At 37.9% G+C, this 59,349-nt stretch overlaps 4 protein-coding genes and 1 pseudogene across 4 annotated transcripts; 2 read left to right on the top strand and 3 right to left on the bottom strand.

The window, feature by feature from the left end:
• Positions 1–23,672: 23,672 nt before the first annotated feature.
• LOC143618147 (putative ubiquitin-conjugating enzyme E2 16) lies at positions 23,673–25,002 on the top strand. The gene is made up of 6 exons (XM_077090460.1): positions 23,673–23,751; positions 23,940–24,043; positions 24,351–24,453; positions 24,534–24,597; positions 24,685–24,773; positions 24,863–25,002. Exons 1-6 carry the CDS (start codon positions 23,722–23,724, stop codon positions 24,956–24,958), a joined length of 486 nt encoding a protein of 161 aa, XP_076946575.1. The 5' UTR covers positions 23,673–23,721; the 3' UTR covers positions 24,959–25,002.
• A 61-nt stretch (positions 25,003–25,063) lies between these two features.
• LOC143618146 (folate transporter 1, chloroplastic-like) lies at positions 25,064–31,762 on the bottom strand. Its single transcript, XM_077090459.1, has 11 exons — positions 31,590–31,762; positions 31,432–31,508; positions 30,981–31,057; positions 30,763–30,853; positions 30,582–30,675; positions 30,441–30,514; positions 25,934–26,041; positions 25,772–25,843; positions 25,656–25,676; positions 25,499–25,566; positions 25,064–25,384 (listed from the first exon to the last, which is right to left on the bottom strand). The coding sequence occupies exons 1-11, from the start codon at positions 31,693–31,695 to the stop codon at positions 25,270–25,272; spliced, it is 903 nt and encodes a 300-aa protein (XP_076946574.1). The 5' UTR covers positions 31,696–31,762; the 3' UTR covers positions 25,064–25,269.
• Positions 31,763–38,763: 7,001 nt separating this feature from the next.
• LOC143618143 (uncharacterized) lies at positions 38,764–41,504 on the bottom strand. Its single transcript, XM_077090456.1, has 17 exons — positions 41,442–41,504; positions 41,268–41,359; positions 41,141–41,179; positions 40,979–41,032; positions 40,813–40,887; positions 40,623–40,688; positions 40,483–40,525; positions 40,316–40,361; positions 40,148–40,241; positions 39,992–40,044; positions 39,819–39,903; positions 39,637–39,739; positions 39,457–39,549; positions 39,303–39,369; positions 39,169–39,235; positions 39,032–39,085; positions 38,764–38,947 (listed from the first exon to the last, which is right to left on the bottom strand). Exons 1-17 carry the CDS (start codon positions 41,479–41,481, stop codon positions 38,813–38,815), a joined length of 1,206 nt encoding a protein of 401 aa, XP_076946571.1. The 5' UTR covers positions 41,482–41,504; the 3' UTR covers positions 38,764–38,812.
• Positions 41,505–45,867: 4,363 nt separating this feature from the next.
• On the bottom strand, positions 45,868–47,291 carry LOC143618144 (uncharacterized). The gene is made up of 2 exons (XM_077090457.1): positions 46,891–47,291; positions 45,868–46,273 (listed from the first exon to the last, which is right to left on the bottom strand). Exons 1-2 carry the CDS (start codon positions 47,131–47,133, stop codon positions 46,055–46,057), a joined length of 462 nt encoding a protein of 153 aa, XP_076946572.1. The 5' UTR covers positions 47,134–47,291; the 3' UTR covers positions 45,868–46,054.
• Positions 47,292–54,612: 7,321 nt separating this feature from the next.
• On the top strand, positions 54,613–56,600 carry LOC143618145 (pentatricopeptide repeat-containing protein At5g44230 pseudogene; annotated as a pseudogene).
• The last annotated feature ends 2,749 nt before the right edge of the window (positions 56,601–59,349 follow it).

Below are 59,349 nucleotides of genomic sequence, written 5' to 3'. Positions count from 1 at the left end.
TTTATTAATTAATCCAAACCAAACATAACCAAAATTATGAATATGATAATCTAAGATTAATAAAAGTATAGAACACCTCAGGAGTACTTCTAGGATAATGTATGGCACCCGATAAGAGTATTCTTCTTCGACCGTTATAGCGATGGCTTTGCCGTCATACGTGACACTACATGATATAAAATAGCAACCGAATTGGATTGCGATGAGAAAAAGCAAAAGGTATTTGGAAAGCGAGTTGGTTTCCATGGTTTAGAGTGAAAGTGTGAAGCAAAATGTGAAGTGTGTGTGTATGTGAAGGAGAGTAGAGTGGTTGAAAAAGAGCAAGAGTGAGGGGGGGAAAAGGGGGGAAATGTTTATTTTTGGTATGGAGCAATTTCTTGCTGATACGTTTAGTATATATATTCACACGCACATTGTGAGCTGGTTTTGTTTTAATTTGTTTTCAAATTTGAATATGTATATTGTATTCATATCTAAACAGTAAATGCATATATTAGTATAGTATCTTACATTCAAATAAATATTTATTACCATTATTGAATACAAAAGGCATTTTAAAATTTAATTTAATCTTTAATCTACTTAAGTTTATAAAAGTATATATATTATTAAAACTTACAACATGTTTGGGCTGCTTATGTCAGCAAACTTTGGCATGTGTTGTAACAGAAACGAGGAGAAGGATACATGTTTAACTTGATGTGGGTACATGTTGCAACATATCAAAACAAGGATTTATATTTTTGTCAAAACTTATGTCAAATGAGGAGATTAGATTGGTGTGCTAAAAATTCTTTTTCTAGGTATCTTTGCACTTTATATTTTTCATTGTATATGATAAAGTATGCCCAGAGGCTAGAGCATTTGCGATGATATGTTTGTGAGTTGATCAAATTCCCGAGAGATACATTTGTGACGAGATGCTGAACTTATGTTGAGTCTGAGGCATATATAATATGATCTCATCTTTGATAGCGGCTCGAGCTGATGATAATATTTTACTTTTTGGTATATTCAGTTTGAATGGACGACCGAATTGTTCATAGATTTGTTTAATACTCATTGTATAACTTTCGAATTTTATGTCTCTTGCAAACGTATTATTATTGTTCACAATTAATGGTAGCAACATCAACGTGTGAATAAAAACTTGTAGTTGAAGCATCTAATGTTGGTGTTATAAAAATTGACAATTAAAAATCTTGGTTGCAATTTAGTTCTGAGAGTTGCATGTGATAAATAGTTGTGTTTGTTAAACATTGTTGCAGCTGTCTTTACTGATTTTTACATCGGGTCAAACCTTCATGCCACGTGATTTCCTCTGCCCCTTTTCTTACCTTTTTTTGTCATTCACAACCTAAATCATAAATGATAAAAAAACCTTTATAAATAATTGTGATTTTGATTATTAAAAGTGAAAATGGTTAATCAGTTTTTGTATTTTCAACTCTAGGTTTACTATTCTTTAATCACGGTCTGTTGTCATTGTTGCAATTATAACTATAGAAATAGTGTGATCAACGGCGTAAAATCATTTAATGCATTGCACAAGAAAAAAAACACTTCATATTGGATTACTTAAAATGTATATACAAAAGTATAATATATTTCTACATAAAAAATACAAAAATGTATCTACTGAATAAATACATGTTTTAACCAAACTAAATAGTTTAGGAAAGCTCATAGTCATTAACTGAAACTTTTTTAAAGCATTATAATATATACATCTGAAATAAAATAATATACACACTAATTTTCTAAAGTAATTTGAATTTTGCCATTAAATGGACGTGTATCACTGCTACAATCAAGGTGACGGACGATGATTGACCAATCAAAAGTCAAGATCAAGATGTGTAAGAATTGTTTAATGACAGAATTACAAATTTTGTCCTTTAAAATAAGACGAATTACGGTTGCGTGTCCTTTTCTAAGTTTCCTTGCAGGCGGTGTACTTTAAACTTTTTTTTCCTACAAGTTTTGTCCTTTACGCTAACTGGGTTAGAAAAGGTCAGTTAAATGCCCTCACGTGAGACGCGTGTGAGGGCATTTTTGTCTTTTCGTCTACCTGCAACTTCTTCTTCCTCTTTTCTTCTTCCCCCTATCTCTCCTCTCATGTGCATCCACCATCACCACCCACCTTCTTCTTTCAACATCCAAAACCCCACCACCACCTGTTGCCGACTGCCACCACTACCCACCACCTACCGCCGCCACCATCACCTTCAATCTCACCCACAAAATCAAACCATCATCATCCCAATCCAAATTCATTTCAATTCAATCGAAAACCCTAAAAATGATCGGTTCCGATCACCACAAAAAACAACCCTCAATCTACAACCGATCTTACACCATCAATTCAACCTCAGCCATCGATTACCCACTAAAACCCTCACCTAATTCCACCCTTAATCGCTCCGAATCCGTCAAGAAACCCTCCGATTCAATTTCAACCTGAAACCTGTTTTGACCTGGAAAAAAGAAAGAAAGAAGAAAACTCTTCCATTGGATTAGCCAGCCGTCTCTAGGTTTGTTCAGTCGGGCCGGGTTTCGTCAATATTTAGTAGGAGACTTGAGTCACGGTGTTCCTCCAGACAAGAAAAGAATGAACCAACAGGTGCAGAAGAAACACCCTCTACGTCGGTAAGAAACACACCCTTTTCCCTAGTTCTATATTCATATTCATACTCATACCTGTAATTGAATATTTGATTAGGTGGGCTGGCGGAGGAAGTAAACGAAACCATACTCTATTCAGCCTTCATCCCCTTCGGAGACATTAAGGATGTCAAGACACCGTTAGATCAGGCCACACAGAAGCACCGCTCCTTTGGCTTTGTCACGTTTCTTGAGCGAGAAGATGCCGCCGCTGCCATGGATAACATGGACGGTGCCATCGATTACCAGTTGTGATGGTGGCGGCGGTAGGTGGTGGGTAGTGGTGGCAGTCGGCAACAGGTGGTGGTGGGGTTTTGGATGTTGAAAGAAGAAGGTGGGTGGTGATGGTGGATGCACATGAGAGGAGAGATAGGGGGAAGAAGAAAAGAGGAAGAAGAAGTTGCAGGTAGACGAAAAGACAAAAATGCCCTCACATGCGTCTCACGTGAGGGCATTTAACTGACTTTTTCTAACCCAGTTAGCGTAAAGGATAAAACTTGTAGGAAAAAAAAGTTTAAAGTACACCGCCTGCAAGGAAACTTAGAAAAGAACACGAACCGTAATTCGTCTTATTTTAAATGACAAAATTTGTAATTCTGTCTTGTTTAATTAATTAACTAGCCATGCACCCATTGTGAAAGTTAATGACTTGTATATTAATAGTTTGACTAATTTCAAATTAATATTAAAAAAAAGGAGTTTCAAAACTTTAAATCAGTATCAAATTATCAATACCTCACCGAAGGTTCTTAATAGTTGTATAATACTTATTTAAATAAATAAATACCTCAAATGTATATTAATAATGCTATAAAATAGAAATACAAAGGTGTATTTGATGTTTAAAGTATTACAGTACTTTTAAGTAGTATTTCAATAGTGTAAAAATAAAAGGGTAAATTTAATATTAAATTATTTAAAAAATTATACCCAAACCGATATGAGCGTTCAGGTAAACAGAAAATCAACAATGTAGTTAAAGCATTTACCATTCAGAGGAGGAAAATTTGCGTTATTGAAATGGAAATTAGTGGCGACATATATCACATATGTGAGAAGTCCGTGAATGCTTTTGGGGGAAAGCCGGTGTGGAGGTTTGCGAGGAACTTATGGATATTCTTAGATAGGTTTATCACTTAATGGAACAAACACAAGTGATTTAGTTGGTTTTAAAAATTACCTTCTCTTTTAACTCTTTTTATAGGACCGATTGATTTCAAAACCAACCCAATGAACCACCAATCTAGCTGCAAATACGGTTTTCCGGACATAGTTTATAGATAAAATCCACATCACATATATGTAAAACATATTAGCTGACAGTTAACACAAAATAATTTACAAAATTAGGACCTCCACTTGGCAGCCATGTGACTATGCTGTAAAATAAATAATAATGGTTACTGGTGAGATGTACAATTAATGTGCTGACACCACAAAATTTTGCAGTTATAACGAGAAATCAAAAAATATGATTTTTAGTGCCAACAAGATTCTATAACTTTGATTAGTTATAACCAAATAATTATATATATTTCAAAATGAAAATCAAGTATCTTTTGTGATGAATACGCAGGTTGGGATACTAAGTGTGTTTAATCCTCACCTGTGGAACTTTCCCATCATTCACAACAAAAAAATATGGAACTTTCGAAACACTCGATGCTCTTAGACACCGATAGCTCTTCGTCTTCGGACGATGACATTCTCGAATGGTTCCCGTTGCTATACAAAGAACTTGAAGGCCCGAGCCGTCCAAAGAAAAAGGTGGTGGTGCGTGATCGTATACATGCCCACGACGTGCTAATGAACGACTATTTTGTGGAAGAGCTGAAGTACAACGACGAGACGTTTAGGGAACGCTTTCTTTTGCCGAAATGTTTATTCTTAAAGATTGTAGCCAACGTCGAAGCAAACGAAGAATGGTTTCAAGAATCTTACGACGCGAGAGGCAAACGAAGTTTTACGCCGCTTCAAAAATGTACATCCGCTATTCGTCAACTAGCGACAGGTAACCCACCCGACCAATTCGATGAATACTTACAAATGTCTGAGAGAACTTCACGTGAATGTCTACAATTCTTTTGTAATGCGATTATAAAATTGTATGCCAAAGAGTTTCTACGAAAACCAACAAGACACGACATTACACGTTTTTACGCCGCACATGAGGCTAGATGGCACTTTCCAGGGATGCTCGGTAGCATCGATTGTATATATATCGAATGGAGGAATTGTCCACGGGAGTTGCGAGGGGCGTATGTTAGGGGTGATATCAAACGACCGACCATCTCACTAGAAGCGGTCGCGTCAAATGATTTATGGATTTGGCATTCTTATTTTGGTGTTCCCGGCTCAAACAACGACATCACTGTTCTGTACACATCACCGTTGTTTCAGAGCGTAACAGATGGCACCGCACCTTTCTGTCCGTACTTTGTCAACGAGAGATATTACAGACGTGGCTACTATCTTGTCGACGGTATCTACCTGCAATGGTCTGTTTTTGTGAAAGCCTTTTCGTTTCCTGTCGAGACCAATGAAAAGGCGTTCAAGAAGTTGCAAGAATCGGCAATAAAAGATTTCGAGAGAGCTTTCGGTGTTTTAAAGGGTAGATGGTGCATACTCAGTCGACCGGTTCGTGCAATGAAAAAACTCACGATCTCTAGCTACGTGTATGCATGCATCATATTACACAATATGTTAATAAAAGAAGATGGAAATGCAATTTCTCCAGATTGGGTACCGGATCCTCGACTCAAGTTTCCGTTCCCGATGATGTCCAATTAGACTTGCGGGATGAAAATATTCATCATCGGTTGAGATGGGATCTTGTTGCGCATATAGGTTCTTTAGGTTTGGAATTTCCGGATTCAGACGAGGAGTAGACGTTCGTTGTAACTTTTATTTTTTATTTCTAAATTTTAAGTTGAGTTATGTTCTATTAAACTATTGTTTTTATTTTAAGTTCTATTAAATATTGTTTTAATTTTTAAAGTTACAAAAAAATAAAAAATAAAAAATCCATCACACCACACCACCACCCCTAGTAAAAACCCATCACATGTGATAGAATTTGTGTTGGTGATGTGGCACAATATAATTGGATGGGGTGTGTGATGAGTGATGCCACCACATCCACCACCCCTCCCCCCCCTATAGGTAAGATGCATATGTTCTTTAATGGAGAGTCAAGCTTGATATCTACTTTTATCACTTTTAGTGAATTATGGCAATAAAGGATTTGAGCTAAACCTTGTGCAAAGGTTGTCAGTTTGAATCTCGAGCCCACATAGGTTTCGTCCCACCGTATGTTACGCCAGAGAGTTGTGCTCTTGTGATTGCACAACGACTGCCATGTGGCAGACGACACTATGGTTTCCTGTAGGAACGCTCAAGTCAAACTCTAAAGCCAGCGTGGACCTGGTTAAGACAGTCTAGCTAGATTGGGGCAACATGGCTCTAATTTGGGGAGCACGATGGCCTAAAACACAAAAGTCGTCGTTAAAAAAAACAATCAGCTATCCAAACCCTTAAACTACAAGATCTTTCCGGTGAACCTTTTTTTGATTATCAATGTTCCTGCAAAACATATATCGTGATTAGCCTCATCACAAGATGGGGTTTCTCCTGTGTTTATCCTTTAACGTGGCCATCAGTACTGAGTTCCTAGACAAAATAGTACTATTGTGTAAGTGTTAGCTGGAATGAGAGCATGTGTGAGTTATTCGTTTATGCTGGCATTTAGATTATTAAGGATGGATGAAGATTCAAGAACAATAGTTAAGAATGATCAAATGAGAGAGTGTTATGTCAATAGTATGGAGTTGTTTGAAATTTATTAGAGGTGTATGGAAATATATGGAAGAAAGATATAAAAATCGAATACTATGTAAAAAATAAAAAGATTTAACTGGCCAATGCCCCACATCTCTCTCTCTCTCTCTCACACACACACGTTGGATTCACGTACATAATTTTGAAGCCGATTTATGGTACTCGATTTATTAGGGCTAATACTGAATCATGCCAAATGAAGCTAAGCTCATCTATGGTACTTATTAGGGCTAATACCGAATCATGCCAAATGAAGTTAAGCTCCTCCTTGGACACGCTTACAGGGAGGAAGTAGGATTGAAGCTTTAACTAGTGGAACAGGTTGGGCAAGCATATCAAATGGCGAAGTTTTTAGTAGTTCAATGCTATCGAAAGCCCCACATAGAAGTTTTTGTTGGGAAAACAATGGTTTAAACTTTTGTCAATCTTAATGTTTTGATAATAACTTAATTAAGACAATGTGACAAAAAATAGTATTACCTCTCATTGATGCTCTATGCGCACACATGTCCCTTGACCCTTGATTTATCATTATTAGTCACAATTAAGGAACATAAGACTTACTCAAGACTACAAACCTCCATGATCAAAGATTATCAAGTTCATGTCTACAAAGGGTTAAGTCAATATTTCTACACCAAGAGGTGTCACAATACTAATCCATTGAAGATCAATTAACAACTTAATTAAGTTAGGTAGTTAGTTTTTATAAACTTAGGATAAGTTATAAAAATATAAATTTAAACACAATTGTTTAAATATGAATTATTTGAATTTCAAATAATATTCAAAAGATTTTTCTTCTTTGAGTATGTCTTCCATTAAGACCTTGCCTAAAAGACACAATCATCATCAAATGAAGAAGTCAAATCCATAGATTGCTAAGCATGAAGCCTTGATTGAAGTCACTTAAGCTTGTTTAACCAATTTGGTGCAAAACTTGGTTTTTACTCGATGAAGAAGTGATAAGTAAAAGTGATGGCTTCTCACATGTGTTGGTCAAACTAAAGATGTCAAAGTTGAAGACAGTGACCACACACAACGTTCATATTGACAAACCCATTGTGAAGTGGACTGGTAATCCGCATCGCTAGAAGTGACCGTGAGATCGATTGTCGGGCGCCCATCCCTATCCTAGCATCTCACATGTTTGGATATAAATAGATGGCTTATTCAAACTAAATCTTCACTCCTTTGCTCTACGACATTTACATACACTTCAAGACTAATCCCTTTCATTACTCTAATCTAATCAAGCTTCAATCAATTATATACAGAAAATATTAGAACTGTAGAGCAAAAAGAAGAGCTTTTCAAAGCTAAACATCCAACCATCTTACGTAATTTGAGGGGTCAACACTAAGGATTATTCTAGTGTTTTGACAAGTAAGGATTCATCATTTAGTTAATGATATAAGAGAGGAACATGCTATCTTGACATAATTTTGTTTTGTATTTGGTTAGGGACTCTATCTTGACATAGATTTAATTAGTTATTAAGTGAAGGCTCACTATATTGACATAGTGGGATTAAAAGAACTTGTAAAGGTGATCACTTCCTTTGAAGATTGAGACGATTGTATTGGTGATCCCTACCATTTTAGGGAAACGTCTAGTGAAAAAAACACTTGATCGGGGATTGGGGAGAGGACATAGAGTGGATTAGTTAACATTCACTTGAATCTCTATAAATCTGGTTGTGTCATCTCTAACCCTTAACTCTTTACTTATTTGCATTTGTTTTTATAAGTTGTGAAAACAGTTTAACAAAGTCATTAGCTTGTTTAAATCGGATTAAAGATAAGAAAAACTATTAACCCTCTAGTTTTCTGCACTTCTATTTGACTAGGAGAAACTACTATCTACTTCATCAGTCCCCACTAGTGAATGACATAACCACTTGTGATGGTGATGTCTCTTCCCTTATTGGTAGAAGGAGAACATTTCTTTTACCCCTTGTGGTCATCACATACTAAGTCATTTTGTCAGGTTAATGTGTTGGGTCTAGGTTTTCTCATGAATCCGGGTCATATCTCATCAAAATATATTAACTAAGATGAAAAAATCGTACTCAATGAAAATGTGACACGTGAGAACAATGATGAATCCTTGATTTATTCTATTGGGGTTTATTTTTTTTTTCTATTCTCGGATGTTACTTGTATCCACAACACTTTATTAATATTAGTCTCTATCGGGTTTAATATGCAATTAAATGATTTCAACATTTTTAACTTCTAAACATGTCCAAAAATTTTAATTAACATGAAATCCATAAAAGTTGGGTACTTGGGTCTAACCGTTGATAAATAGTAACAACATATATTTTCATATAAAAGTTATTTCAAAACATGTGGTTGATGGTATATCACTCTATCCGTCGGCATGGAAATAGGGAATTGGAAGGTTCTTGATTCAAATCTCTTGGATGTTAGAAATTCGCCATACAAAAAGAAAAAAAAAGATTAAAAAAAAAGGAATTGGACTTAGATGTGTAATCTGGGCCTGAGGTACTTTTTAAACTTTGAGGGATAGGTAAATTAAACTTTGAGGGATAATTTAAAAAAAAAAACAAAAATAGAGAGAAGTTCGATTTTGGTCCCTATGGTTTCTTTAAATTATCACTTTTGGTCCAATAGTTTGTTTTAGGCTTTTATGGTACAATAGTTTCAATCAACTATCAGCTTTAGACCAACCCACTAACGTCATCCACCAACTGTTAGTTAATACAACTTTGAAGGCTTTTTTTGTATTTTTCAAAAACTTTTAATCATAAGAAATTTTGGGTTTTCTACTAAATATATGTTCTAAACTTTTTGTTATTTTTTAGTATTGTGGTTTCTTATATTTGTTATTTATCTATACACACTTTATTTTATTTTTTTAAGTATATTTTTTTAGAAACCGACGTTTTTATGCAAGTGTATATTTATTTATTTACATTTAAATACTTTTTTTTTTTACTTTTTATAGTTGTAATAGTACAATATCAATTTTAAAAACAATGTATTAAATTTTTATTTTGATGTACGATTTTAATTATACACTTTTACTAACTACAAATTACTTAGAAAAATCATTGTTCCTTCTTTTATTTTTTGATGGTAAAAAGAGCATATAGCTATTTTATCTTGTTTTTCTTACTTTTCATTTGACAAAGGGTTTTTGAAAACCAATTCTTTTATTTTAGTTCTTGATCTGCATTTAGCAATGATACATAGTTAATTTAATTTAGTTTTTGTAAATTTTGATTGGAAAATATAGTAGAGCGCATTTAGTAAAACCTTTGGAATAAATAAATATATACTTACATAAAAGTGTCAGTTTCGAGCAACAAAGTTTAACTATCTTAAAAAACAACTAAATTTAATAAGTTAATTATGTACCGTTATTAAATACAAACCAATAAGTCCCATTTTGATGGCTGGTAAGCTGATTAAGATGTTAAATAATTGTTTCAACCCCTATAGAGTACAAACATTTAGTTCTTTGAAAAAAATACAAACCAATAATTAAAATTTATAAACAGATTTTTAAACCCCCCGTCAATTGAAAATGAAAAAAAAATATAAAATAAATATATGCTCTTTTTACCACCGAGATATAAAAGCTGAAAAATTAATTTTTCTACATCATTTGTAGTTAGTAGAAATGTAGAATTAAAATGGAACTTAAAAAAATATTATGTATTTTAAAGCATGTATACTATTACGGCTATAAAAAATAAAAATAAAAGTATTCACGTATATATATAAATAAATACACAGTTGCATAAAAGCTTCGGTTTCAAAAAAAATATTTTTTAAAATAAAAAAGTATATATTTATATATAAACAAATATAATAAACCATAATACATGAAAAATAACACAAAGTATAAAACTTATATTTAGTAGAAAAAGTAAAAATTCATATCAATTAAAAGTTTGTGAAAAATATAGAAAAGCACCTCAAAGTTGTAGTAATTAACGGTTGGCGGATAACGTTAATAGGTTGGACTAAAACTGATAGTTAATTAAAACTATTGTACTATAAAAGCCTAAAAATAAAGTATTAGACCAAAATCAATAATTTTAATAAACTACAGGGATTAAAACTGAAGTTCTCTAAAAAAATAATAATTTAAAAATGTATCGGGTTGATCAATGTTGAGTGGAGGCATTCAAGCTCTGGGCTTGCCTTTGAGACCGCCCTACGGCCCAGCCCAAGTACTCAACTTGTCAAAGTTTTTGACACATTTACTTTAGCATTCACAACGAGTGATGCACAAATCGGGTTTTTCAAATACTCGGGTTCGGGTATAATTGGGTATTGGTAATGTCGGGTTCGGGTATTGTCCCTAAAACCATACTTTATACATCGGGTTCGGTTCGGGTCGGGTCTATAACCGGGTATTTGAATACTCTATTTTCGGGTATTTAAAAAACCCTATTTTCGGGCTTTTTTCCGGGTATAGATTGAATTTTTTAAAATGTTGCACTTTTTAGGGGTATTTTTCGGGTATTTATAAGGTATTTTTAAGGTATACATCGGGTATTGAAAAAACCCGATTCCGGGTATAAAACCGGTTCGGTTTTTGGGTATTACCGAGTACAAATTAGGTCTGGTTCGGGTTCGGGTTCGGGTTTCAGTACCGAAATGCATACCCTATCCGTATCCTACGGGTAGTGTCGGGAACGTGTCCAGGTATTAAAAATCCGTGTATTAAAAAAACCGGTTTCAGGTTTTTATTAAGTCTGGTTCCAAGTTCGGGTTTTTTGTGCACCTCTATTCACAACCCATTCATCAAACCCTACCTTGATATTATAATATAAAAAATTCTTTCAAAAACACTTTATCCCTTCTATCGTTTCACTTATCTAACCTTAAATTATAAAAAGTTACTATAATAACTTTTCATATATGAAAAACTATTATTCATCTTCATCAAATTTACGTGAGTGAATAAAAATGAAAAAAATAATAGAATAAACATCTGTGAGTAGGTTATATATAAAATTAGGTAATTGGGTGTGGGTTTTTTTTTAAATAAAAAATATGATTTTTAGTTAAATTGTTATAGAGTAAAATATGATGGAGGTAATGTGAATGCTCTAATGGTTTATAGTTTCACTCAACTTACTATCATCAAAATCAATCCAAAGATTTCTCTCTGTCATCTTTATTAAGGTGTTTAATAATTTTTGTAAGAAAATATATGAGTAGAAACTTTTATAGGATACTTTAGTTAGGTAGTCGTAAAACTATGTTATAAGTTATTATAAATTATAAGTTTATAACCAAATTCAAATCATCATATAATAAAACGATTTTACATGTGTAGCATAGTTTATTAGAAAACCAATATTCTTAATATGAAGGAAATCCAAATTCTCATCACACTGCATTATGTGTTTATCCTTCAACCCGATGCAGTTCGACCAAGGAGGTGACGAAGATCCTGAACAAATTACATTGTGCAAAGTCAAAACAAAAGGTCATTCACACGATATTTATAACTACAACCCAATTGAGATAATAGGCAACCATTTGGTAGACATCCATGCAATAACTTCCAATTTTATAAAGAATTTAGCGGGTTATAGATCTTATTAGAATTAATTGTATCGAACAATAAAAACAACATGGTTGTGTGACTAGTCACAAATCAATTTAATTTTGAACAAAAACCACACATAAACTTTTACATTTATTTTAGCACAATTTAAACCTTTTTTTCGTTTCATCCCTTATACTTATTGGTTATCCATATAGCCCCCTTTACTATCAAGATTAATCCTTTAGATCTAATACATGAATTTCGAGAATAAGAACATATGTATGCAGGGCCGGCTATGGGGTATGGAAGGGTAGTCGATGGCCATATGCCCGACACCTCGCAAGACTCGAATTTTTTTTAAATTATATGTACTTTTATGAAAAAAAATATGTATAATCAATGTTTCAACACAATTACATAACCACTAGTTTGGTCCAGTGGCAAATGGGTACGACATCTAACCAAAATGTTGTGGGTTCTAGTCTTATTTGAAATATTTTTAAGCTTATTTTTATACAACGGTTTTTTACACAACTCAAATCATAATCAAGTTAGCTCATTTAGAATTAAATTGTTTAAACCCAACAAAATGTTCCTTTTACTTAAGGCCCAAAAAAATTCGTCTTTGGCCCAAAAAAAATTTCACCTTCTTGGAGCCGGCCCTGTATGTATGGTATTCTATAACTTATAAACATTTAATATGATGACTGGAACGTGATGTTAGGTTTTGTTGCGATTATATAGCCTATGCAGTTTTTCACTTTGTTGGGTATGTGCTATCTTGAGTTGGCTTAACCAATTATTAAGCCAATGCTTAATTTCAAAAAATATGAACTTTGACAACAATGGTGACTTTAAACAAACATGGCAAAAATGATGAATTTCTTGATCAAATTGGAAAATAGTTGTCATCATGATCAATTATTATGAAAGGTACATAAATTCCATTTAAAGGTTCTGAAATAAATGAGTCAAGTTGAAGTTGCCAATTGAAGTTGATTTCTATTATTAGTTGTGTGAACATAACCAAATGAAAACAAATAATTGTTTTGGATAACTAAATTTAATTTGGTCAGATGGATGGTGAATTTGGTCATAAAGTTACTTAAATTTCAAACCATGCTTTCTTTTCAATTTTCATGAATTGAGATTTAGACCAATATATTGATCTCGCTAATTTAATGAGTCGAATCCCGTTTGTTGATTAGAAAGATTAATTTAAATGTGAAGTGTATCTTATTTTAGGTATCGACTTGGTAGAATTGTTATTTATAACCATTCATAGTAAGAAAGATTTTGCTTTTTCCTTTTATCCTGTCTCTAAACTTTATGATTTGACCTATGACCCTCGTTTAAACTGTTGTTTGAGAAGAAAGAGAGTTATGATTTGACCACTTAGCATTCAAATGTCAAATGGCCGTTTGAAAAACGTTGTGGATATAGATTGGAGATGACGTGTGTATAGGAGTCAAGAGACCCCTTCTACAAACATTGAATAGATAATGGCATAATGCTTAATAGATAATGACGTATTACTTGATCCGAAAGGGAATGTTAGAAAAAGACGATTTTACTCGTACTACGAATTATTTGAAGATGGACATGACCGAACCTAAATCAACATGCTTTGACTCGTAGTAAAAGAATTTCTTGCCTTACCCAACTATTTTGACAAATATTATTTTCTTGATTAAGTACTTATGTTTTGTTTTATTCTTTTTTATCTGTTTATTTATTTCTTATGCAATGTCAAGTGTCAACTTTTAGTTAGAACTTTGTATACGGCATTGAACCCGTCAAAAGGAGGTAAGATGCCTCCCACTCGCTCATGTTCACGCTGTCCACTTGCAAAAGGGAGTTAATTTTGGCTTTTACCCTTTTGTTTTATTTAATTTCAAACTATCTTTTTGGATAAAAAAGCATGACCATAAAGTTATGCACCAAAATATGAATATATGTTTTTCAATTCTGTTATATTAACACTACTTTCTCCTTGCCAGCCTTCATATTGCACCAAAGTAACAGGACGACTTGACAAGTGATTGGAGCCGAGCCAACTTCATATTGGACTTAAAGTTAAATGAGCTAGTTGCAATAGAAAACTCTTTACGAACTGAAATTTGAACTCGAATTCATCTAAGAATAAGATTGAGCAGACTCGCTTTTTTATATTTTGATAGATTTTCTATTTCTTATACATATAGATAGATATGACAAAAGATTAGTTTTTTCTATAGATATGATAACAAAAATAATATGTTTATGAAGGAATATATACAAAAAAGAAAGAAAAAAAAGGGTTAGATGGTCTTTTTTGTTTCTTTTAGGTGGACATATATTTAAGTTGGACGGCTCTAACAAAACAAATAGCTTAGTTTGAATTCGCTTCGAAATATAAACTAGCCAATTTGACTCGTAACTTAAAATCCAACTCGATTCGCCTCGAACTTTAAACAAGTTATGAAGAGGTAGGTCCCAGCAGAGCCCAGTTGGACCCGCAGGACTCACCTTGAAGAGAGACGTCTGCGCAGAAAACAACTGGATCCGCAGGACCCACCATGCTCAGAGACGTGACGTCCTTACGCGCAGTACGCAAGCTGTTCCCGCAGGAAATGCCTCCCAATGGTGAAGTACTCCGCCTGTTCCCGCAGCTGCGGATACAAGCCATCAGGGAAGGCCACCCGCGCAGCAAGGCTACACGCACAAGGCACTTAGCTCTCAATAATTCAGTAGTCACCTGAAGGAATGAGAAAAGCCGGGAACAATCCCGCACAAAGGCGGGAGGGGGAATACTCTCGCCCAAATGAGCCAGTCCGTATGATACTGGAGGATCTTTTGTACTGTACCTGACGAGGTATGGGCAAAAGATCTGACCAGAGATACGACAGCTCATTGACAACAGTATGGCGAGCAGCATGCTCTTGTACTGTAGGTCACTATTAGCCGCTGCCTACTCACCAACTCCTGTCATACCACGTGCATAGCCTGCAGTTGGTGGAAAAGGAATAGTACACAGAAGGCCTGGTCACTGTCGGCCGCTGCCTACCCACCAACTACCAGCATGGCACGTGCGTAGGCCACAGTTGGTAGAACAGGAATACTATTCAGCCGGCTACACCTTCTTGGAAACCTACCTTCGGCTATAAATACCCCAAATGGTATGATCATCTCATCTTATCTTGTATCTTATATCTTATACCTGATATCTGCTCTAGCAATCTCTTAATATACACTTATATTCAAGAGCAATCTAGTCTGATTCTCAAGCCGGAGGGTGGTCACAAGGAGGTACCCCCCCCCCCCTTCTCAGTGACGAGCTCACGGTCTGTTTTGCAGGTTATCAGAAGAACCATCTTTGCCGGGTCTAACCCCTCGTGGGAAACATCTATTTAACCCCCAGATTATCCGTAATCCGCCCGGGGTCAATTAGTGTTTCTTCATTGGCGCCATCCGTGGGAAAAAGCTAGAACTTCATTTCTTTTCAGTTTTTTCAAACTTCTGGAAAGATGGTTAAAGAAACTCTGGTAACCACAACCCCATCTACTGGGGGGAATACCGGCGACTACACAGTTTTTACGAACACTACCCCAGTTACCCAAGCTGGGGCAAGTGCAGTAAATAATCTCTCACTAGGATTCACCGATACCCAGTTAGAGAGACAAAGAACGAGGCTCCCCCGCCAAACACTCGATGAAGTTAAAGCGTGGGCGGAAGCACGTCAAAAAGAATTCCAAGCTGAGTTGGATGAACGCTTACGTTCACTCCAACAGCCTGAGGAATTCGGAGAGTACTTGGACGATGATTCGGAGGAATCCGATAGTGACGCAAACCCTCGTCATAGGGCGAAAGGGAAGCGTAAGGAAACGGACTCCCAACCGAGAAGGCGTTTTGGAGAAACCTTCAAACCAAAAAACGCGGGTGGAAACCCACGTGACTTCTCCAAAACATTTACACCAACTGTTGCAAAGGCGGGAACGTCCAAATTTGCAAGGGACATTGCGGAAGCAATCGTCCCGAAAAGTGCCAAACAGATGTCCAACATCGGCACTTACGATGGTATATCTGATCCAGACGATCATTTGAACAGGTTCATAGCGGGGGCAACCGTCAGTAGTTGGACGGAACCTACGTGGTGTTACATGTTCCAAATGACGCTTGTTGGGGGAGCTAGAGCGTGGTTCGATCGTCTACCGGTCCACCACATCTACGATTGGGAAGACTTCAAGCAGAAGTTTAGCCAACACTTCAGCCAACAAAGAAAGTATACCGATGAGCAATGGACAATCCTCAATTGCATTCGAGAAAAAGATGAATCTTTGCCAGACTTCATCACTCGCTTCAACTCAAAGAAGCTAAGTCTGGGTAATATCAGCGAAGATCTTGTTCGCGCTGCTTTCATCCAGGGCGCGAACGACCCAGAGCTCATCCGCACCTTAACGGGTAGAGATGGCATGCCATCCACATGGGATGCCATCATGACAGCAGCTAAACGCTTTGCGGAAACGGAAAAGCAACTGGGTAGAGATCTCCCCCAGAGCACAAACCTCTACACCCAGAAAACAAGAGAAGACAACATCCTTACCGCCCGACTAAACAAAAAGCGGAAGCTAGGCATTTGGCAGTCAAGGGTAAACTTTGACACCTCATCCGGCTTGCAACATCGGTTAGGCGGAAGGGATAACGTACAGTCGAACCAGAACTCCAGATGGACGCCACTCACCAAAAGCGTCACCGAGATATTCGCCACTGAGGAGCTCCCATGGCCAAAGGCTCCAATAATCCGACATCGTCACAATGCTGATCGGAGCAAATACTGTGACTTTCACAGGACAAAAGGCCACAACACTGAAGAATGCACAGAAGTGAAGGACATCGTCGAAGCATTTGTCAGAGATGGGACGCTCGCGCACCTCGTGGCGTAACGAACGCTGAGCAGGCCGATGCGTGTAGAACCCCAGCTGGGGAAAACACGAATGAAATTGCAGCTTCAATGTTGGAGACTACATACTGCGTAAACAACGAGATCCCGAACCAGGTGCATATCGGCTCGATGGCACTCCCATCCCAACAACATGGAAGGGAGCTCAATTACACAGTTTGCATGTAGATCAATTCCAAACTTGTAAAGAAAAGGCCCAGAGCCACTTCTAATGGAAATGATTCTCCTTAGAACATTGATGCTGATAATCTTACATTTATACTTATGAACTTTCCACACTGATATGCCAGTCTTAACCGCATACATAAGTGGGAAAGAAGTCGTTACTTGTGGAATGCGGCAAAACCCGCATAAACACAAAAAACGACAAACCTTCACGCAGGTCAGTCATAGGTAAAGTTTGGTGATCCCACTAACTGAAAGTGCCGGTCCTAACCGCACAAATCATGATAAACTGAACCCATTGACAACCGCGCGTCGAACGGTTAATTTATTCAACACTGATGCCGGCTTTCACCGCATAAATAAGTATAAAGAAATTGTTGCTTGTGGAAGGCGGCAAAACCCGCATAAACACAAAAAACGACAAACTTTCACGCAGGTCAGTCATAGGTAAAGTTTGGTGATCCCACTAAATGAAAGTGCCGGTCCTAACCGCACAAATCATGATAGAAGAAACCGAACTAACCTATTGACAACCACGCGTCGAACGGTTAACTTATTCAAAATACTTAGAAAATTTCTAACAGAACGATGAGGAAAACCTACACGCAGGTCAGATGTAGGTAAAGGTTAGCCATCCTACTAAGTGCAAGTGACGGTCTTACCCGCACAATCACAAGCAAAACTTCAGCCTATTATCTACCACGTTCAAAGGTTAACTTATTCTAAACACTTAGAAAATTTCAAAGGAAAAGATGAGGAAAACTTCCACGCAGGTCAGATATAGGTAAAGCTTAGCCATCCTACTAAGTGCAAGTGACGGTCTTATCCGCACAATCACGAAAGAGGACGCAAAACTTTAATTTATTATCTGCCACGTTGAAAAGTTAACTTATCTAAGTACTAAAGAAATTGCTAAGTTAAAACAAAATATGCGTGAAATAAACAAGGCAAGGAATTGGCAAATAATCTTTATTCCATCGAAATTCAAATATTACAGATTGCTGGGTACATACCCGCATACAAAAGAAGCTATACAAAAATAAAAATCTATAATGGTGGAAAGGGATCTTCAGGATCAAGCTTCAGGACCACTTCCACTTGGACCCGCACCATCAGTAGAGCGTGGCGGTTCAAGGAAAGCTTTAAGGATAGCTAGCCCATCATCAGCAACAGCAACTTCGTTCACCTTCTCCACCACCTGATGCGGGAAGGCGGTATACTGATTCACTGCTTGGTCATATACAGCTTCAGTATCAACGTCATATAAAGGGAAGTTGGAAGGCGGGATGCCTTTCTCAACGAACCCTAGACCAAGCAGGAAGCCGGTCTTTTCCCCATCCTCATGAGAAGCGTTGAGGGCTGCGCTCATAGCATCGTCATAAGATGTATCCGTGAAGACCCGATGCACAACCTACAAAAAGAAAAAATACAAGTATTAAAACCTTTTCTATTTACAAAGAAAAGCGTAAAGATATAATGAAATTAAACATACCTGAGACAACGCTTCTCGAAGAAGCCATTCCTTAGCAACCAGAGCCTCCTGGAGGGCGGCTTGAGCTTGGTTACGGGCGCGTTCGGCTTCACTTTTGTTGAGGTTGGCAAGCAACACTTCTTTAGCCGCAGCCTCTTCAACGCCCTTTAGCTTCTGCTCAGTGTGGTCAAGCACCCCCCTCTGGTGCAAGATCTCTTGGAGCTTCTTGGCGTCTTCCATCGCCAAGGCATCATGAGCCTGTTGGAGCGCCTCTAGTTTGGCTTTAAGTTCCTCATTCTCGAGGCGTAGAGGCTCAGCAACAGCTTCAGCCTTGGTGGCCCTCTCAGTTGCGTTCCGTGCAGTTTCCTTAGCCAGCCGAAGCTGTTCGTTAACAGCTTGGGCAGCCTTGGAACGGGCCTCGAGCCGGGCCTGAACTTCAACCTCGAGGGCCTTGAAGGCCTTCTCCTTTTCCGCAGCCACTGCGGTAAGCCTCTTGTTCTCCTCCCGACAGCCCGCGCCTGAGCTACTTCTTGAATACGAGCTGCTTTTAACTTGTCGTTTTCATGACAGAGTAGCTCGACGCGCGACTGCATCCGGGCCAGGAGAATCCGAAGCTCGTTGGTTAGCCTACCCTCCTGGTAGCTAGCCATTGCTTCCCCCAACGCACCACTGGGAGCTGCGTGACGAGCCCACTCCACGCACTCCACAGGCGTGCGAAGGGTTGTTCCTCGGCGGATGTTCCATCGTGGAACATACACTTCATTGGAATCCGACACTGCGAAAAACAAAAAGCAGTTAGGAAAAGATGATATATATAAATATAAAAAAAAAAAGGCCAAAAGAACCCTACGCACCTGTAGGGTCGACAACAGGCCGATAGCCGCCAAACCCATCACCTGAACCCAAGGGAAATCCATCCAAGAGGTCAGGCAGATGGGAAGGAGGCAGAGGTTGGCGAGAAGCCCCAAGCATACCTGAAGGATCGGCCGTAGCTGCCGACGTCGGAGGAGGCATAGAGGCCGCCGCGGTAGAAACCAACGGAGGTGAACTCACAACCGTGGTCGCCGCTACGGAAGTACCCGCAGAAATAGTCACCGCCGGCTCAGTGAAAGATTCAGTAAATATGGCACTGACAGCCGGCGGAGATGTCATCACAGTTGGAACAGTTGGCTCAACTGGGTGAGCAACTGAACCAACTGAAGCAGGCGCAGCCGCCTGGGTCATCGCCTCAGGTAGGTTGACCAAGCCTACCGTCATGGGTCCGGAGGTGCTCCTCCCCGCTCCACCCTGGACTGCGGTAGCATCCACGCCTGCACAAAGAAGATATAAGTATAATGGCGGAAAGATATGAAGTTAAAAAGTAAAGGAAGTTTGTACTTACGGGTTTTCTTGAGCCTAAAAGTACGAACAGGCGGGGACGAACCCGATGGAGCCGGCCTTTTCACGCCGCTCACCGTCGTTGTCCTGGGCTGCTCGGAGGTGACGGTCGTCTCAGCCTCCGAAGCAGTGGTCTTAGCACCACCAGGGTTCCCCGCCACCTCCTCGCTTTCGGTCTCTGAATCAGACCGATGCACCGGATCGGCAGTGGAGGCAACCTTCGCCTTCCCCTTCCCGCCGGCAGCCTTCTTCTTCCGCACCAACGGAGGACCATCTGCGGATTCCTCATCAGAAGATGACAAGATTAGAGGAATTCCAGCAGAGGTTTCAGCATTGAGAGGTCGAGGGTTGAATAACGCCTTACCTGGCCACGTGGCGCTCAGAATAGGGTGGCCTGGCGGGTAGACCTCCACAAACCGATCCCTCGTTTGCTCCAAGATGGGCAACTCGTTCTCATCGAGAGCACGAGTACCCATCCGAGCGGGACCATCACTCTCCCGCGGCTGCAGGGGAGACTGCAAGTCGTTCCCCTCTGAAATAAAAGAAATAGTTAGAAAACAAACCTATATAAACAAAGAAGACAGAGCATACCGTAAGGGACAGAGTTCAAACCGTATTCGAGGAAGATGGGAACCTGTGACGCCTCCTTCCACACCCGGCTCATCCCAAGCATCACCATCCCAGACTCCGCAAAGCTATACACCGGAGTCTGGATCCGGGAGATCTTGGCGAACCATTCCGCCTCCTGGTAGTTTGGGGCGTGAAGGGCGGGTAGTGCTATACCATTCTTAAACGTCATCGCTATCGGGACGACGCGAGCGGAGATATAAAAAAACTCCCTCTTCCACGACCGAAGACTGCGCTCGATTGCGCAGATCTTCAGCCCCTTGATCCGGTTGACCAAGGTGTACCACCCCTGGATGCACCTCCAAGAATAGAAGGTCATCAACCGGTCAACATGGGGCTCCACGCCCAGAATGAGGCACACCCACTCAAAGTGGCGGATCTTGGCGATCGCCATCGGGTGTACCTCCGTCAAATGCACCCCGTGCCTCTCCAAGACACGGTATACAAACTTCGTTAATGGGAACCTGAGATTCCCATAAACGAAGAATGCAGCGTACACCCCTATCTTGCCCTTGGGGGCATCGTACACCGTCTGGTGTGGCTCCGGAAACTCAGGCTCGAACGGCTCGAGCATGAACTTCCGGACGATGTACTGAAAAAGCTCAGTGGGAAGAGCACACTGGCATTCGCCAGCAGTGCTCTTATCGTCTTTATCAGACGTAGACGTCGGGATCTCGACGTCCACGTCAGATTCCTCGGCAGCAGCTTCGAAATCGTGAGTAGAAGACATGGTTTGGAGGTAAAGGAACGATTTCAGGAGAATGCTTGGCAGAAAGTATTCGCCGGAAATCGTTTACAAGAAGAGGAGTGAAAGTGTGAATTACAAAGGACCCTCTCCCCCTTTATATACTCATCGCAATTAATGCGATGAATTTAATGCGGAAGAGAGAGAAATCACAGGTGCAATGAAACTATGACACGTGGCAAAGTGCAAGCTGGCAACAGCTATTGAAAGGACACGTGCCATTAATTTCGCGGCCACGCGCCCGAAAAATCGCGCCCACGCGCCTGAAAAAGCGTCTGGAATGACCATGTACTGTCACGTCGCCATAACTTCCTGCACGTCCTGACACAGTCAGAAGAAACCGTCGGACGACGTTTCAACAGTTTGGACTGTTCTAATCCTTTCACCAACTCTTCGAATTTCAAAATTTCAAAAAGATTCAAAAGTAAGGGGGAAAATACCCCTTACATTGGCAACCAAGAAACTATAAGACAGGTGCGAGTACAGAGTTAAGGCAAAACCCTTCACATACTTAGCAACCGGCAGGGAATTGAAGCCAAGAATACCTCGGCGACCAAGTAACTATAAGACGGGTGCGGGTACAGTGTTAAGGCAAAACCCTTCACATACTTAGCACCCGCAGGGAATTAACGCCAGGAATACCTTGGAAGTAAAGTAACCGTAAGACGAGTGCGGGTACAGTGTCAAGGCAAAACCCTTCACATACCTAGCGCTCCGCAGGGAATTGAAACCAAGAAGGATCTTCTGGGCCATGCTTGCGGAAACGGGAATAACATCCCCGCATAGCGAGAACGTCGAGAACTATATTGTTTGAAGCTCCAAGATGGAATTGGTGGTTTTAACATAATTGATCACTATGTTCAAAACTACCAAAACCTCATGGAGAATCCACACAAGTGGGACTCAACGCTCCTGACTTGCGAGGAGGTTACAGACCTACCCGCATCATACCCAAAGATCAAGCAGGAAAGTCGGGAATTTCTGCAAGTGACATTAGGACTTCCGCGGGAAGAATCCCCATGGAAAACCTTAAAACTAAACATTTTTCAAAAACCCTTTGCTTAAGTCCAAAAGTTCACCTCACTTATTAAACATTCATGAGAAGAACATTGGACGGGGGGGACTTGAAGAGGTAGGTCCCAGCAAAGCCCAGTTGGACCCGCAGGACTCACCTTGAAGAGAGACGTCTGCGCAGAAACCAACTGGATCCGCAGGACCCACCATGCTCAGAGACGTGACGTCCTTACGCGCAGTACGAAAGCTGTTCCCGCAGGAAATGCCTCCCAATGGTGAAGTACTCCGCCTGTTCCCGCAGCTGCGGATACAAGCCATCAGGGAAGGCCACCCGCGCAGCAAGGCTACACGCACAAGGCACTTAGCTCTCAATAATTCAGTAGTCACCTGAAGGAATGAGCAAAGCCGGGAACAATCCCAAATGAGCCAGTCCGTATGATACTGGAGGATCTTTTGTACTGTACCTGACGAGGTATGGGCAAAAGATCTGACCAGAGATACGACAGCTCATTGACAACAGTATGGCGAGCAGCATGCTCTTGTACTGTAGGTCACTATTAGCCGCTGCCTACTCACCAACTCCTGTCATACCACGTGCATAGCCTACAGTTGGTGGAAAAGGAATAGTACACAGCAGGCCTGGTCACTGTCGGCCGCTGCCTACCCACCAACTACCAGCATGGCACGTGCGTAGGCCACACTTGGTAGAACAGGAATACTATTCAGCCGGCTACACCTTCTTGGAAACCTACATTCGGCTATAAATACCCCAAATGGTATGATCATCTCATCTTATCTTGTATCTTATATCTTATACCTGATATCTGCTCTAGCAATCTCTTAATATACACTTATATTCAAGAGCAATCTAGTCTGATTCTCACGCCGGAGGGTGGTCACAAGGAGGTACCCCCCCCCTTCTCAGTGACGAGCTCACGGTCTGTTTTGCAGGTTATCAGAAGAACCATCTTTGCCGGGTCTAACCTCTCGTGGGAAACATCTATTTAACCCCCAGATTATCCGTAATCCGCCCGGGGTCAATTAGTGTTTCTTCAAGTTATGAACAAAATTGTTCTAAGTTTATTCAAACGAGTTTCGAACTTACAAGCTATATAAACACTCATAGCTCATAAGGACTAATGGTGTCTGAATGAAAAGTTAGAGACCAAAAGTTGATATGTATGTGATACTTAAGGGACTAGTGATGTACTTTATCTCGTAAATAAATTCCCACCAATTCATGATATCAATTACTAGTCGCGCCACCACCACCACCACCATCTTCAGCGGGCAGACCCTCTCCGGCGTCACCACCGTCTGTTTATTTTCCGGTGTCTCGCCACCATGACCGGATCCTCCGCTACTTCTCGCAAGGTACATATATAACATATCTACCATTTATACATATCTTTTTGTGTTGTATACGCATAAGTTATATAATACACGTAAATACTCTCCGATCATGCCTTTAAATTACTTCATCTGTATAAATTTGAAGTATAATTTCGGTCAGTCGTCAAGTTTAGATGGCATATATAGTTTGATGTTGCATGACTGATTAGGTGTTGAGTAAGATAGCTAGCCATCGACTTCAAAAGGAGTTGGTAGAGTGGCAAGTCAACCCTCCTTCTGGATTTCTTCACAAAGTCAACGACAATCTTCAAAGGTAGTCAACCCTAAAAAGTTGTTTAGATATTATGTTTTGGAAGTAATTTAATATAAATAGATGGTTAGGCTCTTAATAATTAGGGTGCAAATTATTGTATTAAAAGAAAGAGTCAGTGATATGGTGTTTGATCACGAAAACTGATTGTTTGAGTGTTGTTTCGGGCCTGATTTCCGACATCATCTTGGGTTATTGGATGCAATATTCTTTCCGTGTTGATATACGTTAATGAATTTATGAAACGACACTTTCGATTGACCTGACTAGAGGTCCGGATGTTTGAATCTTATTAAAAATTTGTATGAAGGTGGGTGATTGAAGTGTATGGAGCTCAGGGGACTATCTATGCTAATGAAAAATACCAGCTACAAGTTGATTTACCTGAAAATTATCCTATGGAAGCACCTCAGGTTATTTATTTCAATTAGATGTATAATACTATAATATAGTTTGAAATTGTTCTTATTATATTTTCAATAAAATGATGCAGGTTATATTTTTGCATCCAGCTCCTCTGCATCCACACATTTATAGCAATGGCCATATTTGTCTAGGCAAGTATACATACAATCGTGAACTTTTTCTAACTCGTAGAGCGTTAGCACAAATTAAAGACATAATTAACGTGTTCTCAATTGCAGATATTTTGTATGACTCGTGGTCACCAGCCATGGCTATCAGCTCTGTCTGTATAAGCATTCTTTCCATGCTGTCAAGTTCAAAAGTAAAGGTAAGTTTTATCATTATTACTGTCATTATTATTTATTTTTGTGAACGGATGATGAAAACTATTTTTGTAAACACTATCTATGAATGCAGGAACGCCCTGAAGACAATGATCGCTATGTTAAGAAGTGTAGAAATGGTAGATCTCCCAAGGAAACCAGGTGGTGGTTTCATGATGATAAAGTTTAGTGTAAACAAGAAGTGACCCGTGAAGCATTCGGTTTGACTGTAAATGAAGATTATGTTTCTTGTTTGTTTCACTCAAAACATCTTTACACCTACTTTTACCAGGTTTTGATCATGTAATTGATCAGTTCTATACCATCAAATATTGCATCATTTAATGAAAAAATGCATGATTTTCACTGAATAAATAAAATCTGCTTACATGTTCATACATGTACATCTAAAACTGAATGATTGCTTTCCCTGATCAAGAAAGTTAATGGTACAATTACTAAAAATTTCCTTAAACTATTAATTAGTTAGTCCTTCCTCGTTCATTTTAGTAAATTCAGAACATTTTCATACACAATGAAAGTTATTGAAGCCGCAGGAAGATTTTTCAGAAGGTTGGCTGTAATGCCTCTGTAAAAACCTCTTATACCCTCTAACCTACAATCCGAATAGGCAAAAACAGTATACGTATGAAGTTTCAGTTTATATATTATAGCAAAAATATATTATTTAAAATATTATTAGTTACGAGCGTTAACATAGGGTACTCACCGAGCAGTTTTCTCCATGGCATGCCTACTATCTATATATCTCGGAACCCCGTCTATGCTAGGTCGTTGCTGCAGTTTAAAAAATTCAATAAATAAGTAACAAATGTTGAAAGGGTCACGAAGAACGAAAAAAAATTAAGAAACGTGTTTGTTTTTACCTGCACGCGAGAACGAATGACCTGAAAATGTTACCATAAAAGAAAGAAGCGTAAGGTTGAGATAATCTTATTATAGATTCGAAAAGTAATTAGAAATTGAAGCCAAATGTAACTACCTGAAATGGATATGTTGCAAGGATGGCTGCTAGTTTAGAAGAAGCTCCTAAAGCTGCATAATCACCAGTAGTCTTATGGAAAATAAGAAGATAACAGCTCATCAATAAGCAAATAAAGGTACCAAATAATGAATGAAATAATCATTTACGAAAAGTACTTACCAATAAATCAGAACTACTATCACTCGACGAGTTCTGTTTATGCCTAAAATCAACTATAATTTTGCGAAGTTCTTCATATGCTGTAAACTGAATCGCACCGTGAGCAACCTGCAAGAGATATAGCATAAACATATTGTATATTGTTAATTGTATTTAGTTAGGGTTTTAGCCCATTTGGTTAGATAGAGCCCATGGGCCTTTTATGGGCTGTTAGCTAGGGTTTAGTTGTGTATATATAGGTGTAGTGGCTTATCTATTACACACACCTTCAAGTAATAAACATTACTTTCACTACAACCATCTTCTTTACATGGTATCAGAGCTACGGCTCTCGATCCAAACCCTAGCCGCGATCTGACCCGAACCTGAGTCTGACCAGCCGTCACCAGCAGCCTTCAGATCTGAAACAAGCTCCTGCCTTGTTGTTCTGTCCGAGCACTGTTCACCGGACTGTTCATCACCGGAAACACTGTTCACGCCGGAAAAACACTGTTCACTGCCGGAAACTACTGTTCACTGACGAGCACTGTTCACGCGAAAATCACTGTTCACCGGTACTGTTCAACTCCGGAAAACACTGTTCATGCCGGAAAACACTGTTCACTGCCTGGATTTCTGTTCACTGCCGGGAAGTTACTGTTCGCTGCCGGAATTACTGTTCGCTGCCGGAAAGTTACTGTTCGCTGCCGGAATTACTGTTCACTGCCGGAAAGTTACTGTTCGCTGCCGGAATTACTGTTCGCTGCCGGGATTAACTGTTCACGACGAGTAACTGTTTACGCCAGAATCTGTTCCTGCCCTCCACCCGCACTTGTTACTGTTCACAGTCAATTTTCAGTTTCGTGTATCACTATGGGCGAAAATACATACATGTATACATTTACTAAAGAGGAGCATGATCTTATTCAACGGTTTCTTACCTCCCAGTTGCCTCATCCTCAAACCAGCTCGGCACATTCAGGTAAACCTTCTAGCCTTGACTTATCACGGGTGATTGATTCTGGAGCCACACATCACATGACTGGGAATCGGGGTATTTTTTCTAGTCTTCAAAATGTTTCTCATGCGCCAGTACGTCTTGCCGATGGATCTTCATGTCCCGTTCTCGGCATAGGATCCATCAGTAACTCGGAAAACCTAAAACTGTCTTCTATCCTATTTGTTCCTAAATTTCCTACCAGTCTTTGTTCAGTGAGTCAGATTACCAAACAAAACAACTGTTCTGTGACCTTTTACCCAACTCACTGCGTTTTTCATGAACTAGGAACAAATCGGGTAATTGGTAATGGTTTTGAATCAGGAGGTCTCTATCGTATATCCCCGTTTTCGCATCCTGTAGCAAACTTATGTGATTCCGCTGTCAGGGAGGCTCACTGTCGGTTAGGTCATCCCTCTACAGCAGTTCTGAGGCAAATGCGACCAGATTTACCACTTTCGTCTTTTAATTTTCATTGTGAGTCGTGTCAACTTGGTAAACATACCAGGCGTCCCTATCCCCCTAGGGTGCCCAATCGAGTCAGTTCTTGTTTTGAACTGTTGCATTCTGATGTATGGGGTCCTTGCCCTATCAAATCTACGTTGGGTTTTGAATATTTTATTACCTTTATTGATGACTATTCTCGCACTACTTGGGTTTATTTATTGAAATCTCGTAGTGAGGTATTTTCCATATTTCGAGAATTTAATGCTTATGTTCAAAACCAATTTAACACCACCATTAAAACTTTACGATCTGATAATGCTAAAGAATATTTTTCCACCGACTTTTCTTCATACTTAAAAACCAACGGCATTATTCATGAATCATCGTGTGCTTATACATCTCAACAAAATGGTGTGTCCGAACGCAAAAATCGTCACATATTGGATGTTGCTCGCACAATCATGATCCAATCACGTGTTCCTCATCGTTTTTGGGGAGATGCCGTTCTCACTGCCACATATCTGATTAACCGCATGCCCTCAACCGTTCTTCATGGTAAAACACCGTTTTCTATACTATTTCCCAACGATGATCCATTTCCTCTCGCACCTAAAGTATTTGGTTGTGTCGCCTATGTTCATGACCATAGTCCAAAAACCATCAAACTTGATCCTCGAGCCATTCGTTGTGTCTTTCTTGGTTACTCACGGGTTCAAAAAGGGTATCGATGCTATAGCCCATCACTTCACCGATACTTTACCAGTGCCGATGTCACTTTTCACGAGTCTCCTTACTTTCCCGAGTGTTCCACTCCTGTTTCTGACCCGTTTCCCGACCTAGATATACCCACATCTCCCTTCATCCCCACCATTCCTGTGTCAATTCCTTTTACCGATCCAATCTCTACTGATTCTGACCCACCGACAGAATCTCCGCCACTGCTTTTCACATATGCTAGGCGGGGTAGGGGTCAAACATCAGCGACTCTTGATTCACAACCTGGCCACGACCCCGAAATACCCTCCGATACTCCGCCTACATCTGAGCAATCCACACCTCTCACTACTACATCGTTACCCGATCCACCAACCTCTGACACACCTGTTTATGATCCTCCTGGTGCCCCACTTCCCGATATACCTATTTCCTTTCGCAAGGAACCCCGGACATGTACTCGTTACCCAATTCAGGACTATGTTGCCTACACCCACCTATCTCCTGAATCTCATGCGTACACCACTACCCTTGATTCCTACCCGATTCCCAAAAATGTGACGAGCGCTCTCGCTCACCCAGGATGGAGACAGGCTATGGAAGATGAAATCAGGGCTCTAAAGTCCAATCATACATGGGATCTTGAAACACTTCCTAAAGGGAAGCGTATTGTTGGTTGTCGTTGGGTGTTTACGGTTAAACTACACCCGGATGGCTCCCTACACCGCTTAAAGGCTCGGTTGGTTGCAAAAGGGTATTCTCAGGCATATGGCATTGATTACGATGAAACTTTCTCTCCGGTTGCTAAAATGCCATCTGTCCGTATTTGCATCGCTCTTGCTGCCATTAATCATTGGCCGCTCCACCAGCTTGATGTCAAGAACGCCTTTCTTAATGGTGTTCTTGAGGAGGAGGTATATATGGAGCAGCCCCCAGGGTTCGTCGTTGAGGAGGAGGCCTCGAAAGTTTGTAGACTACGTCGTTCTCTATATGGTCTTAAACAGTCTCCCAGAGCATGGTTTGGTCGATTCTCTAGTGTTATGGGACAGTTTGGGATGACGCGGAGTGCCTACGATCACTCTGTCTTCTTTAGACACCAGAAAGGGAAGAGGATTATCGTAGTTGTTTATGTGGATGACATTATAATCACAGGTGATGACGAGGTCGGGATTTCCGAACTCAAGCAGTTTCTTCAGTCTCAGTTTCAGGTAAGCGACTTAGGTCGACTGAGGTATTTCCTTGGCATAGAAGTATCCCGCTCTCCACAAGGAATACTTCTCTCCCAACGAAAGTATGTTCTTGATATGTTAACTGAATGTGGCTTACTGGGTTGTAAACCTGTTGATACACCAATGCTTCCTACAAAGAAACTCCTCCCAAAGGAAGGAGATCCAATGAAAGATCCTGAGCGATACAGACGGCTGGTTGGTAAACTTAATTATTTAACCGTCACACGACCGGATATCTCCTTTACTGTCAGTGTTCTGAGCCAATTTATGGCTACACCATACACCGGTCACTGGGATGCTGCCCTTCGTGTCTTAAGATATCTTAAGACCTCACCTGGCTTGGGCATATTATACTCTGATCAGGGTCATTGTCGTGTAGGTGCCTTCACGGAAGAAGGAGATGGTCGAATATCAGGGTTCTCAGATGCAGATTGGGCAGGTTGTCCAATTTCTCGACGATCTACCACCGGATATTGTGTGTTTGTTGGGGGAAACCTTGTATCATGGAAGAGTAAGAAGCAACACACGGTCTCCCGGTCGAGTGCCGAATCAGAATATAGAGCCATGGCAGATGTAACATCAGAGATGACATGGGTTCGTCGTCTTCTCAGAGAGCTCGGGGTTGTTTCTAATGACTTGATGAGGCTATACTGTGATAATCAGTCAGCTATTCACATAGCCAAGAATCAAGTATTTCATGAGAGGACAAAACATATTGAGGTCGACTGCCACCTTATCAGAGATCGGGTAGTAGGCACACAAATTGATCCTCCTTCCATTCAACCGGTTCATGTGAAGACAAATTTTCAGCTAGCAGACATTCTAACTAAACCGCTCCGGAAAGCTCAGATAGATTTTATTTGTAACAAGTTGGGCATGATTAACATCTATGCTCCAACTTGAGGAGGAGTGTTAATTGTATTTAGTTAGGGTTTTAGCCCATTTGGTTAGATAGAGCCCATGGGCCTTTTATGGGCTGTTAGCTAGGGTTTAGTTGTGTATATATAGGTGTAGTGGCTTATCTATTACACACACCTTCAAGTAATAAACATTACTTTCACTACAACCATCTTCTTTACATATATATCATTTGTAAATAAACGCTTAGCATATTGAACAGAATAGCGATACCAAATCTAACCAGAAAAAGTCCAGGTGAAAGCCCTTTGTATAATGCCCTCCACCCTTCATCTTTCAATATTGTTTTGAAAGCATCTGCAATCATACAATACAAACTATTACAAATTATAAATTTCCTGGCTAAACTAACAAAAAAACATACCACTTAAACCAGAATATGGGCGTCCATGATGCTGAGGATTCTGAAGTTGTAACCGTGTTTTCACAACCCAAACAGGATTGGTAAGAAGACATACCTGAAAAAGTAACAATTTTGCTATAATAACAACATAGCTCAAAATATAATATAACGAATAACAACTAATAAATGCAACAAAATTCACCAGCCCACCTGCTTCTGCAGCCGAAGCAAGATGAATGCGTGCACTTGACTCGTCCTGATTTTTCATATACCTTTGTTTGGCACTGTTATAGCTATAAACAGGAATTGTAATGTGACAAGAAGTCAGATAATAATAACATAAAACTTTTAAAAACGAGAAAACAAACACATTGAGTCCTCTGAGATAATTGAGTGAGTGTTCATTCATTCTTCACTTACAAATAGAAGTATAGACCCCATGAAATACTTGAGCCCAGCACTGCAGGTAAAAAGCCAGCATAGAGCCCTCGGAGACCCTGCAAAATGAATACTAACATATCAAGTAATCCAATTCCACAATTGATGAAGCAACAGACCAAAATGTTATCAGAAAACTTAGATTTATAGGAGATTATGATATTCAAGCATGTCTTCATAATACCAACCGGAGTGCAAACAAGGCGAGCTATTCACGAGCAGATTGATAAAAAGCACAAAACTCGTTTAGTTATTGAGCCCAAGCTCGGGCCTTAATGAGCCTAGAGTATTTTTAAGTTAACTATTTTTTGACTTGGCACAGTCAATCCGGAGCTAAGCTTTGACTTGTTTAAGGTACTGCACACAAGAGCTCGAGCCGAGGCACTTAACATGTAGAATAATTAATTAATAAGATTAATAAAAAAAGACGGACCTCTGATCGAGCAATGGTGAAGAGAGCATGAGGAGTGTTTTTGTAATTCGGAAGGTTAGGGTTCCGGCCATCATAAACTGTTAATTTAAACCAATTAACGATTAATAATGTAAGAAGCCTCTAATAATTAGAGTAGGTAACAAGTGAGAGAATCATACCTTGGAATCTAGTACGGACAACATCAAGCGGATGAGAAAACGTGACGGTAGCAAGTCCGGCGACGGAGCCAGCTACCGCGTTCTCCCACTGCCAATCCGCCGTCATGCTTTACTTTGCCCACGGCTATTAACAATAATAATCTAATAATAATAATGGAGGAAATCAAGGAGAAGAAAATAGAAATGGCAGTTGGCGGCCCCTTTCAAAACCATCAGATCCGTAACAGAACCCGGAATATTACCCGACCCGTCTGGATACAACATATGAACATATATTAAAAAAAACATATATATGCAAAGTATTTGCTCATAAACCGAACCGAATCAGGCGAGGGTCTACTTGTGCTTGGCTCATTTACAAACCGAACATAGCCAACATCGAGTATTTTTAGATGGTGGGCTTTATAGAGAGCTAGCATTGGGCTAATTTATAGTGTAGAAAATTCAATGGTGGCATAATTGTGTGTGTATTAAACAATAATTCGAGTTAGATGAGCTTGCAACAAGCGAATGCACCTTTGCTTGAATTTGGCTTGTTTGCAAACTAAATCGAGCTGATTGACAAATTTACAAACCAAACCAAACCAAAATTGAACAAGTATTTTTTTATTGGAGCACCAAACAAGTTTCAATTGTAAAACAATTTGGACATCCCTAGCTATAAGTATATAAGATAGGATGGTTTTAGGTAGTACAAAGTTTGCATTTAATTGTATTTGGCACGTGATCATTGGCATCTATGTTTCATCCTAGGCCTGTAAACGAACTGAACGTTCGGGTGAACTGTTCGTGAATTGTTCGGCGGGAAGTTCATTTATGTTCGTTTATTTAATAAACGAACGAACATGAACAAAAATTTTGTGTTCGTTTAATTAAATGAACGAACATGAACACATGTTATGTTCGTTCATTTATGTTCATGAACGTTTGTTTATTTATGTATGTTTATGTATTAATAAAAAATAATTAAATATTATTTGGATGAGTCATCTACTTAAAGTTTTATATTTGTTAACTTATTTTCATTTATGTTCGTTTATGTTTGTGTTCATATATGCTCATTTATCTTTGTTCAGTTATATTCGTTTAGATTATAAAAAAATGAACTTAAACGAACAAAAATGCCCATTTTTTAAATAAAAAACATGAACATAAATTATTGTTCGACTAAGTGTTCGTGTTCGTTTAAAGTTAAATGAACAAATACGAACATGCCCTTGTTTGTGTTCGTTCAATTCGTTTACACGCTTTCATTATTCACACTGATAAATATATCGGTCTCAATCTCTAGACTCTGCTGTTTTATTTGTGTTCGTTTGTGTTCGTGAACCATTCGTGAACACATTAATTTCTTTAATGAACGAACACGAACATAAAATCTCGTTTGGTAAGTGTTCGTGAACACATTATTTCCTTAACGAACGAACACGAACAAGGTCTTGTTCGTGTTCGATCGGTTCGTTTACAGCCCTATTTCATCCTAAGCTTGACTCTTGATATATATTCCATCCTAAGCATTTTTCAATATAACCTTTTGCTATTATTCTATTAAGCTAATTTCACAACGGTTATTAAATGCGACAATGTTTTCTTCGAAACTCTAGTTTCCGATTGACTATAGTGATGCCTAAATCACTTTTGATCTATGTTGGTCATCTTCTAGCACAAACAAACAACCATGATAATTGTAAGTTTTGATTTCTTGTTTTATAGTAAATTATATAAAACTTCGATTTGATTTCTTGTTACCCGCACATCAATGGAAGCCTTATTCCCATAAAACCCTAGTGGCCTAACAATCAACATCGCTTTAAGATCCATCACTCCAAATCTACCATTGTGTCAGTTCAACATGCTCGATCGGCAAACACAACACAACACAACAATCTTTATTTCACCTCATTTTCGCACTTTGCATGTCATCTTTATCGTTGCAAGAATGAGTTTCTCTAGAAGAACGATATGCTAATGCTACAATACACTTAATGAAGCTAACTTATAGTATTTTCCATGATCGTTGGCGGTCAAATAAAGTTGTTTAGAATACAAGTAATTTGGAAACATTATGGTGTATAGAGATACCGGATATATACACTAAAATGGTGTATTTTTAAATTTTTATGTAATAATTTACCATTTCCCCAATTAGAGTTCTAGAGGCATGACCTGTTTGAAACCAAACAACCAGAGTGCCACATAAATCATCAAATCAATCACGAGGAGATAACTCATATTTTCCAGATCACCAAACCAAATTGGTTGGGGTGGTGTAGCCCGGGGCAGTCCCGGGAATCACAGTAAATTTTGTGCCGAAAGCGAGAACAAATTTGGGCTTTTAGTAAAAGCTTTTTTATTGGGCTTTAACAATTAAATGTTTTAAATGTGCTTATTGGTTATGGTTTTGATTATGCAAAAAGCTTTTTTCTATAGAAATGAGCTTAAATGAATTGAATAATTGGGTTTAAATACTATTAATACATGTTTTTTCAACAAATATATCTATGTTGTGTATAAGCATGTTAGTTATAATTTATATTTGCTATCGTGTTATACTAGTTTATATACTTGAAGTATGTTAGCGTCAAAAACTCTATTCTTACAAACACAGGGGATTGAAAACCTCTTGATTCTAATAAATTGGCTTCAACTCTCAATGGCTATAATTTTTACTATTCACCCTATATCTTGTATGACTGGTTGTAAGAAGTAGAAAAACAAAATTTTGTTGGGTTTAAAAAGAAGCAAGAAAAATATTATTTTATAAAGAATTAGAGATAGATATAAGAAAAGGAAAATCCTCAAAATAGTCATTTTTAACCATGGTTTTTCACAAATAGCCCAAGACCAAACAAAATACACAAACTAGCCAAAAAAAACTTCTTTGGATCCGACTAAAATCATTTCTGATCCGACTGAATTTTTAGACCTTTAAAAATTGCGCCACGTGTCAACGTTTTAATGGCTCCGATAAAATTTCTTAAAACTCTATCGGATCCAACTGAATTTTAGTGGGTTCGACTGAATTCTTCATCTTCTACCTCTCAAACCCTAAATCCCCATAACCAACATTCAACTCCATATTTCTTATTTCTTCACAAAATCAAACAAATCAATAGTGTAAATCGCTTAGTTTTTCGAGGAGAATACAACCATAGTATTTAGTTCACTCTAGAACTCAAATAAAAAAACCCCGAATTGAAAAATCTAGGGTTTGTCGGACAAATTAAACAGTCGGATCCGACGGAAGCATGAACTGAACCGTCGCATCCGACTGTCTTTTCGGTGAATCTGTCGGTCGGTCAAAATCTTAAAAATGTCGAATCCGACGGAACATCTGGCAACGTGGCGCGTCATGATTGGTTAAAAATTCAATCAGATCAGTTAGTGTTTTGGTCGAATCCGACGAAAGAATATGACTAGTTTAGGAATTTATTTTGCTTTTTGGCTGAAATTAGAAAACCTTGATCAAATATATGGCTATTTTAGGGATTTCTCGACCAAAAAAAATATGTTTATTTAGAAAAAGAAAAACGAATCCTTTAAATTATTTTATAGAGAATTCAAACGTGCTTACATGAAAATAAACAAATAAAGTAAAACGAATCCTTGATTAATCTCAAAAAGATTCTTCAAAATTTGGAAGCCATTAATATAATTCGCTAGCAACGTATGCATGAAAGTAGTTACGTGTCACACGTACACAATTCTTATCCCCTCTTACGTGTCAACGTATGCATGAAAGTAGTTACGGAAAAGTTAGAGTATTCACCGGAAATCGTTTAGAAGAGAAGTGAAAGTGTGGATTAAGATGCACCCTCTCCCCCTTTATATACTCATCGCAATGAAGGCGATGAATTTAATGCAGGGGAGAGAGAAAAGCGCAGGTGCAATGAAACTATGACACGTGGAAAGAGCAAGCTGGCAATAGCTGTCGACAGGACGCGTGCCGTAAATCTCGCGCCCACGCGCCCGAAAACTCGCGCCCACGCGCCAGAAAAAGCGTCTGGAATGACCATATACTGTCACGTCGCCATAACTTCCTGCACGTCCTGAAACTGTCAGAAGAAACCGTCGGACGACACTAACGTCCCTTCAACAGTTTAGACTGTTCTTATCATTTCACCAACTCTTCGAATTTCAAAAAAATGCAAAAAGATTCTAAGATTCAAAAATAAGAGGGAATATACCCCCTTACTTTGGTACCCAAGAAACCGTGAGACAAGTGCGGGTACAGTGTCAAGGCGAAACCCTTCACATACCTAGCACCTGCAGGGAATTGAAGCCAAGAATACCTTGGAAGTAAAGAAACTATAAGATGAGTGTGGGTACAGTGTCAAGGCGAAACCCTTCACATACTTAGCACTTGCAGGGAATTGAAACCAAGAAGGATCTTCTGGACCGTGCTTGCGGAAAGAGAAATAGCACCTCCACATAGCGGGAATGTTGAGAACTAGCCTGTTTGAAACTTCAAGGCGGAATTGGTGGTTTAACATGACTGTTCACTATGTCCGAAACTACCAAAACCTCGTGAAGAATCTATACAAGTGAAACTCAACGCTCCCGATGTGCGAAGGGGTTAAACACCTACCCGCATCACAACCAAAGATCAGGCAGAAAAGTCGGGAATTTCTGCGAGTGACATTAGGAAAACCGCGGGAAGAATCCCCACGGAACGCCTTAAAACTAAAAATCCTTTCCAAAACCCCTTGCTTAAGTCCAAAAGTTCACCTCACTTATTAACAATTCATGAGAAGAACATTGGACTGGGGGGACTTGAAGAGGTAGGTCCCAGCAGAGCCCAGTTGGATCCGCAAGACTCACCTTGAAGAGGGACGTCTGCGCAAGGACCAACTGGTTCCACAGGACCAACCATGCTCAGAGAAGACCTTACGCGCAGTACGCCAGCTGTTCCCGCAGGAAAAGCCTCCCAATGGTGAAGTACCCAGCCTGTTCCCGCAGTTGCGGATACAAGCCATCAGGGAAGGCTACCCGCACTAATAGCTAGGCTACACGCACAAGGCACTAAATAATTCAGTAGTCACCTGAAGGAATGAGCAAGGCGGGAATACTCCCGCCCAAATGAGCCAGTCCGTACGCTTCTGGAAGATCTTTTGTACTATACATGCCAAGGTATGGACAAAATAGACAAGATCTGACCAAAGCAGCCCATGAACCAATCACAGGGTGACAGCTCACCGACAACAGTACGAGAAGCACGCTCTAGTACAAAATGTCACTATCAGCCGCTGCCTACTCACCAACCCTTGTCGTGGCACGTACATAGCCTGCAGTTGGTGGAAAAGGAATAGTACACAGCCGGCGGAAAATGAATAGTACACAGCCGGCGGAAAAGGAATAGTACACAGCCGGCCATGTCACTATCAGCCGCTGCCTACCCACCAACTACCAGCATGGCACGTGCGTAGCCCACAGTTGGTGGAAAATGAATATTATACAGCTGGCTGTACCTGCTTGGAAACCTACCTTCGGCTATAAATACTCCAACACCTTGGAACGGTATCATCATCTTGTATCTTATCTTCTCTAGCAATCTCTCTCAATATACACTTATATTCAGAGCAATCTAGTCTGATTCTCACGCCGGAGGGTGGTCACAAGGAGGAACCCCCCCTTCTCAGTTACGAGCTCACGGTGTCTGTTTTGCAGGTCATCAGAAGAACAACCATCTTTGCCGGACCTAACCCTCGTGGGAAACATTTACTTAACCCCCAGATTATCCGTAATCTGCCCGGGGTCGTCTAGTGTTTCTTCATAAACCGAGCCTAAAAGCAAGCTTGAGAAACAAATAAGATAAAAACCAAGCCTAAAAGTAAACTTGCTTAATAATTAAAAAACAAACTTATCTAATAAATGAGTCAGAGCTCAAACTTCACTTGTAGAGTTTGGGAGCTTAAACAAGAATGCTATTTGTGGCTTTGTGCAATATTTATTTAATATATAAAACATATAATTTATTATTAATATAAAAATATTAAAAATGTTATTATGTTACATATAAAAAGTATATTTACAAATATAGATAAAATTAACTAATGCATCCATACTAGTATTTAATAAAATAAATAATAGTCAAGTAAAATCGCGAGCCAAGTTCGAGTTTGAAAAGCTACTCTCGAGTAGAAGCTCGATAAGATTTTTAAGACAACACGATAACATCAAAATGTTGATATAAAGTTAATAATGATGTTATTTTGGTCATGAGTTTGGAATAAAACCATTTCGCAGGAACCCGGAGTAATGGAAGCCGAGATAAAGAGCTACGGAACAGAGCATGTGCTTTTAAGCATCTATAACGAAACAAGACCCGGGCCTATTCGTCTTCCAAAGTCTGAACCCTTCGGTTCCAAAAACGCCCCTTCTCCATTGCCACATTGGTTATCCGAGGAAGACCTTAATTACAATGTTCAAAAATTCCAACAAAAAGGATTCACAGGACCATTAAACTATTACCGAGCCATAGATATGTATGCATGCACCTTTAAACACCACTTCACCAATAACATATTAAATGTAGTTGGGCGCATAACAATATATGAATATTGTGGAATGCAGGAACTGGGAGCTTACAGCTGCGTGGGCTGGGGTACAAATACGAGTGCCCGTGATATATGTGGTAGGGGAAAAAGATCCTGTGTACACTACCCCAGGGGCGAAGACGTATGTGCATGGTAGCGGGTTCAAGACGGACGTGCCATTGCTTCGACAAGTTGTTGTGCTGGAAGATACCGGTCACTTCCTCAACCAAGAGAAACCTCAGAAGATCAACGACATAATTCTTGATTTCATCAAGAACTTTTGACCGCGTACTATCTTCGTAGTAATATTGCTTTTTTATATAAGTGTTGTGTATTAGCCATTAGGGTGTTTACAGGTTGGGTTAGTGAATTCGACTCCGAAGGAACTATGTTAAAATGTAAATTTGATCTCCATTAAATTATGAACTCAGAAGTTACTATAATCTAAAGACTAAAACTCAACAAGTCATTGTTTGAACATCCATTTTACACAAATGGATGAATTGTAAAAATATGAATACAATGGGATGTTGTCAAAATATACCACATAGTTGCTTCTTCTACAACACAACATATCAAGTGTTCTCCTTTCCAAAAATGAAACGGATGGGCACAGAAATATAAAGAAAACTGTCAGAGAAACACTTCAGTAGAAGTCATGAAATGGTGACAATGGCAAAAGGGTAATTAGGTCCCATATCTTCTCTCACTTGTTCTTGAAGACCCTGCCTCCGAATCTGGGTCACGGGTCCATGAAGCTTGACTTGCATAGGCACCATTAAATTCCTCCGCCCGCATGTAACCACCAGCACCACCACTCACCTGCACAATGTTTGTATCAAAATCAACGAAACTTACTGTATATAGACTGTATGTATGTATACAAGTATGAAAATGTTCACTTACAGTCTCCAAACATGCAGATAAAATAGTCATGCCTGGCAGTGCATCAATTCCATGCTGATTTTAACAAAAACAATTCATTAGAAAATAAAAATATGTTAAGAGAACAATTTTATAAAAGAGGAAATAGCATAGCCTACCTGTCTTTGTACTTGAGTCTTGTAAATAAAGCCACCACAGCAGAACAATGTTGAAATCACAAAGAATCTGCCATTTTGTAAAATGTGTGACTGATTATATAATAATTAAAAGAAAAATAACTACATTTACTTACATGCAAGAAAAGATTCCAAACAGCGCCCATCCTTTAGTAGACGTTCCCGCTTCATTTTGCTTAGATTCTGCAGTATTAAAACAAATTGTTCTTTGGATTAATTATATTGTCAAAAGTAGATTTGCATCGAGGAAGACAAGAAACCGAACATTACCGCACATTTTTGTGAGACTAAACTGGATGGGATCAAAACCCTCGACTGGTATAGTTAGCTGAACCTCATACGGGTCATCACGTGTCGTTTCACCTGAAATATGCAACATGATTTTAAGAAATAGAATGCAGAATATGTAGACAGTAAAATATATTAATATAGCAATAGATGATCGTGTACATCTCCAATCAATATTCAACAATGTTGGAGACAAAGTTGTAGGCGGATCCCCTGCTGCTCCCGAGCCAGACAAAGTAACCTCCAAACTGTTCTTTGGAGAAACCTGGTAAAAGTACCAAAAAGAAACTAATTTTAAATTGAATCAAATCACTATAATCAAAATTAGTGTGTCAAGCATATACCGTATAGGTTGGTTTTTGTACTAATTGAGAAAGCGAAGCAATTGCAGTCATATAGAGAGAGACACGATTCTGGTCCGTATCAAAGCTGCAATAAACAAAGGCAAAAAAATTTTAGAAAAAAAAACATGGAAATTAATGGTTTTAAAAATAATTATGACCCCTAGGGTCAAGACCTGTAGTCCTTGTAAGCCTTTTCATAACCGTACTGAGTCATGCCATTGTATACCTACGAGGTGATAGCAGTATGTTAACGATAAATGATATTTTGATAATGTAATTTCCAACTAATGACAAAGAAAGGAAATATTATGTAAAATATATAATCTTACAATTTCCCATGATCGTGGATGAAAACCCACTGTGAACCCTTCAAACACTCGTGGACCTGGTTTCTCACACGGAATTGCAAGTTCAACAATAACTCTGCACTCAAAGATAGAAAATAATTATAACCTAAATCATGAAAAACAAGATTTTCTTTTTTGCTAGAAAAAAACCTGCAATCTGACTCAAATGTGACATTGCATACGCATCCAAGTCCAGCTGAATAAGGGAAAATGTAATAGTAATCAGTATGGGCCCCATAAACATTTCTAGAGCATTACAAGTCGTTTTAAACACAGACATAAAAAACCTAAAATAAATCCAAAAAAAACTCACATACCTTTGCACCGTGCATTTGGGCAATCACCACATATGATGTTTAACTGGATTCAAACAAGAATAGGTAGTCAAAACCAACACAAACTATAGTTATGATTAAAAGGCTTAATCATATGTTCATTTCTGCAGCATGCTTATTACCTGAGCCGTACGTCCCCTTTTGTCATGACTTATTTCACATTTTTGAAGATCACCATTGTAAAATTCCTGATGCATAAACGAATTAAATCCAAAAATACACACACACACACAGATTCTATACATATACATATATATAGGAGAACGTTAATTTCATGACCAATAATATACGAATTCTCAAACTTCCACTTACTTGAACAAAATTATAACGTTCTGAACCGGCAACAAAATAGTTGGAGCCCTCAAATCTGCCAAAACCAATATATCCCTGCATACATATACAGTTGCCAAAGATTCAAAGTTTAACCTTTTGTTGTACAACTTTAAGGGAAATAATCAAATAAAGTATCATAGCTTACCGATTGCGATCTAGTTTCCACATCTTTACAGAACCGAATTGCACAGTCGGTACTCTAAACAAAAAGAAACCAATATCAACATTAAACAAATAATCTCAGATTATAATTAATAACAACCAGAAATATTTATCAATTATCAATATACAAGATATTAGTCATTACCACTCCTTCATACTCGAAAGGATATCCGGTCCAATTACTCTGCATAATATCTTAAAGAAAACTAATTTTAACACCAAAAACAATGAATATACTTGTAATTACTTTAAATACATAAAAAGTAGGATACAAAATCATAAATGTGACTAGAGTTGTCAAGAACATAGCAATTGGTAGAGGGTACAGTCACAGAATCCACACTGCATATTTGATACAGCAAAGCTGGAAATATAAAAATTAATAGATGTTTAGTTATGCAAAATGAAAAAAGAAATGAAACCCTTAATTACTAATAATACTTTACCTGTAAATATGGTTAGGTAAAAACCGATCCTGTGGTTCATACTAAAAATAGGAATTGTAAAGAGTGTGTAACAATTTGAGATTTAAGTTTGATAGATAGATCAAGGTGGCATGAAAATACAGCCGGCAATTGTCACAGTGACATCGATAACCTGATGACGACAATGATGATGGTTATGGAATTTATCTTGTACTTGAAGTTGAACACCAATGCGGGCGGTTGTATTAATTTGGGTTTTTACTTTTTACGATTTGGGGGAAATGAAATGCCCATATGAGATATTAGGGTTCGGGTCGGTCATTTCCTTGTTGAAGGTCCGATGTGAGAAAAATAATCTATATATAATACACCAGACAATGGCAAATCAAGACACTTAATTTTAAGTAATTTACACACTTAAAGCATGATGTACATGTGTTAGTAAGGGTAAACTTGTCTTTTAAACACAATCCATTCAATTACAAGTTTGGTCCCTCATCTTTAACCATATTATGTTTTTAATTTAACTTGTAAATTAACTTCCCACCCATAATTTTTAAACGACTATAGCCTTTTCAAACGTTAATATTTTTATAAAAAAATTATACCATAAAAACGATCATTTAATTCTCTTTAATTTGGATATGACATTGTTATAATTTTTACATTTTAAATAAATTAATATGTTACGTAGGGGTGTTCAGTGTCCAATATAAACCGCGAACCAACCGTTCACTACGTTTTGAAAATTTTGAAACCGACCAACAAACCGAAAGTAATATAAGAAAAAGAAAGAAGAAGTCAAACCAATGACGGATTTAAACGATTTCAAGGTTTTAACCGAACCATAAATACTTATATTTGTTACGTTATTAACAAGTTCAAACACCCGCTGCATCGCGCGGGCACCCGTCTAGTAATATCAAATAAATCCTTGTTTATTTTCTAACACGGGCATGGGTGGGTAGTGAGGATGAGTCAGGTTTTATCATGAACCGGTTCGTGTTTAAAATGGGCCCATGTTGGTTAACCCATGGACTCAATACCGGTTTGGAAGTAGCCGGATCAGGTTACCGATTTAGAAGCAAGAAGTTGCAGCCCGATTAAACTGGTTTGGATCAAGTTGAGACCAGTTTAGGACAAAAAACATTGTTTGCTTTTTTTCTTTTTTTATATGCTTTTTAAATTGGGTCAGGTCCTAAATCTGTTTGAAGGAATCGGATTATGAATTGGTCATAGGTCAATAAACACTTTTGAAATTAAATAAGAAATCTAAAACACCCTCCAAATAATGGGATCCATCGTGTATGAAACTTTTGGCCTAGTCTATTGGGTTCCAATCTCTTTCGAATCAATGGATTTACTCTAGTTATTAACTAGGGTTTTACCCGGTGCGATGCGTCGGGCAGGTCGGTATAAACCTAAGTGTTGTCGGTCACGGGCGTTGTAGTGATAAGTCGACGCGAATTCGACCGGTTTCGGTGTCGTGCATTATGATATCGTAACTAAAAACCAAAAATATATCAAAAAACTATAAAAATTATTGTGGACCAATGGGTGGCGTCGGTCAGTAAAACCCGGACGTTGGAAAGACTCGAGCGTTGAGACGGTGAGTGTACGCAAATTCGACATGTTTCTGTCACGTTCGTTACGGTACCAGAGCTAAAACAAAAAAAAACATTGGCATTCAGTTGGTTTTTGTTGCATGCGTTACAGAACCAAAATTTAAAATAAAATGCGGCGAGTCTACATGCGTTTGGTCGGTTTTCGTCACGTTCGTTAGGATATCGAAATTAAAAAAACAAAATTTGGCATTTGGTCAATTTTCGTTACGGTACCAGAGCGAAAAAACCGATAATGTAAAATTGAGGTGCACGAATGGGGTGGTGTCTGTCGGTAAACTCGAGCGTTGTCGGCCTCAAACGTTGAGGCGATGAGTCTAGGAGGAATCAGTCGGTTTCTATCACGTTTTTTACGGTACCAGATTTCAATCTAACGAAAAACCACAAAATTGATGTTTGGTCGTCTTCCGTTATTTCGTTATGATACTATAACTAAAACAACGAAAAACAATAACAAAAAACATAAAAGAAATTGAGAAAAAAAAACATAGAAAAAAACAAAATAATTGACAAGTATTGTGCCGTCAAGTGGCCCAATCTGCAGGGCTTAGCGTCACCAAACTTATCAATTATTATATATAATAATTACTAGCAATGTTACCTGCGCGTTGCAGCGGTGTTTGTGTCGCTACAGATATCATTTTTATTGTTTCATAAGCTTCTAAAATGTTAGTTTTCGGTAGATTAAAAGAGTTGGGTTGTTGTTAATTGAGTTAGTCGGCCATTATATCCGACCTTGCAACAGGGACGTTGATTTATTTTAAATTTTTTTGGTTGTATAGTAGTTTTAGAGTTTCCCTTTTTTATAGTTAGAAAGCGTCTAATTGAAACGCAAAACCTTGAATATATGTTATGAAGAAAATCAACCAAAAATTATAGATCAAAACACATTTTAAAAACATGGATAAGTATGAACATTTTGATGAAAAACAATAAATAGTATATAAACTATGGTACTTGCTCATCATATGTTTAAACTTCCTCTTAAAAACATAAACTTTTACCCATTTTTCTGTGTTCAACAAATTACGCTAAAATAAAAGTGTTTCAATTAATTAATGTTATCTTTTGCTCCAATTGCGCCCACACACAAAAAAAAACTTTGAATTTTAGTGCAAAATGGTTCAATTAATTTATGTACTTATATGCGATTATGTAATAAATCAAACAAATTTACAATTAACGAATAATTATTAATATTACTAATTGATAACATAACCAAAATAAAATTGCACAACTATCATGTAAATATATCAAATATAAAATAATTAAGAAAACACTAAAATCTCATTTTCCTAAAGCGTTCCCGTCCACATTTCCCTGCCTCCCTGTTCCCCGTTGTTTTCCAGGCGAAAGTATTCCGGCCATGTCCATTTCTTTCGGTGATGCGTGTTGGCATATACACAAATCATCGAAAAATACGCCACCGGAATACTTTCGTCTAAAAAATTATATGTGTCCGAAAGACTCTCGCCTGAAAAATGACAGGGTAGCGGTTTCGTTGGAAAAATTAGATATGTCAGCCACCTATCTCCATAACCCTCCGTTCCGACTTCCGATCACCCAAACCAGAAGAAATCTAGTGCATCGTCACCGCGACACCGCTTCCACCGTCGTGTCGCATCCATCATCCATCACCGGAGGCGATGAACGAAACCGACGTTCACGATTTGTGCGAAGAACGCAGATTATGCCGCAGCGTCTAAACTAAACATTTAGAATGTTAAGAGTGAATTTGGCCGGGGTGTACAAGGTTATATATATAGCGTATGAAACGGTTGGGGGTAATGGTTGTGACGGTTACCTTGTTCATGGATTTCGTATCATGACGGTTGGATTTAGTAGTATTGTATTATATTATATGTTAATAGACTCTAAATAAATAGTAAATTGTAAGAAAGTTTATATTATTATGTTAATGGGCTCAAAATAATAAGTGGCCTGCGTGAGGATTGTAAAATTTAAAATTTTTAAAAATAAAGGTATGTTATTATAGAAAAAATGTTGCCTTGAATTCTAAATATAGTAGATAGAATGTCAATCGTACTAAAAAATTCATAAAACTAAATTTTATGATGTTGGTATTGCCATGGTCTAAAATACACATCTTCATGAATTATTATGTTGTCCTACTATTAGTACGTACTAGTTCAAAACCGGATATCCGAACCTTTTGGATAGTGATTTTCACTATCCGAATCCGAATCCGAATCCGAATATCCGAAAATAAAAAAGAAAAAAAGAAAAAGCTGGTGCCGCCGTGAGAGTGACGGATCTGTGGCAGGTTGGAGACGGAGACAAGTCGGAGGCGGATGACTGGCTGCCGCCGTGACTGTGTGAGAGAAAGAGGCGCCGCAACTATGTGAGAGAAAGTGACGGAGACGGGGCTGTGACCGGCGCGGCGACGGCAAGGGTTAGTGTGAGAGAGGTGTGTCTGTGTTGTCTATTATCAGTTATCACATTTGTGTGATTAGGTAGTGTTTATATTATTATATATAATATAAAATAAAAATACCGGATAATTCGGATATTCGAAAAATCAGAAAACTACTATTCGAATCCGAATCCGAATTTTCGAATATCCGGGATTCGGATATCCGAATTTTCGGATAGTTCGGATACGGATAGTCGGATAATTCGGATACGGATTCGGATTCGGATTCGGATTCGGATAGTTTTGAACACCCCTGGTACGTACCCGATCTCTCTTATCACTAGACCTACCACAAGTCAGTTTAACACGTTATCTAGCTAGTTTAGTCTAAACACTACGAAAATAGTATCAAATGATACAACACCATAGATATATGTGTATAACAATTCACTTCATCGTATATATTAACGTACACAAACCACAACCAAACATATGAAAGTACATCAACAAACCCTGCTTTGCCGTATCACACACCCAAGTACAAAGCATATTATTATAGCATCATGCATGCATGTATATATACATGATACATGATAATACGTATATATATTCAACATCACACATGCATGGAAAGATCACTAGTGACTCCCTGGTAACTTCTCCTTGATCTTGTCCATCAGTCCTTTCTTCTCATGTCCTTCCTCTCCAGCTACATGTCCATATCCACCACCGCCTACGGTGGCGGTGTCTGAAGTCTTGTGCTCATCTCCGCCATGACCGCCGCCGGGTAGCTTCTCTTTGATCTTCTCCGCCACACCTTTCTTCTTCCTTCTGCCTCCCTCTCCATCAGACTCCGACTACACACACAATATTCACAAGCTCACAACAGTTGTTAAGTTAAGTATGACTTGAAATTGGCTTTAGAGCATTCCCAACAGCTTCTCTATCTCTATCTCTATAATTACGCTAAAAAACATTACATTTTCTCTCTCATATACAATTAAATAATATTTTTTACCGCTTTATCCTTAGCTTTTCTCCCTCTTTCACTCACAACCACTTACAATTCGCTAAAATTTTTTAGAGATTTCTCTCATAAAAATTTTAGAAGACCTGCTGAGAATGCTCTTATAATATAGCTACACCATGCTCATTAATTTGATTTTGTATCATAAAACGCCGTTTTGAAAAAACAAATAAAACTTTGAAAATTATTGGTCACAATGACTGTTTGAACAATTAATATCTAGACGGCCGTTGTGATCATACGAAATTAAACTTAGTTTGAAATTTATTGATCAAAACGATCATTTGATCAACATCGGACAAGTGTTATGAGCATGAACAGTCAAATTTTGAATTTTTTTTGTCAAAGTGACCATCCAACCTCTATTTGGATGCATGTTTGAAATAGTGTGAGATTAGATGTCAGGCGGTGTGTATAACTGATTTCTTACTAATTTACATGACTTACAGAGCTAGAACTTCCACTCCCGGAACGGTGGAGGATCCCTCCGGTGCCACCATGTTTCCCTTCTTCATGACCATGACCACCTCCCGTTCCGATAGTGGCTCCGGTGCCTCCAATGTCATGACCAACGGTGGTGGAGTGGATGTTGGTTCCCGTACCTCCTATTTCATGGCCAGTGGTGGTGGAATGGAGTTGGTTGTGGTTGCCCTCTTCCTTCCTGTATTGTTCGCCTCCGTATTGAGCCATTAGTGATATGATGAGACAAAGTATACAACCGAAATATAACTGTTTTAACTTATGAGGAAATAAGTTGATGAGAAATAAGATGGGAGTAACGGGGGTTTATATAAGGAGAAAATGGCTGATGAAACGATGGTACGTGGAAGATTGAAGATGCATGGCATGGAAACAACCGTACACGTGCACAAGGAGTTAGGTCGACATAAAGAAATGTCGGCTGAGAATGATGTGGAGTTTTTTTTTTTTTTTTGAATGTTTAAGCTTGCCTGCTACTATTTACAATAAACCGTCATTGCCAGGGATCGAACCCTGGACCTCTCACCCAAAGGCCTAAGCTTTTACTATCCCACCAAAATGGAGATGGCTAGTTTTGTTGATAAGGATTTGGATTTTATGAAAACTACGTACACTAGTAATGTGATAATCAATTTGTATTCATTTAGAGGCCATACTACTCATGACTCATGAGAACCTCTATCTTATTAAATTACTTAAAATAAATATAAGTACCTTTAGAAGTTTATGAAATTTTAACAATTGGACGGCAGGGATCTTATCTTACATTTGTACCTAACAATGATCATGGATGCTTCCAATTCCTCAAATAGTTCAACCAAATATCTTGGTCGTCCACTCGTCCTCATATCAATTACAAGAAAATTTTTAAAAATTGTCAATAGTCGTATCAAATACAACTCATTTCTAATTTTTTGCCAAGCAGAAAACGCTACATTAGCTCAGTCGGCTGAGATGGCGAAAACTTAAGCACCACTTTTTGACTCTGAAAATCATAAAAAGATTTTTTTTTTGAAAGGAGGGCTAAATTACAAGGATTAATCACTTGGGGGCTCGAACAATATTTTTTTCAAAAGAGAGGTTGCCTTCATTTGTAATGGCGGGGAGTTTTAATAATATAGGGGTGTCGGAGTTAGTCAGAGAGAGATGACTGCAAAAGTATCTCTCCTCCTTTTCTAAAAGATGGGAGTCTGAAAAAGTTCTCCCCTCCGTTTGTAACGGCGGGGAGTTGCAAAAGGTGGAGGAGACTTTCTTTTAAAAGCTAAAAATTTGAAAACAATATTACTCATACAAAAGGTGGAGGAGACTTTATTTAAAATTATTCATACAACGTTGTGGTTCAAGATTTTAAAAGCTAAAAATTTGAAAACAATATTACAAAACAGTTTTTTTGTAAACTTCGCGTATATTTCTTTAATCACCATACGTGATTTTCTTAACTAAATTTTTCTTGACTAATTTCTTTTACGTGAGAACTTTCCAACACATGAAACGAGGTCTACAATGAGGTTCATACATGAGGGATATATGTCTTCAAAGGAGGTGATTCAAGATTTTGTGACTGAAATTTAAACACAATAGTACGAAATAGGTTTTGTAGAACTTCAAATTTCAAAATAGCATTAGCCCCCAAAACATTTGTATAAAAAAACATTTTGCATACTAGATCCCCTACATTACAAATGTTGGGGAGATAACTTTTTCAGACTCCCCTCCGTTATAAAGGCAGGGGAGATACTTTTGCAGTCCCCCGCAATTAAGAATTGAGGGGAGATACCTCGTACATGTAAAAGTTCTTATATTCTCTGACTAACTCCGACACCCCTATATTATTAAAACTCCCCGCTATTACAAATGGAGGCAACCCACCTTTTGAAACAAAATATTTTTCCAGCCCCCAAGTGATTAATCTTCATAATTTAACCCCTCTTTCAAAAAATGTACCGAGGGGTTGACCATTCAAACAACCAGAGAGCGACACAAGTCAAATATACATTTATTTTTAGCCGTCCTCGGAACCCAAAAGCGTGAGGAAAGCCTTAATTAGCCAGCATCCAAGAAGTGTTGGCTGCTTCTATAACTTGACTAATTGTTTTATTTTATCAGTTCATTTGTTCTATCGGATAACTTATAAATAAATATGAATATAGATAAACATATATCCGACTTAAACTAAAATGGGGAACTAATTGATTTTTTAAGTTAAAAAATATAGAAACTGAAATAATAAAATATAAAAGTTGCAATAGTTAGTGAATTAGTATATTGGATAAACCGGAAGGAGAAACTAATAAAATATAAAAGTTGCAATAGTTAGTGAATTAGTATATTGGATAAACCGGAAGGAGAAACTAAATAAAAAATGTATGAATATTTAAAAAGCGATTCAACCAACCAACTGATCAAAAGCATCGGTTCAATCACATGTCCACTCTTACCATGATGTAAAGGTAGTATCAAGGTGTTGGATAAATATTCGTCTTTTCAAGTGATGAGAAGCGAGGGCTTAAGTCTTGCGATTAAGAAAAAAATGATGTAATTAAGATGTGGATTTTGAGAATGCGTGAGTTAGTTGATGTTTTGATAAAAATAAATAAGAAGAGAATATATAATGAGAAAGACATTACATTAGGAGCCATTTAATATAAAGTTCTAAATTTAGCATTTAAAATATTCAAATTTGAAATAAACAATTTAATGAAATTAAAGACAAATTAATATGCAAATTTAGTCAGTAATTGATTAAAATGTTTTCTTTTTTTTTTTAAAAGAATGATTGGTGGAAATCTTTATTCTTTAGTGTTAAAATCGACGTCTTAAATGATGAAATTCGGGTTTGACAATTGGGTGATTGTCTAGGACATTTGCCACCTGATGCAGTTCATCGAAACCTTTCCATCTAGTGCTTATGAGACTCGTAACTCCATTCATAATTAACCTATGTTATGCAATTTAAATGTTCCTCTTTCTACCTGTTTTCCCTTGTCTAGCAAGTCCAAGACTTCAAATTATAAGACTCGGCTAACTCTCTGATAGGTTTGTATCACGCCAGTACCCTGCATGTGCTTCGCTTCTTTATGTATATGATCCAGATTCAAGATTAAAATTGGTCATAGACTCATAGTTTATTAGTTGTGGTCCAATTTATCGTTTACCCTTTTCTAAAAATTCTTGTAAACCTATATTTTCGTTATGCGTATATTATTAGATGTTCAAAAGGCAAAAATAATTCAAGTCAATTCATTAAAACATGAATCGCCTATATATTTATTTTGATGATTTAGTTTCCAAGGAGATTTAGAACTAATTAAATGCTTCTTAATTAATTATTGTTATTGTTAAGTTTCACATATTATAGTAATGTTGATGCCATGTAGAAACCCTTTTCTAAGAATTTAACTATGTCTCTAGTCTTTTAAATAACTTTTAATTGTTTAGTTATATGTGAATTAATGAAATCTATGATTCAATCATTTTTACAATCAAAACATAGTCAATTACAACCATCAAATTTAAGAGACCGAGGCTTCGAATGGGAGAATTTGTGTCCAAAATTTGGACAGAATGTGTACAGTTGTTTTAACTTTTTTTTTTTAAATTCTTTTTGCATATTTTACTATGACAACTATGATAGATGCAGATGAATAAAAGTTGCACTTGTTTAAAGTTGGATAATCTTTTGACTCGCTTGTTTTCATCCAATTGCTTTAATATGATCTTGCTAAATTTTTTTATCAGTTTTGTATAATTAAAAGGTAACTTTTTACTATTGGAATTTTAATTAAATCAAATATATCACGAGAAATTTATAAACTTAACTTTTGTAAAATACGATGTATGCACTAATTGCCTTAGCCTTAAAGACCCCTTGTTGTGGGCACTAAAGGGAGGTGGCATGACTTTAAAGCCCTTTAACACCACGTTGAGACGATATGGGAGGGGCTTCGATACATTACCAGGCGGTAAAGGAATGTCATCAACACATGATGGGGATCAGAGTTCAAATGAGTGAGGGTTTAACACAGAACCATGACACTTTGACTTGAGTTTTAAACTTTTAAACCACAATAACCAGCATAAGTGTTCAATTTGTTATGTATCACATTCAACGAAAACACCATCAGATGCCTACCAATTTGGTGGGATCGCATTGCACATGACTAGTACAAAAGACAAAAATGCATGATCTTAGAAGTTAGATGCCTACCAATTTGGTGGGATCTCATTGCACATGACTAGAACAAAAGACAAAAATGCATGACTTTACAGAATAAATAGGTGTTGAGACTTGAGAGGATAAAGGAAAGATGATTGAGAGAGTGTTAACATGGGGATATATGTTAATCATGATTTAAGAAAGAAATGAGAAAGAGAGTTTCTTTTAACTTTTTTTTTTGAAGGAATACTATTTTTTTATTTATTTTTTTTAACTAAAATAGGAGACGGGGATAAACTAATTACCAAAATAGGTTTTTTTTCCTGAAATTATTACGATATTAATTAACAAGTTCTATGTTACTCATGTTTGTCTATTGTTCATACTATTGCTACCCCTACCCCTTCTAAAACTTATTGTACAACTTGCTATATAATAGCGTATAACTTTTGCCAACTCATCCTTTCTTTTCGACAATCGCACTACGTGTTCTTCAACTTTACTATTACTAAATTGCAATCCATTCACTTTTCCTTCTATAGCTTATTGTTATGGAGTTATATTTTAAACTTCTGTGTGACGACTAGAATGCTTCTAAGTTAAGCCTTCTGATTTGGTAATAAATGAATTCAAGTGTTGTGATATGCACAGAAGCCTTAGGGTTACAACTAAATAACTCTGACATATGGCTAAAGAGACAGCCAAAAAGGGATCTTCCATGTATAATCCTGCATAATCTCGAATGTTTTCAGTTCTGATACATAGACCAAATAAGACAATGCAAGCAAAAGTTCCTAGATTCATGAAGATATAGAATAACGTATAAGTTATCATGCTTGCGAATCCATCATTTGAGTCTCCAACAATTATTCCAATAATTACATATCCGATTTGCCCTATGGACGAATATGCAAGCATATGTTTCATGCTTATTTGAGTAATAGCAATGAGATTCTCCAATATCATGCTAAGAATAGCTAGGATTTTCAGAATAAGATGTCATTCGTTTGATGAGAAATAAAAAAAGAATATTGAAAATTCGAGTGGCTGAGATTACAAGAACAAGGTTCTTTCACAAGGCTACAAGTATTAGGTTATTAGTACAAGTTATGGGAATATTCAAATGAGCCTGCTATTTATAGTAGCCCTACACGACAGAGTATTCAATATCTAGACTAGAGATTTCCGTGCAAAATAACCGTGGTTGATGTCTAGAAGTGTCTAGCCATATATATATCCGGCAATGTAAGCTATTTTTTTAACGGTATATTTGTTAGGACTACATACAATTGTAAGGCACTTATATGATCGTATAAGAATGCAGAATTTGTCAGCTTTTCGCAGCCCTTGTCGGCTGTCCAGGAACATTCCATACGATAGTATGACAGCTATACGATCATATGAGTTCTTTTTTTTAACAACCATCAACTTTGAAGAAGACTGTATGAATTATGAACTTTGGGTGTGTGAGTTTTTTAAACAACTAGCAACTATACGATCTTTTTTTAGGGTGTGTGAGTTTTGAGAAAGGGTATAACTTTTTTGAGAAATTAATACAGACATAATTTTAAAAAAATAGACGTGATCGGTTGTGAACACTGATAGTTGTTATAGAATTCGTTATCGTTATCGTCATCGCCAAAAATAGACATCAATCACGTTGGTTTGGTTGTGAATGAATGAGAAAAAACTTCTCATTCGTGTTTATATATTAAAACCGGTAGAATATTATATTACACCCGAAATATTGTGTCGTGTCAAATAATACACTGAATATTATATCACGTCCGGAATATTGTATCGTGTCATTGCGTAAAACAAAGATAAGTATGTACGGAATATTATATCATATTTCATTTAGCAACCATATCCATATACTATCACAAATCTAAACGGCTAAATACACCCGGCTCAATCAATTAAGGTTTTTGTTTATTTTTTCTATACGCTCGTATGGGAGTCATACTATCGTATGACTTCCAGTCAACCTCTGTATGGCTGCACGCTCAGTGTGCTTTTGTTGTACTTTTATCACGCGGGGTTCCATACGATCATATAACTCCTATACGATCGTATTTAGCGTGTGTGAGTTTTGAGAGATGATGTACAAATATCATCACCCATTTTTTATTGTTTGAAAATGTTGATACCCTTATAGAATCTGAAGGTTCTCAACAAGTCAACCATATAGAGTAGCTTTAATTTTGTTGCTGCAACAACGCTATCAGCTTTGTCTCAAAACAGTGGTCACTGTCATGGGCGCTTTAGATATAGGTCGGTTTGAAATACAAAATACATTTCGACTTAGTTTTAGGTTTCATGTATCAGCCAAAACATGATGATTATGACCAAGGTTACGAGTCAAAACATTGGCTACGAATACTTTGTATTATGTCGGTTGGAAAAAAAAAAATACTAACGGGTCATTTTGCCTTAGCTTCAAGTTTTGGGTATCACACAATTTAGTCAGAAAACCAAGATGTGTTGCACTTAGAGAATGCATATGATCTACCAGTTAAGTATTGCCGTTTTGCAACAGTTGATTCCTCATAGTGTTTACAGAATTGTATACGCTTTACATGAACTTTATGGTTATTTTTTGGCTTGTTTCTTTATTACTATGGACTATGGTCGTCTTTGTCTTCTGCTTTGTTATGAGGGTCATCAACACGTTTTCAGTTATCTGTGTTAATACTATGGAATGTGATATCTTTAATGATTTTTTTATACAATATCCATTGCTAAGGTTTGTGAGATGGATTTGTAGGGAAATCATGTGCTTCGTGCGTATAGAGCATATATCAAATGTCTGCAAAGATAATTATTAATAGCTATAATTGCAAATAATAAGTTGAAAATAAAATGATAAAATGTTTTAAAAAAATATTTATACATGCAAATGAGTAAATTATAAAATCAGCACACTAACATTCTGCTAACTGAAATCACAAAGTCTATATTTAAACATGTTTAAAACAGCTGGAATCCACCTATGTCACAAACGTCTTTTGTCAATCCAATGTTCCCAACAGTTCAAGAGCATGTCAATAGATATTATGTCATACATACTATACTTGAACCGAAAGGTAGCATTATTCTAATCTCCTAATATTGTAAACTACAGGCTAAGAGCATTGCCAGCTAAAGGCCTCCCACAGTCAACAGAGAACAATGCTACAGTTCAAATTTCAACAACTGCTTAGTATCTCTTCTGCAACTAATACGGTCCTAAACACATTATGTAAAACTGTTAGTTACCACATGCCACTAATCACTATGAGAGAAATCGAGTGAAAATCAAACATAAATCTATGATAATTATTATATCAAAATTTACTTGACAAAAAATTAAGATTTTCATGATAAAAAAAATACGAATTATTTTCAACCAAAAACTGATCACTAGAATTACTAAAATTAAGCTTTTACTAAAAAAAAAAGAAAAATATTATTTTTAAAACATGAAAACAAAAGTTATGTCAACACACTTCAAATCTCCACCTCGTACCTTACACTTTTGTTTGTCGTTTCAAATGGTTTCGATATCTCGAGCATTAAACCCCTTAATCACTTCCTCTCAATCCCACCAAACAAAAATCCTGGAATCACACCTCGTCTCCTTACTTGACTCCTCAAACAACATCAATCAATCCAAACAAATTCACGCTCACATCATCCGTAAAGGCCTTGATCAATGCTGTTACGTAATCACCAAACTAGTTCGTGTTTTAACTGCTAAATTTAATATCCCAATTGACCCATACCCGGTTCGAATCTTTCAACAAGTTAAACGCCCAAACCCGTTTCTATACACGGCTTTGATTCGTGGGTATGCATTGCAAGGGCCTGTAATGGAGTCTGTGATGTTGTATAATATGATGAGACAACAAGATATTGGTCCTGTTTCGTTTACGTTTACGGGTTTATTGAAAGCTTGTAATGTTAGTTTGGGTGTGCAAATTCATGGGCAAGTTGCAAAATTTGGTGGGTTTGAGTCTGATTTGTATGTGAACAATACATTGATTGACGTGTATGTGAGATGTGATTTGTTGGACAGTGCACGGAAGGTGTTTGATGAAATGCCTGAACGAGATGCGATTTCGTGGACGGCTTTAATTGTTGCCTACGCGAGATATGGTGATATGGAAGAAGCGCGTACGTTGTTTGATGGAATGCCTGTGAAGGATGTGGTGGCGTGGACGACGTTGTTTGGAGTGTTTTGATAGGATGCTAGAGGCTCGTGTTGAAACGGATGAGGTGACGTTAGCTAGTGTGATTTCTGCTTGTGCTCAGTTGGGTGCGACCAAGTATGCGAGGTGGGTTCAAGATGTTGCTGACCGGGCGGGATTTGGAGCTACGGATAATGTTGTTGTTGGATCTGCGTTAATCGATATGTACTCGAAATGCGGGTGCATTGAAGACGCACGTCAGGTGTTTGATAAAATGCAGAAGAAGAACGTTTACTCCTACAGTTCGTTGATTCTTGGACTTGCAATGCACGGTTGCACACATGAAGCAATCGGGTTGTTTGAAAAGATGTTGAAAACGGATATAAAACCGAATAAAGTTACATTCTTGGGAGTTCTTTCTGCTTGTACCCATGCTGGTTTAGTAAAACAAGGTCAAAGCTTTTTTGCAGCAATGGAGAACGAATATGGTGTAGCCCGGACCGTTGACCATTATACATGCATGGTTGACCTTCTTGGAAGGGCCGGGCTCATTAAAGATGCCTATGATGTCATCAAGACCATGCCAATGCCACCACATGCCGGTGCTTGGGGCGCTTTGCTTGGTGCTTGTAGAATTCATGCAAATCCCGATATTGCTGAAATCGCTGCTAATCGTTTGTTTGAACTTGAACCAAACGCCATAGGAAACTACATATTACTCTCGAACACATATGCATCTGCCCGAAAATGGAACGATGTTTCAAGAATTCGTGCATTATATAGATCAAAGGGTCTGAAAAAGAACCCTGCAAGTAGTTGGGTAGAAGGGGCCAAAGGGGTAATTCATGAGTTTTTTGCTGGTGATATGAATCATCCGAGGACTTCTGAGATCAAACGAGAGTTGGAGGATCTTGTATCTAAGTTGATGTTAGATGGGTACACCCCGGTTTTGAGTTGTGTGCCATATGATGTGAGTGACGATGAGAAAAAGAGGATATTGTTGGGGCATAGCGAGAAGCTAGCACTGGCATATGGTTTGTTGGTTGATTGTGGGATTATAAGGATCATGAAGAACGTAAGAATATGTGAAGATTGTCATGTGGTTATGTGTGGAGCTTCAAAGATTAGTGGCAGGGAGATTATTGTTAGGGATAATATGAGATTTCATCATTTCTGTAATGGAGTATGTTCTTGTAATAACTTTTGGTGATCCTCAAGTTTCATAGTGATAGGTTTGAATTAATAACTTAAAACAAAATATATATATATATAACATAGACCACAACCCAAATATGCAAAAGTGTAGCAGAGTCTTGCTATCAAAATTTTAGAACTCTTTTTAACACCACCGAAAACTTTTAACAAAAAAACTCACATCATCTTATTTATTTCAACAAATAACCATGACTCACAATTAACAAAAAAAAAATAATAATAAGGCTCATCAAAGTTGAAAGAATCTTCTGTTTGAAAACAACTATCTGTTATAGCAAACACACAAGATTTGTTATGGCACAAGCGCAAGATTCGCATTTATAACCGGAACTGTTGAAACTACGTGAAACCTTGACAAGGGTTTATGTACAAAGAACGAGCAAACCCTTATGGGTTGTATCCGAAGACATGAAAAGAGATGTTTTTATGTCTGCAACACAAGCCCAGACTTATGTGATTGTTGATCTTGTGGCGGTTAAATGATTATAACCTGGATTTCACGTCAATTCTGAAAAAAACGACCATGCTGAGTTGAACACGTTAGACAACCAGAAGACATTATATGTGACGCAAACCGAAGGATGTGGGCTACGATGGCTGAGATGAATGAAGCCGTGATCCTAGAGAATAGGTAAAGGTCCGAGGAACGTCAATCCACTTTGGTGCTAGAAGAGGTTCATAACTAAACTAGTAAAAATGGCTACTTTAACTAATGTGTTTGATAACGAGGATGATGCTCGGAACCTTAAAACACACAAAACAAATAATAATGTTGGTGTCGAGTTTTCTAATTTACATCAATTGCTGATAGAAGAGGAACCTGTAAAGATGTGCAAAATCACCCGAATAACTGGCTATGTGAAGGCATCGTAGTAAATGCTGGTACTATTTCCTTTAACAAAAACGCAGTTTCACACCCCAACCTAATACAAAAATGCCGGGGCGTAAGCTGATTGCTCACAGCTCTCAAGGTACTATCATGCAATAATTAAAGTTATAATATCTATTATTTCAAATTTAATAATCCAACAATACATAGTCGATCAATAAAATAAGTAAAGAAAAAATAAAATCTAAATTCTTGTTTATTCTCTATAGCATGCAATCATAAGTGTCTTCAAACAACTTGAAAATCACATCACACGATAACCTGCATATGCGTTAAATATACAATAATTTTGTCAACACTAAGTTGAGTGAGTATAACACCAGATTTAAGTCACTATAATAATAATAAATAAAAGTGCAAACTGTTCCCGTGAGATAAACAGTTAAGCCATAACACATAAACAGTCAATCAAACCATAAAGACATGGCTCAATCAATTCCATATAAATGGACATTGGTTACCAAGCTAGGAATAAATCGTTGCCATAAATATGGACATCGGTTGCCAAAGATAGTCGTATGATCATACTATAAATGAGGAACTTCTCCAAAATGAGTTCAAATAAAGCAAGTAAGCAAATAGCAAGTTAGGTAAACTGATATACACACAAGGATACACAGTTGCAGTTTAATACTGTATAATATAAAAATAGCTAGTTACGCATATGCCCCCAAAAGATAAAATAAGTAATAGAGGGGAGTGAAATACTCACCTTATCAGACGAGCAAACGCGGATAAAATAATAAGAACGAAGATGGTAGATCAATCGTTGACGGTAAAGCCTAATAAAGATTAAGTGCGGAAACAAACATAAGGAATTGACGGATTGAGAGGAATGAAGTTGGGAATTGAAAATCAATTATTATTATTTTGATAAACGTGTATATATATATGTATGTATATATATTAATTAAGGGATGGATCATGCGAGAAATGATTTTAGAGTGAGAAGTGCGAGAAGTAGATATGGACCATTGATGATGTTTAATCAATGGTGTACAATCCAAATGGCATATTTGTAATTAATTACACATTATTGCAACATATATATAATTCAAAAGGGTATAAATGTATTTGGTGTTTTTGGAATCATTAAATCAACCTTCAATGTCTTCATCAGTTACCACAATTTACGCCTTAATTAATTAAATCGTAACAACAATTATCTTGTAATTAGGAGCTCTTATTCAAGAAATTTTAAATCTTTAAGACATTCAACCATTCACTACATTATAAGTAATAGTTTTTGTGGTGGACTTTTAATCAATTTTTAACCTCATTTCAGTTATTATACCGACACACATACGTACATACCAACGTACATACATACATATATATTTACGTACGTACCTACAAATACCACATACATACGTACATACATACATATATACTTACGTACGTACCTACACATACCACATACATACAAATGTACATACGTACGTACATACATACATACGTTCGTATATACTTACATTCCTACACTATAACACCGCGTCTTTTACCCTCTTCAATTTAGGCCTAAAATACTAACTTAGGAAGTATAAGGACCAAAAGTGAAAATTCTAAATGTTTGAACTCATCGCGATTCGCGACGAGGTATCTTTAAACCCATCGCGTAGCGCGATGGACTTGCACACAGATCCAGAAAAGGGCAGCGTAGCGATACGCGACAGCCTAATCACCAAGGTCATCGCGTACCGCGATGACAAGGCTAAGTAAGGTGGACACGTGTCCAACCACGTGTCAACACGTGGCATATTATGACAGGCGACGTGCCACCACCAGATAAGGCACCGTTAAATTGCGGCGCCGCGGTACGCGACGGGTCACAAGGAGCCCATCGCGTACCGCGACGGGGTCTAGAATCAGCCTATAAAAGGGGGTGACGGGTTTGAGGTCTTCTCATCCCAAATACACCTCCATTTACACACACTTAACCTCGAAAGGCGTGCCCTATTGCCTTAACAAGCCGACGTGCCATTTTCTTGTAGTTCGTG

The sequence above is a fragment of the Bidens hawaiensis genome, unplaced genomic scaffold, assembly GCF_021521415.1.
Source record: "Bidens hawaiensis isolate Kalapana, Puna unplaced genomic scaffold, B.hawaiensis_p1.1 tig00064169_1, whole genome shotgun sequence".
Classification (NCBI taxonomy): Eukaryota; Viridiplantae; Streptophyta; class Magnoliopsida; order Asterales; family Asteraceae; genus Bidens; species Bidens hawaiensis.
The sequence above is the reverse complement of the archived record's forward strand: the minus strand, read 5'-3'. Positions and strand labels throughout refer to the sequence as shown.

Excerpts from the sequence above, each read along its gene's own strand:
- LOC143618143 (XM_077090456.1), bottom strand. The coding sequence starts at position 41,481 with ATGAACCACAGGATCGGTTTTTACCTAACCATATTTACAG. Across the intron at positions 41,180-41,267 it reads CTAGTCACATTTATGATTTT|AGTAATTGGACCGGATATCC; the intron begins GTATCCTACTTT and ends GATATTATGCAG. Across the intron at positions 39,236-39,302 it reads TTTGGAATCTTTTCTTGCAT|ATTCTTTGTGATTTCAACAT; the intron begins GTAAGTAAATGT and ends ACAAAATGGCAG.
- LOC143618147 (XM_077090460.1), top strand. The coding sequence starts at position 23,722 with ATGACCGGATCCTCCGCTACTTCTCGCAAG. Across the intron at positions 24,454-24,533 it reads ATCCTATGGAAGCACCTCAG|GTTATATTTTTGCATCCAGC; the intron begins GTTATTTATTTC and ends AAAATGATGCAG. Across the intron at positions 24,598-24,684 it reads CAATGGCCATATTTGTCTAG|ATATTTTGTATGACTCGTGG; the intron begins GCAAGTATACAT and ends TCTCAATTGCAG.
- LOC143618144 (XM_077090457.1), bottom strand. The coding sequence starts at position 47,133 with ATGGCTCAATACGGAGGCGAACAATACAGGAAGGAAGAGGGCAACCAC. Across the intron at positions 46,274-46,890 it reads GGAGTGGAAGTTCTAGCTCT|TCGGAGTCTGATGGAGAGGG; the intron begins GTAAGTCATGTA and ends TTGTGTGTGTAG.
- LOC143618146 (XM_077090459.1), bottom strand. The coding sequence starts at position 31,695 with ATGACGGCGGATTGGCAGTGGGAGAACGCGGTAGCTGGCTCCGTCGCC. Across the intron at positions 30,515-30,581 it reads CCCATATTCTGGTTTAAGTG|ATGCTTTCAAAACAATATTG; the intron begins GTATGTTTTTTT and ends GTATGATTGCAG. Across the intron at positions 25,677-25,771 it reads TTGCAACATATCCATTTCAG|GTCATTCGTTCTCGCGTGCA; the intron begins GTAGTTACATTT and ends TAACATTTTCAG.